General features: G+C 47.3%; 1 protein-coding gene and 2 long non-coding RNA genes across 4 annotated transcripts; 1 reads left to right on the plus strand and 2 right to left on the minus strand.

Annotated features, from left to right (window-relative positions):
* Positions 1-2,564: 2,564 nt before the first annotated feature.
* LOC309359168 lies at positions 2,565-5,629 on the minus strand. The gene is made up of 2 exons (XR_014163757.1): positions 5,503-5,629; positions 2,565-2,824 (listed from the first exon to the last, which is right to left on the minus strand). It is a non-coding gene; the product is annotated as an uncharacterized lncRNA (long non-coding RNA).
* A 16,052-nt stretch (positions 5,630-21,681) lies between these two features.
* On the plus strand, positions 21,682-41,796 carry LHX5 (LIM homeobox 5). Of its 2 annotated transcripts, none has more exons than XM_081892471.1 (5): positions 21,682-22,220; positions 25,230-25,453; positions 28,617-28,861; positions 33,377-33,542; positions 40,521-41,796. In XM_081892471.1, exons 1-5 carry the CDS (start codon positions 22,048-22,050, stop codon positions 40,877-40,879), a joined length of 1,167 nt encoding a protein of 388 aa, XP_081748597.1. In that variant the 5' UTR covers positions 21,682-22,047; the 3' UTR covers positions 40,880-41,796. The 2 variants fall into 2 exon arrangements, with proteins under 2 accessions (XP_081748597.1, XP_081748596.1); XM_081892470.1 differs by having other exon boundaries at positions 21,686-22,220; positions 28,584-28,861; positions 40,521-41,794.
* Positions 27,906-29,022, minus strand: LOC309359170. Its single transcript, XR_014163759.1, has 2 exons — positions 28,919-29,022; positions 27,906-28,356 (listed from the first exon to the last, which is right to left on the minus strand). It is a non-coding gene; the product is annotated as an uncharacterized lncRNA (long non-coding RNA).
* Positions 41,797-60,948: the final 19,152 nt, after the last annotated feature.

The following is a 60,948-nucleotide window of genomic DNA, read 5'->3' on the forward strand; positions in this document are numbered from 1 at the left end:
CCAAAGGTTGGAAGTTTGTATGTGAATAGATGCTAGGAGAGAATACATTTATTAGATATTACCCTTCCCAGTGCCGGATTTACGTATAAGCTAAACAAGCTAGAGTTTAGGGCCCCATTTTCTTGGGGGCCCCCAAAAAAATTAAAGGAAAAAAGCCTGGATGTACATTTCCAGAATATAAGATAAAAAACCAATAAAATAAAACCTACATACTGTTGGTTTGCATTGCCCCCTCCACAGAGGCTGGCCCCTCTCACTGTCCTCGGAGCTTGCATACCGGTAACCTCCTCTGGCTGATATCCAGACAGACCAGGGAGATTTTGATAGGCGACATTTTCCCAAGCGTGGGTAAAATGCACAACCCCTCCCTCCTGCTTCCGCAGGGGAAAGAAAAATAGTCAGAAATCTATTTACATGATGTTTATTTCTGACATTACAGCACTTGAGAAAAACACATCCTTTCAGTTCAGTTCTTCCAGCAGGTCTGACAAACTTCCTGAGCATGAGCAGTCGGAAGGTTTCAAGTTACACTCTTCACAAAGACTTATCCAGCCCGTGAACGTCCTAGGAAATTCTTCTTTCCCACAGATAGGTGCATCATGTGATGTCAACAATCTGGCTGTCTGCAGCGGTGATGTTTCCATATACTGACACATACAGCAACAGTGTTTTGTGTTGTGTAGGCTCCTATGATGTAAGTAATGGGCCCTGCCTGCTAGCCTGCTCCCTAAAATATCACTGGTTTGCTCATTTCTATATATAGGGTGCCTACATTCTGCATGGACTGGTTGCATGGCAACATGTAAAACATTACCTTCAGTAGCTTAAGGGACCCCTGACCATTAGGTCCAATCGTGGCCGACTCTGGGGTTGCGGCGCTCATCTCACTTTATTGGCCGAGGGAGCCGGCATACAGCTTCCGAGTCATGTGGCCAGCATGACTAAGCCGCTTCTGGCGAACCAGAGCAGCGCACGGAAACGCTGTTTACCTTCCCACCAGAGTGGTACCTATTTATCTACTTGCATGTTGGCGTGCTTTCGAACTGCTAGATTAGCAGGAGCAGGGTCCAAGCAATAGGGGCTCACCCCATAGCGGGGATTTGAACCGCCAACCTTCCGATCAGCAAGTCCTAGGCTCTGTGGTTTAACCCACAGTGCAACCCGCATCCCTTCAGTAGCTTAGGGCCTCATAAAACCTAAATCCAGCCCTGACTCTTCCTCACATTTGTGAGCTTAAAAGAGAAGCTTAGATAGGCTAGTTCTAGCCTTTTCGTTTAAGTAATCCAGGATGCTTTAAGGCAGACCAGATTCTCCTGGTATTTCCCCCTTTCCCCCCCTTAATAATCACACAAACAATCTTGTAAAAGGTAAAAATAACATTTACTCACTCGGAATACTTGAAGAGTAACAGATACAGCAGCTTTGTTCAGTCAGGCTTAAGAAGGTAATTCAGTTACAAAGACATGCTTAAGTCTAGCTTAAGATGGGGTCTGACCATTGGAGCTCAGACATAGCAGATTCTTCTTCACGTTTCCGGCTTGGTGATGAGATGAAGAGTAAGAGTGTAGAGAGGCAAAGGAGCGAAGAGCGAAGAGGAAGTGCCCAGCTAAGTGAGGAGATTCCATTTTCTCCAACTTATCCTCCAAAAAACCCCTATCTCTGACATAGAATGCCTCATCATCTAAAAACAAATTGTTGTTGTTGTTGTTGTTATCATTTATTAAATTTGTATACCACCCTTCATCCAAAGATCACAGGGTGGTTCACAATGAAAAAATGCAAACTGAGAACACAAAATATAATGGAGGGGTGTGCTTCAGAAGTATTGTTTTTACTCAGATCCAAAGAAATACACATTTACCAGCTGATTAACAGCTCGAGCCTGTACGGTTTTTTTTTTCCAGAAGTCAACCCTACTGGATTCAATAAGACAATCTCAGGAAGCTGTACACAGGATTATAGCTTAAGTAATAAATGAATTCGAACCACGATGTAGTAGGAAACGCATGTTCCTGCTCCTTTCATTTCAATGGGGTTTGTATGGCAGAACTTAGCCATGGATTGCCCATGTCCTTTATGAATGATCAGAAGTTATTATACCTGCAGACCAATCTTTTCTGCATGTTTTTTGTGAAGTACGTCCTACTGTGCTCAGGGGTCTTACTCTCAGATAAGCGTGCACAGGATCACAGCCAGCAGCAATGCTCCCGAACTTAACTGAGGTTTCACCAACACCGCTTACTGTTTGCTCAGATGGGAATGGGCAGGGCAACTCAGTCTAGCCTTTCTTGCCAGGAACGTGAAGCGGGGTGGGTCACGCTGCAATAAATCTGGAGAAAGTAGAGAGCGTTATTGGTGGTCGGTCCCTCTTTCGCGGACGTTATAGTTAAGGAACCTAGAAAACCAGGAGCTGCCTTATACTGAGTCGTAGTATTGGTCCATGTAGCTCAATATTGTCTACACTGACTAGCAGCGTTGCAGGCAAGAGTCTCTCCCAGCCCACCTGGAGACACCAGGGATTGAACCTAGAACTTTCTGCATTATATACACACGTATCTCACAAATTCCTGCAAAAGAAAGAAGTATTTATTTCCTCCTTGCCCTAAACTCCGTCTCTTCTAGGGCTTAGCATCTTGGATGCTCTTCGTGTCACTTGTGAAGGACCAGATGAAAAGCTACAAGCAGACGCGTGTTAAGGTCTCCTGACATTTCCTTCTTCCCTTCCTTCCAAGGAAGTATGGCATCGGGGAACACTTAGCTCTTTCCCCTCCGGTCGTTTTCTGCTCCAGGCGCACGACCCCTCCTCCGCCAGCACTTGTTTCACCTGCGGGTGCCAACGCAGAGTGGGAGGGAAGGAATGACCAGGAGGAAAGGGTCACGTAGCCTTTCCCCTCCATGGAGTTGCTCCTTAGCTAAAACTCCATCCTTCAACAATCGCCTTCCCTCTTCGGGGGGAAAAAAGTCCTGGCGTCTGGAGTGTAACGTCTAACTGGGCCCTGGAAATTCCAGAACCTTAATTTTCCAGCCCTCTGAAAACTCCCTCTAGGACAAGCGATCCGTTATGTTTCCGGGTTGCGTTTGTTTTTGATTACCTCCCCTTTTCCGTTAAGGGTATTAGCGTGGTTCAGCTAATGAACGACACGCTGCCTACCATAAACATTATGCAGGGGGTGGGGGAATGAGCTAAGCCATGAGGCAATAAAAGTTAGGGACGTCACGGAGCACTCTGTGGCTTCATTGTCGCCTAACTGAAATAATGAGGCTAAAATAGAGATTAAACACACGCACGCACAGACCCCCAAAAGGGAAGAAAGGGATGAGCTTATGGAATCCTCATTACGGTCAATAGAACGACTTCAGCACCCTGGTCAGCTCCCGAGCGCTCTGCGTGAGCGCGCCGGCAATAAAGGCAAGGAAGTATGATGGATCTGTGTCCATTCCCGCCCCCACCCCTCCGCAAAAAGCTATCAGGAAGGGGTGGGATATGTCCCTCCCTCCCTCCTCTTTGGGGCAGTGAGAAAGCGGGCGGTATGTTATTTATTTCTTTTAAGGCGCAGGGTATTATTGTCAGCCAGGCGAGGAAACTCAGGTATTTATATACCAGCAGCGCTCCGGCAGTGTTCAGCTGTGATGGAAAGGAATAATAATTATTAGATCTATTTCAGATTAGGGCTTCACGACAAACAAAAGATTTAAATTACAGACCAATGGGGCGTGTGTGCGCGCGTTTCTTCATGAGTCTGCTTTGGTTAGGGGCTCATTCCCTGGCAAGCTTAAATATTAAATATTAAAGTAAATATTTTAAAGTAGGAAACCCATGTTTCTGAACACAATAATGAATATTAAAATATTGTTATTTTTACTAATAATGGCATGGTCCAAGGGAATACAAACTCTCTTTAAATGGATGGGATTTTCTGTACTTGAAATACTAATACTAAACACTTTTCTTCTGGGATACAGCAGATTTTTAAATCCCTAGGTATTCACCGCCTGGTTGTTCTGGGTTTTTTGTTTGTTTGGGGTTGTTGTTGGGTTTTGGTTTTTTTTAAAGGAGGGAATAAACTACAATATGAAGGTTTTCAAAAAGATTATTTTGGGGTCTCAGCAAAATTTGCCAGATTTCTACAGGTTCAAAATTCGTTGGAAGGATTTGGTTATTTCACTTTCCATGGTAGAATTCTTCCCCTTTTTTCAACAATGGGGAAAATGGAGGAAACGGGAGAATGAATCCCGAAGACAAATATGTGAGGATGTGACGTGAAGCGTCATTCGGATATTTAATGTGAAAATGCGAGGGGTTCAAACTAAACCGGGAGAAAGAGCGCGTTGCTCGGGCTGTGCGATTTAACAGCGGCTGGGGGAGAAGGGGAGACAGCTCCTTCGCCGGCTTCCCGGCAGAACTCTATGTCCAGAGCAATGAAAGGCTGCAATCCTTTGCCCGCTTACAAGAGAGTAAGCCCCATTGAACGCCATGGGATTTACTTATGTGCAAAGCCCGTACTCCGAGCGCAATCGGCCTCCCAGAGAACCGGCCTCATTGAATCTAACGCAAAAGATTGCTACCCATAATAACCCTTTCCTTCACCACCGTCACCACCACCCCACTCCTCCAAGCAGCTTCGTTCCAAGAGAGGCAAAAAAAGATCTGGTTTGGTTTCCCGCTTATAATAGGCAGAAGGGAGGAGGGAGAGAAACTCGTCTCACTACTGGTCCACCGATGTCTGCTATTGTCTACTCTGACTGGCAGCCCTTGAACCCAGGATCTCTTCCTGAATGGAGATGGCAGGAATAGAAGAATTGGCAAGGCAAGTGCTCTGTCACTTTGGAGAAAGAAAGAAGTTTACATTGAAACCCAACAATACGCCCGGAGCTTCTCCTGCGCAAACCCACCCACCCAGAGCCGTTTCCTTTTATTTCGATGGGACTCTTCTGCGCGAGAACTTCCACCTCGCCCAGCATCCTGCCCGCGCCACAAGCCCTCCAAATCCCTCGGGTGCTTTTTAGGAGACCCGTGACACACACACACCAAAATTCCCCAGCGTTATGCTTCAGTCCTGATTTCGTTTCTTCCCCGCTGGGCTCTCTCGCGAGCGGGGTGGTATTGTGGGGAGGGGGAGTACTGTGGGAGTGGGCATCGCCTCGTCCACGTGAACAGCTCGACAACCCGCACCCCCACTCATGCAACAATCCCCGCAAGCCACACGAAACAGGAACATAGGACGTCCCCCCCCCCCCCGCCGCCTCCTGCCACCTCCCAGTCACCCACTCTCAGCCTGTTAACATTGAGACGGCCCTTTGGGGTGCAGTTCCAGCTCCGGGGGAGAAGGGAGAGGACTCCAGAAGGCCCCTCCTCCGCCTCCCCACCTCTGCCACCCTTGTTGCGGATTCCCCCTGGAGGGGCAACTGCTTAGCTCGGCCAACCCTCTCCGCCTTTCCCTCCCCCTCCCCTACTGCAGGAGAGCCGGTGAGTCGTCGATCACGGATTTCCCTTTTTCTCACCTTCTAAACAAAGGCAAACGAGGGCACCGCCGCGCAGGAGCAACACGCAGTCATTAGCGGGAGCCTGGCAGGGAGAACGAGAAGGAGATTTCTCTTTTCCTCCACCGCTCCCAGCTCCGGTTTTCTCCACTCACACCCAGCTCAGGCAACTCAGAATGTTTCATGGGCCATTCGCCTAGCTCGCCTGAATCAGCTCGTGTGTGTGTGTGTATGAGCGAGTTTGTGTGTTATAGATAGATGGACAGATAGATTTGTTCTTGTCCACGGCCCATCGAAACGAATGGGGAAAAACTGCTCACCTTCCTTCTTTCCAGTGACAGCTTGCCTGGGTTGGCGTGCCCGCAGCAGAGCCTTTTCTGTGGTGGCCACAGGTTCCAATCTGAACAAAATATTGTGGGGGCCCAGGTAAGCCCAACCCTGCACAATCGATCACATAACGCAATGCGCACACACCATTTGAATGGGAATGCCCATCAACTTGGGGAGGGCAGCCCCCTCTTATATTTTATATTGACTCGTAGAGGTTGGCTCCGGTGCTGGTGGCCCCACAGGTCTATGACACCCTTGGCCCAATGACGTACGATTGGCCCCCTTCCGTTCAGGATTTTTGGAGGGGGTGGTGCTTGTTTAAATCTACTCCATCCATAGAAGCCAACTCCTAGGGACCCGAGGTCCTTCGGCCCCGCCCCATAAAATATTGGAGCGCTCTGTCTGCCGCGCTCCCCCCCCCCCCAGTCTATGGGCATTGTTATTCAAATAGTGTGCGTGTGCCACATCATATGATTGATTATGTGGGGCGGGGCTTACCCCCCCAAAAAAAATTATTTTATTCAACTTGGTACCCCTGACTCCATCTTGCTTTTCGTGATGGTCGTAGGATGATGCTGCTGAATTTGTTTTTGTTTTGTTTTCAGCTGGGGAAGCGGAAGGCCTTAAAGCTCAGTGGTTTGAGCACGCCCAGGTTCAATCCCCAGCGTCTCCAGGGTGGTTTTGAAAAAGGCCTGAAACCCCGGCGAGCCGCTGCCAGTCAGTGTAGGCGATGCTGAGCTGACTCGAGATAAGGCCGCCTCCCGTGTTCCTGTAACTCTATATGGGGTTATCTGATGCCGGTTTGCTGGGAGTTAAAATAGCTGTTTGGGTTCAATGATCTGTGTGTGATGGTTGAATGAGCCTCAACAATAGTGTAGGAATGAAACATTAAAAATAAAAAGAGCCATGCTGGCTGACGTCCTGGCGCCATCTGGTCCACCCTCCTTTCCTGTTTCCGGAAGTGGCCGAAGCTCCAGAAGCAGGACTTAAGGGATACGTCTCCTCTTTGCTCTCCCCACGCCACCGCAACTGTTTGTTGCAGGTACACTATTCCTAAACATGGAGGATCAGCTGGCACAGCTAACGTAAGAAGATATTTGACTAAGGGTATCTCTTGGTGCTGGAATTAGAGGGGGCCTGGATAGGTATTAGCAGTGCTTTTGAAGAAAAATGTTTAGGGGTACTCTCATTTTCCTACTCATATTGAAATACTGCCCCTCAATGAGGCCAAACTTAGATTCACAAAATGTTTAGGGGGGTTGCGTACCCCTGCGTACCCCCAAAAAAGCACTGGTTATTTGGGAGGGGGCTTTAATGAAATCAGCAAGTCCAGACTTCTCACCAATCTCTGCCAATGTATGTCCCTTCCTGTAGCCTTATTATTTAAAATAAAACGTGGTTAAAATATTCCTGACGAGAAGCTGTTAGGGTTTGGGTGGCGAGATCCTTGTTTTAGGAGCAGTAGTGTAGCCGTCATATTCCAAGCCTGCTCAGGCAGAGAGAGCGTGAAAGGTGAAATCGTAGCCCTACCAGGCTAGAACTTCATCTTCATAGCTGGGTTTAAGGCATCTCTAGGTCTCCTCAATGATTTTCACTCGTGGTCAAGAATTAGAGGCTCCCTGTCATGGAAGACTTCCAGGTAGCCGACAGCCTGGACACTTCTGCATAACAATTGAGAATGACCCTTCCTCTCTCGGGAAAACTAAAGCAAAGCAAAAACAAAAAACGGGGGTCTTTTGGAGAGAGACGCCACTTCAGATTTGGGGACTTCGTTTTCAGCAGAGTTTTAAAAGCCCCTTTAAATTCAACCTAAAGTTGAAAAGGAAAATGAGTCTTAATGAGTATTTGTTGTCGTTGTTTTTAATGATGGTTTAAACTAATAAGTGATTTCTTTGTTGAAGGCCGGAGTTCAGCAGAGTTATAACAACAAATTAATAGTCACCTTTTGTGTATGCGCCAAGGCTGGTTACACTGACCCATTCAGTTTTTTGTAACCACCGTCACCCAGAGTCTAGTTCTGCAGTGGTCCTATCTATAAAATATGAGGTGTAGAGGGTGCGGGGCGGGGATCACATTGGTCTGAAACACAGAGGAAGGGGAAGAGAATGTTGACGTTGTGTTTAAAATTACATAAAAGGCAGCGAATTCTAATTAAATTGTGTCCAACACTGTAAAGAATGCTTAAGCGCATGTCAATATTTTCCCATGAGGCTTGTGTAGAAGGCGGTGTGAATTAGACCTTAGGACCAAACCACAAGGTTTGGATAGAGTTACATACTGTTTGCATATGTTAATAAAGTTGCCTCCCCCCCCCCCCCCGGATCACAGAGTTTTTAGCAGTGCTTAGCTGGGTGTGGTTCAGCATGTATGTAGCTTGAAGCAGGAGAGGGAGCGAGAGAGACAGAGTATTGTGGATTTCTAGCTGGAAAAGCTACATTTTAGTAAAATATACTGTTAAGCGGACACTGTTCTAAGACTAAAACAAAATGTAACAGAATTATTCTTTTCGGAACGTTTAAACTAAGTTCTGCAAGTAAAGTTTGTGATTTCGTCTGTTTGTGTGTGTTGCAGAAGATTTATTCCTACACAAATGATCTGATCAGAGAGACATCTTGCAACTTATATTTTTATCTGAAAAGCTCTTCCTACATCGTGGTAAAATATATATATACACAGTACAGCGCTCCCGCATTATTCAGGGGACTCCTTCAGCGCTTCCTTTGTCCGGGTTATTTTGCTGCGCTGGAATTCGCCTACAGACTTTCGTCGGAAGAAGGAACCGGAAGTTTGGGAAATAATCCGAGCAAAGATAAAGAAAAGTCCTGTGGCTATTTACTTTTTCTCCCCGCCCCCTACACACACAAAAAGCCAACTACCGCGAGACCTGAGACTTCTGGTCCAAACCAAATGATTAGCTTTAAAGAAGGAAGGTGGATGTTAGCAGCACGTTCAACTGTGAACGAGATGATCAAAGTGCTGGGGCCAGATGAACAAAACTCTGTTTAACTGGGGGACGGGTGCTGGAAAGACTCAAGTGAGATTAATAGAAAGGTTTCTTGACTTTACACAGGAAAATGAATGGGTGGGTGGTCTGGTCCTCTGATGGGTTCACAGGTATACACTATGCAGATGCACACAACTTAATCAGGTGTGATGAAAACCATGTTTCCCAGGTTCCAGTCCCGCCTGCATTATTTTCAAATGTTGCTGGTCAGGGGTTGCCTAAAGCAAAGAGAGCTTGGCCTCTGAGAGGAGGAAGGAAAGCTCTGCTGGATGAGGTTAGTGGCCCATCTCGTCCAGCATCCTGTTCTCGCAGAGCTCAGCCAGATGCATTATGGGAAACTCACAAGCAGGACCTCTCTTCACTTGTAATTCCCAGCAGGCCACCACAGCAGAGCCGTCATAACAAGCCGTCATAACAAGCAGCCAATGTTAACCAAGTCCTTCATGAATTTGTTGAGTGCAGGGTTTCCCAAACTTGGGTCTCAAACTGTTGTTGGACTACAATCTCCATCATCCCTGACCTTTGGTCCTGCTAGCTAGGGATGATGGGAGTTGTAGTCCAACAACAGTTTGAGACCCAAGTTAAGAACATAAGAAGAGCCTTGCTGCTGGAACAGGCCAATGGCCCGTCTCGTCCAGCATCCTGTTCTCACAACGGCCACCCAGATGCCTGCGGGAAACCAGAACCGGAGTGCCAGAGAGCTCTCTTGGGGAATGGGGAGGGGGAGAAAGCACTTGAGCCCTCCCCACTCCCTCTCGGAAGCTCTATGCCAGAATTATCCAATAAAAACCAGTGTCTTCCCTCCAGGGTTTTGGGGTCAGGGCTTGCTTCTCCAATCTGAGTTGCATACTCCAGTTCGGATAATGGGACTCAGTTATGATCCCTTAACACAAGCTTCCTCAACCTCGGCCCTCCAGATGTTTTTTTTGGCCTACAACTCCCATGATCCCTAGCTAGAAGGACCAGTGGTCAGGGATGATGGGAATTGTAGTCTCAAAACACCTGGAGGCTGAGATTGAGGAAGCCTGCCTTAACACTACCCACCTGGTACTACTGAACACTGGCTTTTCAGTACTGTTTGTGAACTTTCTAAGGCGCTCCAGTGATGGTGAGTTGGGAACCTGGCCATGGTAGTTCTTGTGGGTTGATTATCATGGAGCAGAAGAGTGGGCCTCTGCTTGTACTACTTCCAGTTGCCTTCAACCCAAAGAGAAATGCAGGGGGCGGGGTGTCCTCTAAACCTCTGTATAACATTAACGCCACTAATTTCAGACTGTTCCATTAACATAGCCGTGACTCAATAGAAACGAGCGAAATACAGATTTAAAGCAGAACGTGTTTGTAACGTCAAGGTTTAATTGTGGGATATGAGGAGGTGGTTGAGAGTGTCTCTAAGCATGTGCAGAAGCATAACCATATTTTCACCACCTCCATCACTAAAAAGAAACCCAACATGCTTGACATTCAGTTTTCACCTAGGATGTGTATGTGCTGTATTCCAGGTCGAAGGGGTTGGTTTCCAGAGTTTCAAGCGTCAGGCGTGTTTATTTAGATTGTAAAAAAACCAACTTGTTTATTTCAATGGAAAATACTCCCAGGTAGGAGTATCTCTGTCAAGGGATGGACAGGGGGAGACACACTTCAGTGATGGAGGGGTAGCATAACATATGGTTTAGTAGTATACATGAGCCATTTCATGTGCACACTGACCTCATTCAGTCTTTCATACAAGGGGCTAGTTCTCATTGAGGTTCCCAGATTGTAACACTTCAGAATGGGGTAGCTAACCGGCACTGCTGGTTACTAGCATAACAAAATGCTCCTCCCCATTGGAGTAACACTTGTAGTTTAATGTTGAATTTTGGATATAATGGAGATGTCAAAGATTTGGATGCAGGAGGAAATGGTTAACAAAAGGACCCACAAAGGGGAGGGAGGAAGTCCAGGAGACTCTTTGGAATCTTGTTTTTATGGTGATTGTTGGATAATCAATTGTAAAACCATAAACTGAAAAATTATTATTATTATTGATGCTGCTCCCAACCACCACCACCACACTTTCAGTAAAGAAAATGGATAGATCAAGCAGAAGGCTAGGTCTGAATCTTTATCCTAGAGCCCAGTTTTCTACCTACATGGATGTTATCCTCGTTTGCTCCCCTGTGGAGCAGCATTCCATCATACAAGTTCCCACTAGTAGTGCATTGCAGAGGTTCACCCCTGACACAGCTGCTTCTGTGCAAATGAGGCCTGGCTCACAACCTTGTACCAATGAATGTGCAAAGCTTATCATGAACCCTGGTATGACATCCACAGGCTCTTCACCTCATCCAGAAGGAGGTAGGGGCAAAGTGTGGGAATCAAGCCCATCCTCTTACCAAAGTCAGCCAGAGAAGTTAAACATTGGCATTTTACATTCTTTAGGTTGCACCTGGACCATACATTTAAAGCACTAGGATTCCATTTTAGGAGTCATGGATTCCTCCAAAGAACCTTGGAGGTTGTGGCCTTGCAAGGGTGCTGAAAGTAGTTAGGAGACCTTCTCAATTCCCAGAGTTCACTGGAAAGAGGTTTTTAAAAAAAGGTAAAGGACTTACTCTGGGAACTATAACTGTGAGCGGAATTCAGGGGTCTCTTAACAACTCTCAGCACCTTTACTGAACTACAATTCCCAGGATTCTTTGGGTGAAGCTGTTTAAAGAGTAATCATAGTGCCTTAAATGTATGGTGTGGAGTAGAGACCAACATTCATAGTAGAGACCAATATCCAAAGCAGAACCCGATTTACCCTGTATCCCACCCAACCCAGAATGCTTGTCCGTCAGGCTGGCTCACACGTTTCTGTACATCGCTTGATTGCTGGCAGATAAGGTATGAACCGATTCCATGGGAAATCATTGTGTCTGGAGACACGTGGGCATTCCAGCTGAAAAACCGATCTGTGTTTGAAGTTGAAAGCGATAAACTTCTGATGATAGATCGCTGGACTGAGCCGCTTCAAAAAGTGTGGTATGAAGGCGCACAAGTTTTTAAAACTATCTGCGTGTAATAAACATATCTGAGAATAGGATTTAGCACAGCCTGATAACGATAATTTATTTCACGCAAAACGTTTTTTTTAAAAAAAAAATCTTTCTTAACTTGCACAAAGATAACACAAATCACTCCTGCTCTCTACACTCTCTCTCTCTCTCTCTCTCTCTCTCTCTCTCTCTCTCTCTCTCTCTCTCTCACACACACACACACACACACACACACATTCTGAAATGGCAGGGTCCAGATGTCTACTCTCTCATTCTGCCTCACGTGCAGAAACCTCTCCCCCATCTTTGATACGGAGCAGCACATTCACACGTGCACGTTCACTACTTCGTTCACTACCGCGCAGTCGCTTCTAGCCAGAGAGCAGATTCTTTTCAGAGACGGATCTGGAAAAGTTCGCCTCTAATTTTAGTAGCCAGTAGCGGCTGCCGCACAGAGACAAGCTCAGCACACGCGGGCACAGTTTCCCCCCGCGTGTTGCACACGACCAGTTCCTTTTCCCCGTTCCCTCGGCTGACGAACGGAACAACAATCCGTCGATCACAGCAGTTTCGTCTGAGATCAGTCGTGATTCTATTGCTTCTTTCTTTTTCTTTTCTTTTTTAAAAAAGGAGGACCTCCCTCTTTTTCTTAGCTTTTTATAACCCCTCGAGGCGTGGGTGGGCGGGCAGACGCTATGGGTTCGAGGCTGCGCTTCTCCTCTTAAAAAAGCCAGAGAGACTGGGGGATTCTTTCTGCAGTTCTTTCTTGCCGTCCGACGGCACCCGGTGGGTCCTTTTTCCAGGTACGCAGTTTATCCGACTTCGAGTGTCCTTTCTGGTTCTTCACCCCTCTCTGCCTTTCCTTCCAAGCCAACTGCGGAGAGTCTGTGCAGCTCAGAGAGAAGAATTGAGGGCGGGGGGGGAGGGGGGTTTGGAGAAGGGGGGGTGGAAGCGGAGGAGGAACTCGAAATGAGCGCTCTCCTTCTTTAGCACCGCTTCCTCGTATACCAAGCAACCCGTTTTATTTTCCTTGGGTGGGTAGACGATGCTTCTTTAATGACACAATTCATTAGCAGGGTTCCATAAACTCGGCCCGCCTGCTCCTCGAAGCGCGCCTCTCTCTCTCTCTCTCTCTCTCTCTCTCTCTCTCTCTCTCTCTCACACACACACACACACACACACACACACACACACATTGATGGAATTAGAAGTTTGAGGGGAAATCTGGAAGGCACCGCCAGCTCACTGGATCCACGCATCCCAGCCCAATTCCCGGGCGTGGGGGATGTGGAAAAGTCACACGAACTCGCGAGGTAACCCCGCGCAAGCTGCACGTGTGCGGAACGCGTGGGAAGCGGGGCCAGGATGCATAAACGCGCCCCAACTTAACGCGCGTAATTGGAAATACCCTTCCAGTTTATCCTAAGATATACAGAGAAACGATTCCAGAGTTCAGAGGCGTGTACTGAAATACATTTAAGAATTCGATATCCAATGCCCAAAACAGCTGATATTATTATTATTATTACTATTATTATTATTATTACTATTATTATTATTATTATTTTATTATTACTGTTCTCTTTATTTATTCTATTGCGTTCTTCAGATTTCTACACCAACCTATTCCCAGCTCAACTCTGTAGCACTTTCCGGTGTTGATGAGCGGTTCGCAAGAGGGGGTACAGTCGCTCCATTTCTTTCCAAGCTCTGCTGACTAGAGATTCCTTTCGAAAAGCTGTGAAATAATTTCTAGGTGGCCGCTGGTTTGGTAAAAGTGTGGGCTGGTGAGCGGTGTGTAAAAATGGAACAGAAACAGTGGACGGGGTGGCTGGGGGACTTTGCGTGCACTTTGCTGTCATGGGCTGGGAAAAGAAAGTATGAGATTTGGAGGTCCTGGATTCGTGGAGGCTCATTCACACGCGCGAGTCATCACGATTTGTTGGTTCGTTGGTTGGTTGGTTGGTTGGTTGGTTGGTTGGTTGGTTTGGTTTGGCAGTCGCCATGTGATGAATATGCATGTCTGAACCAGCACCTACAAACCCCGGTGTGTATAGGCGGGGGTGGCATTATAAATGACACTATTGAACAGACGCCAAGATTCTTTGCGCACGCCGGTGGGCGTCCCTCAGTAAAAGCGAGTCCTGGTACTACGTCTGTGGCTGGGGTGGAGGGAGGGAAAAGGGGGGGCATTATTTATTTCGGAGGCGACAGACGCGAGGGTCGCCTCCTATCATTCGTTTCAGAGCCAGGAAGAGCCTGGAGTGAGGTCTCCGGAGCGCAAGCTGGTGGGAACGTCTCCTGCGCAACTGACCAGACCCCCTTTTGCGCAAAGCGCCCGTTCTTTCCCGAAGGGCCTCCCGGCAGGAGATTCAACCCCCAGCTTTGAGAGGGGATTTCCTTCTCCACCTCTTTGTTCGCGGAGGGAAGCTTGTGAAAGTGTGTGAATGAACCCCTTTCAGCTTTCTTTTACGTTTTATTTTATTTAAAAATTTCCTTTCTCTCTTTCTTTCTTTTTCTTTCCCCCCGCTCGCACTCTCCTTTTAAAAATAATTATAAAAATGGTGTCGTTTCCATCTGTCTGCTTTATTCCCCCACCCCTCTTTCCCGTTTAACCTTGGTATTAATTTCGGACGGATCTCCTTTAAATGCGCTCCGTAATGCATTCAGACGCCGCTGGACTTTTTGTACCGTAGGTTATATTTACACCCAAAACAAAATAATTACACTTTTGTGGGAGAGAGAGAAAGCTGGGTGATTAGGGCTGTTGCTCTTTGCGGCAAAACACTTTCGCAGTGGTACACCAGTAACAATTTTTCACGGCTGACTGAAATCAAAGGGAGGCAGTAATGAATCCGGCGAGCAATTTAAATTTACAATTTGTAACGCAGCCACTCAGAAAGAGCCCCACAGCCCACAAGCCCCGAGAACCTAGCTGGGTTTGGTGAGGTTGTTTAATGTTATATATCAAAAAAGAACCCTCCCCCCTCCAACATCTTTTCCTTCCCTGCCTATTCTTTTATTTTTCCAGAAGGAGATTTTAATGAGGAAAATCAGAAGTCATTCATACACACACCCCACCACTCCAACGCTCTCATTGTTGCCAAACCTATTCTTCGCTTGCCCTTTTCTCAAAACTCCTCGCCTCCTTTTGCAGAAACAAGCACATTCCATTCCGCACCTACAATGTGCGCGCTGTGTGTGTGCGTGTGTGTGTGCAGGAATCAAAGACACGATCCTGCCAAGGTTAATCATTTTTAAGGCTGTCTCCTCCTGGGAACGAATAAGCCCCGCTTGGACTCCCTGGGACTTGGTTCCAAGAAGTGTGGAAATACAATCTTTAAAAAAAAAATATTATTTTTTTATTTAGAGACTCTCCCTCCCGTCTTTGGAAGAGGGGAGGGGTTTAAAGCGCGCGCACATACACATGCACCCTAGCTAAAATAAATGGAAAGTGAAGGCTTTATTTTCCTGATCGAGGCTGCTTAGAGAGAAAAGCCGGTGGAACACAGCGGTGTACACTAACCCTGCCGGGGATTGCGGCCTTGCGCACGTTTGCTTGGGAGAAAGTCCCACTGAATGCTGTGAGATCCGTTAATTCAGTGCAGGGCGGGGGGCGTAGACAGGGGAGCGGGGAGAAAAATGTCAAAGACTAGGCCCCATTCGACAGATTTCTGAGTCATACTTCTCTCTCTCTCTCTCTCTCTCTATTGTAAGTTCCTTGGAGGCAGAGACCTGCTTTATTGCGCCCTGCAAAGCATCGTGCAAGCAAACAAATAAACAAACAAGCCTGCGTTGGTTTTTGGCCAAAAAAAAAAAGCGCCTTTCAGTCTAGCTTTAACTCCTACTCGGAGTAGACCCACTGAGATCAATGGGCCGAAGGCATTTTTGTCTATTAACTTCAGCGGGTCTACTCTGAGTAGGAGTTAAAGCTAGACACATTCCTTTGGGGGTTTTGCTGGAAACGCGCTGGTCCTCCTTTAAACTACGCAGCAGCACTAGGGAACCAGACCCCGCAGAAGTGTAACTCCCATCATCCCGGACCTATTGGCCCTGGTCCTGGCTGCTGCCGCTGGGGCTGCTGGGAATTAGAGTCCCAATACCTGGAAGGACACGCGTTCCCCATCCCTCATAATAGACAGCTTTGGAGCCCCCGAAGCCACTAACACGCGCGCCCACGTCTTTCCCCCTCCCTTCCTCCCCCATGTGTGTCTTTTAAACAACACTCCTGTAAGGTTGGCGGGGGCGATGGGGAGTGGGGAATAATTTGGAATATCAACAAAAGAAAAAACCCGTCGCAATGCCAAACAGATAGGTAATTAATTACAAAACTCAGGGGGGATATGCAGAGTGCAGCCTTACAAATTCTACAGAGCTTAACTGATTGGAAACAGATGATTATCTTGTTTGTCTTTTCGCTGTTTCCTTTATCCCTCCGCCGTCTGTTGCGCTGTAATGTTGATACACTTTACTCTCTTCAAAGGGGCGCTTTGCTGCTTTCTTTTCTTTTCCTTTCTGTTTTTTTTAATATAGTAAATTCCATCAACAGCGCGCGCCTCTTATTACTGTCACCGCCGCAGTTGCCAACGCGCAGTAGCTTTATGAACTAAGGAGAGAGAGAGAGAGAGAGAGAGAGAGAGAGAGAGAGAGAGAGAGAGAGAGAGAGAGAGAGAGAGAGAGAGAGAGAGAGAGAGAGAGAGAGAGAGAGAGACTGTAGGGTTTGATTCTCTCTAACCATCTGTTCCAGCGCGCTCGGGACCCCGGAATAGGCCTAGCGGGGGAGGGAGCAATGGAGGAAGAGCTAGAGATTTCGGGGGGGGTTATGGGGGAGCTCTGATGTAGTACAATTTGGGGAACGGGAGCAAAAAGATTCCACACACACACACACAAACACACACACACACACACACACAGAGAGAGAGAGACCCCTTCTTTTCAATGGAAGAAGCTGAAGATTTGTGTGGAGGGAATTGGGGAGAGGGGAGGTTCTAATCTAATGTATTACAGTTTGGGGAATGGAGGTATATATAATATACATAAACATACACACGCGCCTCTTTCTTCCAAGTGCAAGAGGAGTGAAAAAGAGCTGAAGATTTGTGCGAGTGGAATGGGGGGGGGTTCCAATGGAGTACAATTCGGGGAATGGAAGGAGAAAAGATCTCTCTCTCTCTCTCTCTCTCTCACACACACACACACACACACACACACACACACACACACACACCTTTCCTTCTCAGTGCATTAAAATGAGGAAGAGGGGTGAAAAGCCTGTTCCTCCTGGATGAGGGAGAACTGAAAGGGTGAGAGAAAGAGTTATCTCCTCTTCGCAGATGCTGATAGGGAGGGAAATTATCGATTTTGAGGACATTATCAGTTCTGATGTATAGATGCCCGGTGATGTGTACGGAACCGTAGCTGGGTGGGAGAGGGGCTTTCACCTCCCCCATGCAGAGTTTTGAGTAGCCGATAGTGATGAAGGCAGGAGGTCCAGTTCGGGGGTGGAGGATTTGTGCGTGTGCGCGTTTCTGAGAGAGAGAGGATTGGGTTTAATATGGCCAACCTTATTCGAGAGGGATGCTAGCGCCATAAAGGAAGAACCCCTCCGCTGCGCTGTGGCTGCGATCCCAGCCGCGCTGAAGGAAGGAGCGCAACCCCCTGAAGTCATCGGGACTTACTTTGAAGTAATTTCAATGCGATTAGGATTGCGGCAATAAATAAAAGAAATCAAGGTGGTGGTTGCTGCCGTTCCCCGCTCTTTTTCTCCTCCACCTCCTTCCCATAACACCGAAGAATAAATTGGAAGAAGCTGCTGCCAAGGTTGGGTGAAAACGATAAGAATCCCTACATATATCAAATATTTTATAGACGATAGAGGAGGAAGGAAGCACGTGGCCGGGAAATATTAACGACGAGGTTCAGGGTATTCTACGCATTCATAAACGCATGACCAAGTAACTGCGTATCTTTCCACAGATATCTCGGTATAAGGAAGGCTTTCTAGGTAGGACGTTCTTCATGCGGAATTGCACTGAAGTTGCACAAACTGGAATCCAGATTCAACCACCTTCGAGTACACTGCTCTAGTCTAACACTATAGAAACGAACCTTGAAGGCTTTTTTTTGGGGGGGTGCATTAATTTTCAGGCTTGCGGCCTTTTTGAGTCCAAAGCCCCTTCTATCTACACACCACCAGGGTTTGGATGTCTTGTTCTCTACTCGTTTTTCCTTCGTTCCATATAGATTTATGGCGAAGTCTGTGCGTGAACGTGCGCGCTACCTTGTCTCCGCGCTCAGCACACACCTCGTTTATTGGTACATAACAACCTAAACTTCTGCGGTGCGTGGTAAATATAAACGCAAGGTAATTCCTCGGGGTTTTATTCATAGGGAAACACTCGCCACAGGCAAAGCCACACTAAAAAAAACACAACCCACGAGTAACAATGCATGTTCTACTATATTGTATACGTATATGCGTATATATGCGGGACTCGATTTTCCCTACGCAGGTAAAAACATAGTTTTAAAACTGGAAAGAATTTTTTTAAATCGTTCCCAAAAAACAACCAACCTGCAGATAAATGCAAGTCCTATTGATATATTTTACCCAATAGAAAATATTCGCAAGAAAGGGCGCGCGGGGCGCCTTTGGAAATGTATGTGTACAGAAAGGTCTTTGTTTTGCCTTGTGTTTGGAAGGAAAGAAATATCTAGAGTGTTTATCCACGGATCTCCCCCCGCCCTCCAAATGTTTCTCGAGGCCATGGATTTCTGCGTGGGAGTCTTCAAGATTCAAAAAGATTTTGAGACCAGAAGGTAAAGGGAGATACGAACGCCAACATTAAATGCCACCAACATAGTCAGTAGGTAGGATACGGATTAACTTCACGTCTTACATGGCAGTTGTGTGAGCGGTATGTTAATAATAGGGAAGGAGATAAGTGCACGTGTGTGTGCGTGCGTGTGATATAGGTGTCTGGATGGTACATATAATTGAATTTCCGTTTAGATTGGGAAAGCTTTCGCTAGGAATAATACACCCACGTTTGACAAAGACCTTCGCACCGTGCTAAATATTGGGATGGGGGCTGTATCTCACACAGAGACCCAAAGAAAACAATCCAGAATCTTAAAACCGAAGTACTCTGCTTTAAGTCGAATTTACCTCCCCACCCACAAACCTCTACCATCCTTAGACCTTTGCTTGGACACAGAGAACCCCTTCAAACGGGTGGAAACCTGGAAAGATCTTGCCAAAGGGAATAAGCTTAAGGGTGAGAGTCTCAATTTACAATCATTCACACACAACCCTTTTCCTTTTTTAAAATCTCACTGCATATAGTCAAGACAGGAAACGATTTCTGTTTTAATAGTAAAAAAATAGGTTTGCCAGACTGAATAATATTCCATTTTTAGAACTCTCCACTCCGGTCAAAGTCCAGCGTCTCCCTTGTTCTATAGCTGGTCTCTCTCACTCACATTGGGAACAAAAGTCTTGGCTGCTGGACTCACAGGACAACACACCAGTCCTTTGTTTTGAAGAGATTTTACTCTGTTGGGTCCAGGAAGGGCCATTAATATTCCCTTCGCCACCGGCTTCACAAGCAAACACACACACACAAACACGACCCTCACACACCGAAGCTTTGCCATCCCGCCCACCCCCCATTCCCTCTTGCTCCGACGCGTATTTTAAAATAGGGGCCTTATCCAGCCCGGCACGCTTCCTCCTTCCCCCCTCCAAAATTAGAAATTGGCCAATAGGCAAATTAAGTGGCTTGGGTTTTTGTTTTTGTTTTTTTGTTACGAAAAATTAGATTCCGTTTGAAAGAGGAAGGGTAAGGATGTGGGAAGGATCCCGTTGAGGTCCCCGCCTGGCCTCCTAACGCACCGAGCTCACGTCGAGGAAATAGATTTTCTTTAGGAAGAACGAACGATTCCCATGTTCTCTCTTTTCAGATGGCATCTATTTCAGATGGCGAGCTCTGGGGAAAACGAAGGAAGGGGCATTTATTTGGGTTTCTGCCCTCCCCCCCCAGCTCTTCTTTGAAGCTCTGCTTCTCAGCTCCCCCACCCCCCACCCACCCACACTTCTAATGTTGTCGTACAAATGAGGGGGGAGAGAGTTCTCTCTTCATTATCAGACTTAATGAAATGACTAACTATGTATTTGGGCCTCGGACCATTCACGGCGGCTTTGTGAGAGGCTTGTCAAACCCTCCCATTTCTAGAGAGCAAGGAATGGTTTGGGGTGTGGGGGAGGAGAGAGAACCTTGTAAGTTAATCTCTCCTGTCCCCCCTATTGTCCGTGCACCTTGCATGACAAAAAGAAGGGGGGCGCCAAGCCCTCTCTCCAAATTCCTAGGCAACAGGCGCACGAGGCCAACGACCCCCTCCTCCTCCCCACTCCTGGATCATACACTTCCAAAGTGTTCCTATATTAGGAATTTTATTTTATTTTTTAAAGGAAGGGACCCTGCCTACACACTCCCAAACCTTCCTAACTGGGCCATGTGGCGTTTCAATGGACCTTACTCCCAAGTAAGCCTTCCCCTTCCCCACCCCACCCCACCGATAGGCCTTGAGAGAATCGGGGCTCGGAGAAATCCAATCCACACAGGAGAAGTTAATGGGGAACACGAAAGATATCGCGGTCGATTCACTCTCGATTTTTCGCACTCTCCCTGCCGCCGAGTAGCAACTTTAAGCATTCGAGTCTTGGTGAAAATTCTATTCGAACGCTCGTTTCGCGCGAAGATTATTTTATCCCTTTCATTTTCTGCCTCTGCCATTGCTTCCTTGGACAGTTTTCAAGACCCTGGAATTGGAGGGCGGCGGCGTGCGGGGGAAGGGCGGACTAATTGGCAAAGTTTTATTGCTATAATTATTCGCATTAGTATTATTCACTGGGAGGGGGAGATTCTAGGATTCCCAGGCCCTTTCCCGAGAAGATAATGAAGGAGGGGGTCCCAAAAGGTTTTATTTTCCCTATTTATTAATATTACTATTATTAATGAGGGGGAGGGAGAAAGCGAGAAAAAGAAAAATTCAGGGGTTGCATGCCAGTCCTCCTCAGAGTAGACCCACTCGGAAGAATGGGCACAACGAACGCAAGTCCATTCATTTCAACGGGTCTACTTTGAGCAGAACGTGGTAGAATGGGCATTCCGAGAATTACCGGTCCCTTTTCATTTTACTGCCGGGGTGGATTCGTCATCAGTAATATAGTAAATATAATAGTTTTACATACAGAGACCCGAATAAGTGGCTCGATTTCACACAAACTTTACAGCCCAGATCCTCGCGCGCAACTGTTTCAGACAGGTAACGCCGCCTGCCCCCTCGCAGCCCAAGCCCCCTCCCGAAAGGAAACCGCGAGGAAAACTATCCTTGCCCCCCACCTGACACCTTTTTAGAGATTTCTCGAGAGGGGGGCATAAAAGGGCGCCTTTTATTGCTAAAGCTGGCTTGTTTCTTTGGGGTGGGGGTCTCCCCAGGACCGATCTACCGATACACACACACACGCGCGTCCTCCAGCCCCCCGTGGGCCCCGATCCGCGAGCACCCCCTCCTCCCCAAGGCTCCTGAGGAGGCAAAATACTCACAGAGTACCCCGGCAAGCCAGGTGAAAATCTCGCCCCTCAACAATAGGGCTGCCTTCTTTTTCCCCCTCTGTGCCAAGCGCAAGGCTGGAGCCAATTTAGATATGCTATAAATTAAGAGGTTGCCATAGCCACCGGCTCGCCATTGGCCGCCGCCCACCCGACGTGGCGCCCGACGTCACCAAATCTGAATAAGGATGCGCGAATTACTAAAGCCGGGAGACAAAGCTGGGCGATGGGAACAGCATGAAAGTGGAGCAAAGTCCCGGGCAGCCACCCACACGCCGGCGGAGAGGACCGCGGAAGGGGAGGAAGCGCCGGGCCTGCTGGGCCTCGTCCCTCTCCGCCGCCGCCGCCACCACCACCACCGCTGCCGTCGAGGCTCCCTGCCGGGCCGAGGATGCGTCGCTGCTGACCTGCCCGGACGGCGCCCTGCAGGCGGACCGAGGCGGAGAGAGGAGCTAGCGCGCTGCCCCGACGGCAAGTAGAGAGAGCGAGAGCGCACCGAGAAGCGCGCCGGAGAGGGAGCGCGCGGAGAGGCGAGGTGGGCTGGCAGCGGGGCGCGGCGCGGCGAGATCCTCACCACCCCCATCCGGCCGCGGCTATGATGGTTCACTGTGCCGGCTGCGAGCGGCCGATTTTGGACAGGTTCTTGCTCAACGTCCTGGACCGGGCCTGGCACATCAAGTGCGTCCAGTGTTGCGATTGTAAATGCAACCTGACCGAGAAATGTTTCTCCCGGGAAGGCAAGCTCTACTGTAAGAACGACTTTTTCAGGTGAGGGGCGACGTCTCTCCATCTCCTTCCCCCACCCTTAAGCCTCCCCCCTCTCTTTTCTAACCCACCCCCCACCAACACCCCAATAGTCCCTCTTGGATGATGTGGGTTGTAGTCGTAACCCCACTTCCTTGGGGTCTGAGCCCCCCCCCTAAATGGAGTGCGATACCTCTGAGTTTAGAATTGCAGCCCCTGAAGTCATCCCCACCCCACCCCGGAAAATTGCACACCATAGTCCATCCCCTTCAGGACTGCGGTTCTACTCTTCTCTCGACTCTCCAAAAAGTGTTGCTAGTTCTGTGTAGCCAATGTGTAAATAGACGCTAAGGGCCCTGACTCTGAACAACGCCCCCCACTCACACCCCACACAAAGGCCTGATCCCTCTATGGCTGTTTCCTTGGGGTTAAGCCAGGCATCGCCAAGCGTGCTCCTTAGGCATGCGTCCTTTACCCAGGAGTAAGTTCCATCGAAATGGAGGCTTGCTGCTGAACAAAGGGGCATAGGATCGGGCCATCCTAAATTCGGTTCCTAGGGAAGATAGTCCCATGGGGGGGGGCAATGGGATTTACTACCGAGTAAGAGGAAGAGGCTTGCATCCTTTGATTTAGAAACTCAGACAGAAAGGAGGGGGGGGTCCTGCGATTTTTTATTTTGTTATTTTAAAGGTTTTTATATAGCTTGTTATTGGAAAATACTGGCAAATGGGGGGGGGGAGTAGCAAGGTCAAAACCTGCTCTCTCCACCAGCGATGGATTTATCCGAGAGAGCGCGAAATCGGGGTACCCGAATTACCCAGGAAAGACTGGGTAAAAGGAATACTCCATATCCATTCTGACACAGGCAAGGAGAGCCTCCTTCCTTTAGAGAAAGGGTCGAAAGAAGATTTAGCCTGCCATTATGTGCGCGCTTTCCGTGGGAAGAACACCCACCCATCGAATTCACTAGGGCTTCCTTCCGAGTAAACTCAGGTCTGATGTTCTGACGGCGAGGCTGCCCTCCAAGGTGGTCTTAGGCGCGCCAAAGCCCATGAATTTCCCGGCGGCACGGTACAAATATTTGTCAGCATGACAGAGGCCCTGAAGTTCTTGCGTATGGACGTCCAAACGCCCCCCTCCCCACCCCAACAATGCCAAATCGACGCAATCCCCTTCCCCTTGATTTTATATTTTCCTTGAAAATATAACCAGCAGGGCCCTCCCCCCACCTCCTGTTAATCTGGGCAACCGAGGTTTAAATATATGCAGTCCGACCCTACTCGGGAGTAAGTCCGATTGATTTCAACCGTCTCCTTCACAATTTACAGCTGTTTGCGCAGAAGTTAAAGTCCTATTGATTTCAACCGGGCTTACTCCCAGGTAAGTGCGGCTGCAATTATAGCCTATATAAGCAAAGGATGACAGTTTCGGGGGTATTTGGGGAGCGATGCCTGTTCACCACCCCCACCTCCTAATATATACACATTTAGACGAATCCATTTTTGTGACTATTCATAGAGGCACATTATTTTTTCGTCCAGGGGAAAGGGGTCCAGGTCCCTCCCCTCCAAGTATTATTATTATTTTTATTATTATTATTGAACAATAATATTTTTCGAAGCCCTCTAGATCTTAAAAGCCAGTTGTTTTCAGGTGTTGTCCCCCACCCCGCCAAAAACCTTCGGAGAAGGAGGTGGAAAACTTCGCCTCCTTTGACTGTGGCCCACCCGCATTTCCCACTCCCCCCACCTCCCTTCCTTATTGTCTTCGGGAAAATGAAAATCAACAAATAAACCCTCATTTTGCAAATGCAAATCCATTCCAGCCTTTTGTTTTCGGGCATTAATTGGAGGTAAAGCGCCTATCTGTTTAGAGATGGAAATGGCAGGCACGGGAAGGTGCGGTGCTGTAGGGCGAGAGAGGGGGAGCCGAAGTGACTTCAGCTCTGCGGGCATAGGGCCCCCCAAGGCAAACGCATATGAATGAATGGAGGCTAAGCTGCTTTTGCACATGTAAACGGGCCTGTAATGGCCATTCTGAATTCTTAGACTTTCCAGCCCCTTCCCTCCCCCACCCCCACTTTTTAAAAACTTTAAACCCCTTGAACGGTTTGGTTTAAAAAATAAAAAATTCTTAATAAGGTGCAGATGAGGCGACCGCCATACAAACTAACCGCACCAAAATGATTTATGGGTTGTAATGTTTTCACTAAATCAACGTCATCCCGGGGAGAAAATGGTGCCAAGAGAAGGAGGAGGTGATGACTTGGAGCCTTGTGAGCTCTATACCCCAAATTCGAGGTGTATGCAGACACACTGACACATCGATACAGTGACTTCGATTTTGTTTTTTTTTGGACCACATTTCAACAGGCGATTCTTACACGTTACACACACGCACGCCTAGCTACCCACACAACTCGCTGCAATAAGGAAAATTAAAAGCGTTTCCACAGCTCTCGTTTCCCCTAACGCAGCGCGCTTTGCTTTTTGCGACGGCGAAGGGGTGGTTCCTAATGCCTAGATCTAAAGAACCCCAGTTTGGGTCTTTCTACTGTGGCCCCGATTCAGTCCAACGCACCACACACGCCTGGGGGGAGGGACGCACCCCAGCTGCCAACAAACAATCAAAAAAGGACCTAGTGAGAGTGTTGCTACAGGCCTCAAGTAGATCAAGCACCCGGGACTGGATCCGACGGGGGTTCTCCTGCGCAAAGTCGGCCGCGATGGCCCAATTCCTCTGGACTGGAGGCGGGAAAGATTGCGTTGGTCGGATCCTGTTCCTTCCCCGTCACCAAAACTTCTCCAGGGCTAGGTAATAAAATGACCCTTCTGTTCTCCTCCCTCCGCTCCGTCCCAAAATTATTTGGCAGCGTCTACCGGGAAGGTCTAGAAGTTCCCAGCGCGCAAAAATACCATGGAGAGCGGCTCCCCGCTAAGACTCCTTTCCTTCCTTAGTGGGTCCTCATCCTCTCTTTCTCTGACCTCCCCCCTTTTCCTCACCCCACTCTTACGCTATCTCTTTTGTATCCAGGAGGTTTGGGACCAAGTGCGCCGGGTGCGCGCAAGGCATCTCCCCGTCGGACCTGGTGCGCAAAGCCCGGAGCAAAGTCTTTCACCTGAACTGTTTCACTTGCATGGTGTGTAACAAGCAGCTCTCGACGGGCGAGGAGCTTTACATCATCGACGAGAACAAATTCGTCTGCAAGGACGATTACTTGAGCTCGGCCAGCTTGAAAGAAGGCAGTCTCAACTCAGGTGAGCCGACGGAGCCGGCCCTACCCTAGGGCAGGGGGAAGGAGTCGCCTTTGGCAACCGATATGGAGTGTCAGGAAAGAACAGCCTTTTGTTAGCTATTTGATTCGCGATTTCTCTCTGTGTGTGTGAGCGCGGGCGCGCGCCAGGGAGGAAGAGAAGCGCCTTAGTTCAGTGGTAGAGGATCTGCTTTGTGTGCAGAAGTCCGCGGGATCAGTCCGCAGGATCAGTCCCCGGCATCTCCGTATAGGGCTGGGGGAGATGCCATGTCTTAAAGCCTGGAAAGCTGTGGGTCGGTGCAGAGGCAATACATGGACCAATTTGTGTCTGATTCAGTATCAGACAGCTTCATAGGTTCCTTTGCTTTTTGCCTCAGCTGCCAAAGTAACTCGAACGGCCTGCAGTTGGAAAGCGTGCATTTGCTGCTAGATTGTGGCGGTCTCCTATAACAACTGTACTGTTGCTCTTAGTGAGCGGTACTAGGGATTTTGCTGTTCCTGTTATTTATTTTTTGCTGATTGATTGCTGATGTGTGGACACCTAGCCACACTCCTTTGGGAAGTAGGACCCATTGAACTGGGTGGAACTGATTTCCCAGTAAAGGCGCAGAGGCTTACGCTGTAACGCAGGTCCCTGCCCCGAGTTGCTTGCAAACCTACGTTGGACGGAGAACGAGCAAAGGGAGCGGAGATGGATGGGTCAGAAGGGACACATGAGGAGGAGCGCAGCCCCCAGCCCAGACCTTCAGAGTGATTCTGAGGACCTTCGACGTTGCATTTCTATCGCGCCTTTCTTCCGCCAATTGGAAGGTCCTTTTCTATATCCCACCAGGCGCCGCGCAGAAGGATTTCTGCGCGAGGCGGGTCTCTGCCTGGAGGAGCTTACAGTTTAACTTTAGACAAAGGGAAGCGGGGAAAGGAGGGAGACAAAAGAGGGACGAGGAGAGTGAAGGAAGGATTTCGCATGGGGAGGGAACAGAAGAATGAGCCGCGGCGGTGAAGACCGTGGTTCCAGTTCTTTCTGTTTGGGGAATTAACCCGTCGGTGCCGAAATGGATTGCACAGCATTAGGGGGGTGGGGGTGCTAGCAACAAGGGAGAGTGAAGGAGAGAAGGAAGACCTTGTATTTGTCTACTCTTAAAGCTTTACCCAGAAAAATATTGCTTGGAGGATCTGTCGAATTTGTCCCTTTCCTTCTCCGTCTTTGTTTTGTTTTTGTAAAAGAGGGGATTTGGAAGTCACCCTGTTTAGGAGTGCCTTCCCGCTTCCATCTGTGGGGGTATATGACCCTGGTCCCCTGCAGCAGCCGTCGAGGGGGAGGCATCTGGCGGTTCAATCCCTCCCCCCCCCCCCCAGACACGTTGCATTCGTTTGAATACAATAACTGCTTTTGCTGGATAGGATAGGACCAAAGACCCTCCAATCTCGCGTGTTGTCTCCAGAGCGTCCAAGCAGGCGCCTCTAGGGAGACCTACAAACCAGTGGGGGTGTCTCCAACGCCTCCCAGAGACTTTTTGCTTCCTTCCAGCGGTATCAATAAGCGCAAAGCAAATTTCAGAACGGCTTCCCTCTCTTTAGACGGGGCGGGCGTCGATTAGTAGGGCCAGCAGCGGAAGTTACTGATGAGAGCGGGGCCTCCAAGAGGGGCCTTGCATAGCAAGCCAAACACCTTACAGGAACGTAGGAAGCAGCCTTATATTGTCTACCCTGACTGGCAGCGGCTTTCTAGGGATTCAGCTGTATTGGGGGGGGGGGGATTCAAGCAGCTAGCTCCCTTCTGCATGCAGAGCAAATGTTCTACCAGTGAGCAGGAATAAAATTAGAACTTTTTAGAGCGGGGAGACAAGAAAATTCCTATTGAAAGTAGGTTGAAAGCGAGTGTAGTGTAGCGGTTAAAGTGTTGGCCTGGGAGATCAGGGTTCAAATCTTCGCTCGGCCATGAAGCTCACTGACTGACCTTGCGTCGGTCTCTGCCTCTCAGAGTAACCTACCTCGCAGGGCTGTTGTGGAAAGGGAACCATGTGTGCCACCTCGAACTCTTTGCCGGAAAGGTGGGATATAAATGCAAATAGCAGCAGCAGCAAATTAGGAGGCAACGTACTGAAGAGGTTGCTGACGGTGTGACGTTTTTGAAAAACAAACCTCATTTTATTTCACAACTCCTGCAACTGGGACATGTTTCCCTTTGCTCGGAAGTCAACTCCCCTTACCTCCAACAGAGCCGCCTTCCCAGAAACGTGCGTCTACGATTAAGGTGTGTAGAGAGCACATAGTCTGGGATTCTTCCCCGCCCCAATGGTCCTGCAACACCCCTTCCAAAACCAGACCTGTCCATATTCCTCCCTCCTTCCATTTTTCTTCTTCTTCAGGATCGGGACCCGGGTGCTTTGGGTTGGGTTGGATCTAGGGGAGAAAGTGGGGGAAAGGGATCAAGAGGACTGGGGGTGGGGCGCCGCTGGCCTCTGCTTTTCAGACAGCTTTATTTGTTTGTTTGATTCATTAATGAATCAATTAATTGATTGCATTTCCCTCCGCCCTTGGGATCCTCGGTGCTCCTCAGAGCAGCCTGTGTCCTCTTCCTCCTGTCTTTTCTTTTCACCTTCCGCGTATTTCTTTCGAGGGAGCCCAACCAGAGATAGACAACTGCTTTTCTCTGAAAGCGGTACTTGGTGGCTCCCTCCTTAGTAAGATTGAATTGTTGGTGTCGTCCTCCTTTCCCAAAACGGCGCGCAAAGTTCTCCTCCCTGCTCTCACAACAGCCCTGCAAGGTAGGATAGGCCGAGAGGCAGTGGTCGCCCTGTGAGCTTCATGGTTTGAGTGGGGATTTGAACCCTGGTCTCCCAGGTCCATGTCTGACCACTACACCACACTTCCACCTTCCTTTCCAGGCCTTTCTTCTCTCCTACCCTAGGTCCAAACAGGGTGAAAGCTGATGTTGGTGTTTTTTAAAGTCCTTGCAGGAGGGGAGGGGTCTTTGCATACCTAAGCCTGGTGACTGATGAACGCTGTCCTGCCAAGTGATCACTTTGGGAAAGAGAAAGACTGATACCCCTTTCCTTCTGTAAATCTGACCCGTGCAGCTGTTAGCCCTCTCTTCCCAAAGAGTGACGCCCACTCTCCCCTTTCCTTGTCAGTGTCCTCTTGTACCGACCGAAGTCTGTCTCCAGACATCCAGGACCCGATGCAGGACGACACAAAGGAGACCGACAACTCCACCTCCTCCGACAAAGAGACCACCAACAACGAGAATGAGGAGCAGAACTCGGGGACCAAGCGGAGGGGACCCCGGACCACCATCAAGGCCAAGCAGCTGGAGACCCTCAAAGCAGCTTTTGCTGCCACCCCGAAGCCCACCAGGCATATCCGGGAGCAGCTGGCCCAAGAAACGGGACTCAACATGAGAGTCATCCAGGTAAGAGGACCCGCGCTCGGTTGTTGAGTCCGAGCTCCGATGGGACTATCACCTTACCTGTTCTGCACTAGACCATAGAGGGGTTTGCTCATCTCTGTGCATTTTGGTGGCCCTTAGGGGATGATAGAGCCACTGCTCTTTGGAATGCAGCGTTCTCTATATCCAGCCACGCACTCGTCTACCGAAAGGGGGTGATCTTCTACATGTTGCAGACTGCATCATAGCTTGTCACAACTGACATCGGCAAAGGGTCTTTTGTGATGTGATGTCATCTGAGCTCCAGATGATGTCACTCACTCACATCACCCAGCAACAACCAGGAAAGTTGGAAGGAGCTACAGAAATCTTCAAGCTTTTTGTCCTCTTTACCAGAAGGTGGCCATCATTTTACCTTCGTTCTTCATCCTGAAATGTTTTGGGAAACCTTAAGTGTGGAATATTAGTATACTTGTTTTTATGGATAGTGGAAATCCGGATGGGTAGTACTAAAGTATAGGTTTTTTGTTTTTGTTTGTTGCAGGCTATGTGACACTTCCCTCTCTCCTTTTGTAGAAAGGGAAAAACTTTCATGCTTCATCAAAAGGACATCGTACACCCCATTATTCCTATTGTCCCACCATGCTAGCTGCCTAGGAAAGCCCAACCTGAGGAACGCTTTATGAGGAAGTAAACCCTACCAAATTCATGAGATTTACTTCCCAGCAGACCTGGCTGAAAATCAGTTAAGGGAAAATGTATGGTCAAGTCCCTTTAAAATGAATGTGGATACCAGCCTATTCTGCTAACAAAGGTCCGTATAGTTAAAGCCATGGTTTTCCCAGTAGTGATGTATGGAAGTGAGAGCTGGACCATAAAGAAGGCTGATCGCCAAAGAATTGATGCATTTGAATTATGGTGCTGGAGGAGACTCTTGAGAGTCCCATGGACTGCAAGAAGATCAAACCTATCCATTCTGAAGGAAATCAGCCCTGAGTGCTCACTGGAAGGACAGATCCTGAAGCTGAGGCTCCAATACTTTGGCCACCTCATGAGAAGAGAAGACTCCCTGGAAAAGACCCTGATGTTGGGAAAGATGGCGGTCCAACCATCTTGTCCTCTGTCGTCCCCTTCTCCTTGTGCCCTCCATCTTTCCCAACATCAGGGTCTTTTCCAGAGAGTCTTCTCTTCTCATGAGGTGGCCAAAATATTGGAGCCTCAGCTCAGTTAAATCACTAGTCCCCTTGATTTCAACAGGAAAATGAATCCCTCAGTTTGGTGCTCTCCCATTGAAATCAACACATAGACAGGTGCTTTATATACCTAGTTGGGCCTTTGGTGCAACTAGCTCAGTATCCTCACTGACTGGGCAGCAGCTCTCCAGGGTTTCAGGAAGGAGACATTCCCAGCCCAGACCTACCAGGACCTTCTGCCTGAGAAGCAGATGCTCCACCATAGAGCTATGGCCCTTCCCCCAGCAATGTACACTGCCCCCATGAGGTTGGAGGTTAGACTGCAATCCTGGGCACAATAATTATGAAGTTACCAGTAAGTCTTGCTGAAATCAGCAGGACTTCCTCTTGAGTAAACATGCATGGTTTTGAGCTGGTGTTAAGACAGACATGATGTTGTTGTAAGTTTACTATTTATCTGTTCTGTCCAAGTAAGTCATACTCAGAGCAGACCCACTGAAACTATTGATTGATTGATTGGACTTGGATTAGTCATGCCCCTTTATTTCAATGGGTCTATGCTGAGTATGTCTCAGTTTAACACAGCCCTGTTCTGCTGGAAATATTTCCAGCATTGCAAGCAATCTAAGGGAGGATTTGATAAGCCATTTTAAACAACGGGAAACATTATATAAATGCAATATTGCAATAATATAGAGGCAAGTGAAAGGATAGCAAATTAATATTACATGTTTTTTTGTTTTGATTTGTATTGTGCACAGAATTTGAAAGAACTCAAAGTGGTACCTGGTAGCATTCCTATGCAGGGCATTTCAGCAATTTTTATCATACACCTGTATGATTGCCTTATGTTTTAAATTGGGATGGGGTGCAGGCCAAAAGAACAATGAGTAGCTCTGGTGAGATTCAGGGACTCCTGCTTGACTTATAAAGCAGCCTCTCTTACAATGACTTGTTTCGACCCCGAGTTGTAAATTAAACATTAATGGAGCCACAGGGTCGTCAGTTGTATCAAGAGTAGACCCACTGAAAATTAATGGACATGGCTAATTTAAGTCTATCATTTTCAATGGATCTAGTCTAACTTAGCTGGATACAGCCCTCAAATCCATCAACTTGGCTCCAGTTATCAATACATTATGATGGCAATATGGATTAATGTCATGAATTTTAGAATATCATCACATAAGTGGGTTAAAAAAATTACTGACTAAAAAAATAGTACAATATGATCTCTACCTACTAATAAGTAAATCCTATTGAGTTCAGTGGGGCTTACTCCCAGATAAGTGGACAGAGGACTGGGAAGAAGTCATAAAATCATATAGGCATTAATAAAAAATATAGTCATCAGAATTTAGCCATAGAAATGGAGAGAGAGAGACCTCCAAGGTGGAAAAGATGGGTTGTAACTGTTGATAGTCCTACTCAAAGTAGACCTATGGAAATGTATGTATTCTGTGTAAGGCTTGCACTGGATCCAATCCTTTGATGTTTACCTCAATTCAGAGGCCAAGGCTGAAAATGAATAATCTAAAGACAGCCCCCCCCCCCAGAGGGTTGTTCAAGGATTGTGGATTTGAAACATGGGATCAGTGTTCTTTTGCAACAATGCCATGTAGCACCCATCTGGGTGGTCCGGTAGCATCATGCCACATGGAGTCTACTGAAGCAAACCCTACTATTATTATTAGCATTAATTTTATATTTTATTTCTATGCTGCCCATCTGGCTGGGTTTCCCCAGCCACTCTGGGCAGCTTACAGATCAGATTCCTCTAGTTCCCCCTGCCTTTTCCTCCTGTCCATGATGAATGAAACAGCCTGTGTAGGACTGAGTACAGTGGTACCTCAGGTTACATACGCTTCAGGTTACATACGCTTCAGGTTACAGACTCCGCTAACCCAAAAATAGTGCTTCAGGTTAAGAACTTTGCTTCAGGATGAGAACAGAAATTGGGCTCCGGCGGCGCGGCAGCAGCAGGAGGCCCCATTAGTTAAAGTGGTGCTTCAGGTTAAGAACAGTTTCAGGTTAAGTACGGAGCTCCGGAACGAATTAAGTACTTAACCTGAGGTACCACTGTATCTTGCAAGTGTGTGTTCTCTCTCTGGAGCAGTTTAATAGAGAATGACAGTGGAGCTTCCAAGTTCAGAGGCACTATACCTCTTAAGTTCAGCTGCTGAGGCCAAGGAAAAGAGAGAAGGGTGTTGCCTTCATGTTCTGCTTATCTGATTCTCAAAAGCACCTGCAAGGTCTAAATGGATGCAGGTCTAGATCAAAGATGGGGAAATGGTGGCCTTTTAGGTGGGACTCCAACACCCATCAGCCTCAGCCAGTATGACAGATGACTAAGCATTATGGGAATTGCAGTCCAACCTGACCTGGCAGCCCACAGATTCCCCATCTCCAGTTCGAATGGACCTTTGATGCCATCTAACAGGAATAGTCTTATGGGTAAAATAGGACAGAAGGGAATCCCATTCTGGTACTTTAAAGCACCAGGTTTTTGGGGATTCCGGAGCAAAACCAATACAAGCACCACCAAGAAGTATTAAAAATGCAGTGGGAAATCTCTAGAATATTCTAGTACAGGTCAACATGCTTTTTTTAAGGCGGGGAAAGTGATGAAACAGGAGATATTTTGGATTGTTTCCCCACATTGCTAATTGTACCATTTAGTGCACACTACTTCTAGTAGTTGTTACTCCTAGTAGTTGTTACTCCTACTAGTTATTACTACAGACATTTCTATGTAGTAGTAGTAGACTGATGCTTAATTAGGGCACAAAACAGCAGCAGCAGTCATAGCAGCAGAGCCATCATGCAACCTTTCACCCCACAAATTAGTGGGCTTACCCACCCTACTACCAGTCCATGGCAATATAACATCATTTATTAGCACAGTAATACATAGGGACTTTTCAGTGTCCTAGAGTCATAGAACTGTAGAGTTACTTGGAAGTGACCCCAAGGGTCATCTAGACCAACCCCCTGCAATGCAGGAATCTCAACTATTTAGTCTTCATGGGCAGATCCTGAACGCCTCTCCTCCAAACCGGGTTTCCTCTTGATGGACCTACAAAGAAAACCCTTACGTTTTTCTGCAAGCAGGAGGAGGGGGTATCTTTTTGTCATTGAATGCCCTCCCCCACTTTCTCTTCCCCTCCCCGCTTCCCCATCTTCTCTTCCCTTTATGTATATTTTGAGTTTGATTGTGTGGTGTGCGTTTTTTTTAAATCCTAATTTCCTGCCTCTCCATCCGTCGGCCTTTCTTTTGGGTGTCTGTTCGGGTTCGGTCCGGCCGGAGGGCGTTACCGTGGCCTCTCTCCTTCTGTGCCCCCCGCAGGTTTGGTTCCAGAACCGACGGTCCAAGGAGCGACGGATGAAACAACTGAGCGCGCTGGGTGCCCGGAGACACGCTTTTTTCAGAAGTCCTCGACGCATGCGCCCTCTGGGAGGCCGCTTGGATGAATCCGAAATGCTAGGCTCCACCCCTTATACTTATTACGGAGGTAAGAAGGTCCCCCCCACCACCGATTGGGGGTGGGCGGAATCGTGCTGGGCGCTTTCCCTTCCTTTCATCCATTGACTTTTTTCTGAGTTTTGTCCCCAAAACATATTAGAATCCCAATCAAACAAGGATCACCATCCTAGAGGCATTTTACCTGGGCATCCTTACCTGATGCAGATCCACACTAGTTACATTTAAAGCACATGACTTTTCCCAAAGGACCCTGGGAACTTTTTTTCCCCTCGGGGTACCGGAGACGGTAGGTCTGTGAGTGAGGAACTACAATTCCCATGATTCCTTGAGTAGAAGTGCTGTGCTTTAAAAGGGGGTTGAATGTTGTGAGCGCAGCCAGATTTTACTTCGGAGTAAATGTGCATTTAGGGACTAACTTGAAGTCAATACTCTCGCTGCTGAAATTCCGCCCCTTTTGGACATCCCATCAGCTCCTGAAGACGCGCCTCTCTAGACAAGCTAGCCTTGATCTCCTGGCCACAACCTCCTTGTTTAACCGTATTAATTGTTTCTTCAACCATGCTGTTTTAATGAATTTGTCCTCTTGTATATTGCGCTTATGGAAGGTTTGATTAACTGGTTTCATTCATTGTGCGTTTTAACTGGGCGGATATAATTTATATCATTGGGTTTACATTTGTAAACCGCTTAGAAGCCATTTTCTGACAAGGAAGCTGTATATAAATACACATATAAATAATCACTAGAGCCCAATTTTCCCTTTCTGCGTATACTGTAATGTTTTATTGTTGCTATGGCCATTGGCTAATGCGAATAAAGTTTTATCTATCAGTCACTAGAGCAAATAACTTAGGGGCTACTTTGAGTAAAACCTGGAAGAATCTTGGCTTGGGAGCCAGCCTCTTTAGAATCTCCTGCTTCCTGAGGGAGAAAGAGTAAAATTTTCTTTCTTTCTTTCTTTCTTTCTTTCTCTTTCTTTCTTTCTTTCTTTCTTTCTTTCTTTCTTTCTTTCTTTCTTTCGTAGTTTTTCATCTGCTTCCTCTCCCTTCCACACAGATTCTTCCTCTTCCACCTCTCCCTGTCTTCCGCTTTTCTTCCCCTTTCCTCCCTTAATCCCGCTCTTTTCCTGCCTTCGCTAAAATCACTGAAAATCCGAGGGTGCTCGGAAACCAGGGCCGCCGGTTGCTTGAATTTGGCTGCCCCCTCCCCCCAAAAACACACCCTTTCCCCTGCTTTTTGCTGCTCCTCTCCTCTTCGTTCCTCTTCCGCCATAGTTGCCCCCCCCCTTGTTGGTGACTCCTCCAGTTGGTTCCTCTTCTTACCCTCCCCCTTGTTTCCCCTACCCCCGCCCCCCCCAGCTGGTTCCTCAGTCTAACCCTTTCCGAAGGCTTCCCCGACGTTTTTCAGGCCAGCCTCTCCCTCCGCCCCGTCGGTTTTCCTCGACGGGGAGGAGGCGTGGTCCCTGCCTGGATCTCCTCCTCCTTCCCGCCGCCCCGCCCGAGAAAGGGGGCTTTGTGCGGGAGGGTCCGGCTGTGCCCGACCCCTTTGACGCCCCGCGCTCCCTCGCCCTGCGCTGCGACGAACAAAGCTCCAGCTGCCTCGCCTTTGTACTCTTTTCAGACGGCATTTGTTCCAATTACGGCCGAACCCCAGGCGCGTATGGAAGGCGGCCGCCGCCTCTGGCCAAGAGCCCCGGACATTTGTCTTCCAGGCACCGCGTCTCCGTTTCCCCGCACCCCGTCACCTTCCAGCTCCCTGAAGGCGAACCCCGTTAAAAAACAATCCCCCCAAAAGGAACCAAAGGCCGGGAGGGAAAATATTTATTTACTTCTTTGAGCAAGGTTCGCTTGGAGGGAACATAGAAACCCCATTTCCCCGAGGATTCCGAGGTCTGTCTGGTTTCCTGCTCCTTATACCCAGTCTTTGGAGGTAGGGGGTGTTATTTGGCATTCTTCCTCCCCCTAGGGGACGAGATCCCTTGCCCCCCCCCCCATAAAATATTTGAGAGGGCTGGGCCCTCCAAAGTTGACAGGCATTGCCGTTCAGATGGTGTTCAGATGGTGTTTCGTGATCGATTAGGCAGGGCGGAGCTTGCCTGCCCCCCCCCCCCAATATTTTATTCAATTTGGTACCCGTGGAAGGGCTGTAGCTCCGTGGCAGAGCATTTTTCTGGCATGCAGAAGGCTCCAGGTTCAATCTCAAATGGTACCTCCAAATCCCTTGTCTAAAACCGTGGAGAGTCGCTGCCAGTCAGCGCAGGTAATGCTTGAGTTTAGCTGGTCGGACTCGGCATCAGGCCGTTTTTTATGGCTGTGTGCTCCTTCTCCCCTTAAATCGCCAGGGGTAGTTTTCGGGTAGTGACGGGAATGATGCTAGGCTGGTTTGGGAAGTAAAATTACTTGAACACAGCGGGACTTATTTTCCTATAAGCACTGCAGAGGATTTTCTCGTGTGTTTTACGCGTCTCCTTAACTCTGGTTGTTCCGTGCGCGCGGGCGCGGGCGTTGTTAGGAAGAGGTATACACGAGTGTTATTAAGCAATTAAGTAAATAATTAATTCAATGTACATTCTATGGAACTATCTTCTGGTGTCAGAAATTTTAAAAAGCATGCAAACTAATAAATAAAGCCACAATTTAAGCATCCGAGAGGAACGGGAACAGCCTGTACGTTGGATATTTAGCATGAGAAGTGAAGTCAAATAAGATATATTAAAATACACTGCTACAACGTGGTGCCCTGCGGGGGTTTCGGGCTGCCTGAAGAGAAACTCCTGTTCGCTGGCGAATTCTAGCTGTTCCCAGAAGTTTCTCCCTTTCTTTCTGAGAGTGTATGTGTCAAATTATGTGCAGAAAATGCCCTCTTCTCATGGAAAAAAAACGTGTCTGTGTGAGTGTGCGTAATATAAATGTATACTTCCGGGAAAAGGGCCTTTTTTTCTGTGGCAGCTCCTAAGCTGTGGAATGCCCTCCTCAGAGAGGTGCGTCTGGCACCTTCACTACGCAGCTTTTTGCGGGAATGCTGAAGACCGTGGCCTTTGACACTAGTATGTGCTTCCAGATCCCGCCCTCTTCTTGTGAATCAATGTTTTCAACTGTGTCTTTTACTCTGAATTTTAAATAGTTGCAACTGGCCCCGAGACCTGCTGGTGAAGGGCGAGTGATGAATTATTTTTAAAATCATTATTATGAAAAGCAATAACAATAATTAGAGCGGCAAGATAATGCAAGTAACCTCTTCCCCTCTAGAGGATAAGCGTGCGGACTTGGCTCCGGCTGAACACCTTTGTTCTAGGCTTGTGTGGGCCTTCTCCCCCCCCTTTTTTTTAAAGGAATGGGTGTATCTTTAATCGAATTAACATCCTATCCGCCACTGGCGGAGGATGATGGGCGGGGAGGGGGGTGAGGAAGGTGCAGGCCGGGAGAGAATTGATTAACTCCAGCCGGTTTAAAGCGACTGCTTCTGCCCTTGCTTCCTCCTAGTTTTCCGAAACTAAATTTGCAGCCCAATCCTAATCGCGTTTACTCTGCGTTGAAGTCCCACCGCATTTTAAGAAGTTTTTTTTTTTCCTCCTCCCACCCGGGTTCCTGCTAGTAAAGATTAACTCATTTGAATGTGAAGCCCCAATTTCTGGAGATTTAAGATTTTTGTATTTTTTATTTTAAAAAATGTTACAAGCCCATCTTTCCCTCCTGCTTTATTCAGGCTCGGAGCGTATGGAAGGGGCGTATAGAATCAGGCGCGCATCTGATAGCAGTCCATAAACAAACGAACGTTAAGGCGGCGCCGGGCTTTGATGTGTCTGCTACTTTCTCCACGAACGTTCTGTTTGGAACGCCGTGACGTATCGAATAGAATTCGATGCGGGGGGGGGGCGGATGTCCTTTAAGGATGCTTTGAGTGTGTCGTCAGGGGTGTTTGTTTCTGAACAAAAAAATCGGGAGAGGTTTGTGGGGCGTTTTAAACTGTTCCATGACAGTTTAGGCAGGCGGTAGTAGATAGTTGGAGGGTGGAAGCGCCTGTCTGATGCGTCAGGCCAAAAGAATTCCAGTTTTTGGCTTCCCACATCCGCGGAACACGCCAGCAAAGCGCTTAGGCAAGAAAAGCATAACAAAAGGAGCTGGCTTTTCTTTCTGCCGTATTTATTTCGCGATATACTGCCTCTGGGGGTGGAGGTTTTGTTTTTGAGCTCCGGCAGCTCATAGTCGTGGCATCCGCCATTAAATTGTCCCAATGATTAAGACAAAACTCACCAAAATTATTGCTTAATTTATTATTGAATGCATTTACTTATTTCTTGTTTTTAAACCCCACACTTTATAAAGAATAATCGCCGTAGATTCACACTGTGTTGTTTTCGGTGACCCCAAACCGTCCACCCCCCGCCTCCGTGCGCGCGCACACCGATCCCACCCCACAGTAGCTGATCACAGACCCTCATCCTCATGCGGGAAATGGCACAACCGTCTTGCGCGCCATGGCTGCGATCCTACACCCACTCACTGGGGGGAGGGGCGCTATTGAATTGAGTGGAACTTTTGAGTTTACCTGCACAGCATCGAGCTATAAGTGGGTTTCTGGCCTAAAGGCCGTGTCCATGCCTAGGTTTCTGTGGTAGAAGTTTATCCTTTGTATAAATGTCTCTGTGTATGTTTCTTTCTCTCTCTCTCTCTCTCTCTCTCTCTCTCTCTCTCTCTCTCTCTCTCTCTCTCTCTCTCTGTGTGTGTGTGTGTGTGTGTGCTCACTGATTTATAATTTGTGCTGTGAGCTGTTTTGGGGGCAGATCAATGTGAAAATGCAGCACCCGAGCAATAAATTTAGTAGCAGTATATTATTACTGTTGTTGTTGTAGTAGTAGTAGTAGTACGTTGTTGTTATTACCATGTTATACTAATAATAAAATTATTAGTAGTATACCATTATTATTATTATTATTATTATTATTATTATTATTATTATTATTATTATTACAGCATGCTGTTGTTCTTGCTGTTGTTGATAATGCATGCAAATAAAATATCAGCTGTTATTGTACTACTACTACTACTAATAATAATATATTTCTATGCCACATTTCTACTATTTGCAATAATCGTGGTTGTTAATAATCTTTGCACTTCTCCTGGGGTTATGTCCTGGCCTGTTTCATCTGGCCCACTGTGGATAATTTCAAGTTTGAATCCTGCCTGGCGTTTGACCATAGCTGTCAACCTTTCCCTTTTCTTGCGAGAAATCCTATTCGGAATGAGGGAATTTCCCTTTTTTTTAAAAAAAGGGAAAAGTTGACAGCTATGCGTTTGACCCTTCTCGGGCCTTCCTGAGTGTCCTTCATTCTTTTACGACTGTCCTGGCTTCTGCAGACGTCTTTGTGAGCCTCCTTCTGTTTATTTGGGGGAGGTCAAGGGGTGTGGAGCAGAGAGGGTTTGCTTCTGAGCAAAACAGCCGCCCAACAATGCGCAGGCCTGCAGCTTTACCTCTCCGAGGTGTTTCTCCGGAAAGGAGTCCAGCTGGATTCAGTGGCGGAGCTGATGCTTGAACTCGGTTGCGCGTAAAGCAAGACTAACATAAACGGCTCTTCCTTCCTTCCGGGAGGTGTCAATGGCCAACTATGCTTGCGGAAGGGCTTTTGTCCCAGGTCCCATCCCCGATGACCTCTCCGGGTTAGTGATGGGAAATATTCCCTGCCTGGAACCCCGGAGAGGAGCCTCTGCCAGCCATTGCGGGCAGCACCGAGCTGCATGACGCGCAATGGTCTCAACTCCCCAAACTGGCAAGGCAAGGCAGTTCTGTGGGCGCGGCTGCCCACCTGCCTTGGTCGTCCAGGAGAGAAATGGCAGGAAGCCAGCGGTGTCTTCTTCTGTTTCCTAGCCCAGGGCTGGCAAATCCCGTTGGCATCGATATGTTGATGTATTGCTTTTTTGTTTGCTTGCTTATCCCTTCCTCCACGGAGATTGCTCTGTCTCCCCACCCCTCAAGTTTATCCTCACAACAACCCTGTGAGGTAGGGTAGGTTGAGAAATAGTGATTTGCCACAGGTCGCTCACTTGGGGATTCATGGCCGAGCGGGGAATTGAACCCGGACCTCCCCAACCTCGGTCCAGAGCTCTAACCATTGCACCACACCACCTCTCCATCCATGGGATTTTTTAATGGTTAACTGAGGGGAGGAAAGCTCATACTAATAACAAACTTTTGTTGTTGTTTAGTCGTTTAGTCGTGTCCCATTCTTCGTGATCCCATGGACCAGAGCACACCAGGCACTCCTGTCTTCCACTGCCTCCCGCAGTCTGGTCAAACTCATGCTGGTAGCTTCGAGAACACTGTCCAGCCATCTCGTCCTCTGTCGTCCCCTTCTCCTTGTGCCCTCCATCTTTCCCAGCATCAGGGTGTTTTCCAGGGAGTCCTTTCTTCTCATGAGGTGGCCAAAGTATTGGGGCCTCAGTTTCAGGATCTGTCCTTCCAGTGAGCACTCAGGGCTGATTTCCTTCAGAATGGATAGGTTTGATCTTCTTGCAGTCCAGGGGACTCTCAAGAGTCTCCTCCAGCACCATAACTCAAAAGCATCAATTCTTCGGCGATCAGCCTTCTTTATGGTCCAGCTCTCACTTCCATACATCACTACAGTGGTACCTCAGGTTAAGTATTTAATTCGTTCCTGAGGTCCGTACTTAACCTGAAACTGTTCTTAACTTGAAGCACCACTTTAGCTAATAGGGCCTCCTGCTGCCGCCGCGCCGCCATCGCGCAATTTCTGTTCTCATCCTGAAGCAAAGTTCTTAACCTGAAGCACTATTTCTGGGTTAGCGGAGTCTGTAACCTGAAGCGTATGTAACCTGAGGTACCACTGTAATAACAAACTTAGTTGGTCTCTAAGGTGCTACTGGGAGGAATTTTTTGGTTTTGAGGGAAGGAGGGTTTTTCTCCTTGTAGGATCTCGTCAACTCGGTTTTAGATCCCGTCTCACCTGCTCTCGCTCTCTCCTCTCTCCCCTCCCTCCCCCGCTCAGATTACCAAGGCGACTACTACGGCCCTGGGGGCAACTACGACTTCTTCCCGCACGGCCCCCCCTCGCAGGCGCAGTCCCCCGCCGATTCCAGCTACATCCCAACCTCGGGGGCCGGATCCACGCCGCTCGGACCCCTGGAACCCCCTCTTCCCGGGCACCACGCTTCCGAGAACCAAAGGTATACGGATATGATCTCTCACCCCGACACGCCCAGCCCGGAGCCCGGGCTGCCAGGCTCGTTGCACCCCATCCCGGGCGAGGTCTTCAGCGGGGGTCCCAGCCCCCCTTTCTCCATGTCCAGCTACAGCGGGCCCCTCTCGCACCCCAACCAGGAGCTGAACGAGACGGCCGTGTGGTAGAGCCACCCCCTGGCGGAGGGCGCGCGCCTGACCTCACCGGACCGAAAGAAGAGTAGCCCCCTTTTTTTGTCCAGCTCCGCCCGCTCCGTCGGGGCGAAAACTCCGTTTACCAAAAGCGCCACCACCGTGATGCCAAATCGCGCCTCGCCAGACCTCCTCTTCCCCCCACGCCCCTCGGGGGCCGCTCAAGGACCGCGCGCGGCCCGCTGTCTGGCCCCGGGTGGGCTCACAGTGGGGACGTTGGACATGGCTGGCGGGCCCCCCCAACCAACAAACCAACCCACCCACCCACCCCGGTTGCAGCGCCCAGAAGTGGTTCGCCGTCTTTGTTCGAGGAACCTCTGGAAGCGAATCTCTGGAACTCGCCCATTCGTTGGACCAAAGCTGGACTCGCCTGTTTCACAGACTGGAGGATGTGAGAAAGAGGTTGGGGAGCAAAACGACCATCACCTGTCCCCGCCCCGTCCAGGATTGCGTCTTGGGTTGTTGTTTTTTTTGGGTTGTTTTGGGTTTCTGTTTTTCCTAAATCCGAAAAAGAGAGAGAGAGAGAACCAGTTTATTTTAATTAAAAGGTTTATTTTGTGCGTGTTCGATGGTGGCAGGAGAAGGGACTTTGGGAAAAGATCTCCGGAAAGGAGGAATGTTTCATTGGTGGCACGTCGCCCCCTCGTGGTAAGTGCTGGAACGACTTGCAGGACTTATTTAAATATGTTGAGAGGGATTTGGGGAGGGTGTTCTTTTTTTGTTTTCTTAATTATTATTATTATTATTAATATTATTATATTATAATTATAATTATTTTGGCGGAAATATAACCACAACTACCAATAAAAGTTTTTTAAAAACCCAATTTTGGAATGCCACTAGCAAACGCCAATCCAGTCTAAACCTTTCTCGGAGGCAACACACCTGTTTAAGAATGTATTATAGTTTTTTGCTCCTAGTTTCTTTATTTTGTATAAAGAAGAAACAAATAAAGTATGTTTTTGTGTTTATTGGTTATTTATTGTACCTTAGTCATCTGAAGTGTCAATTTGCAAATGAGGTAACAGCATAAGTAGGAGTACTGGAAAGATTCTCATTCTACTGCTGATTATTTTATCATTTAATGCGGTTAAGAACAACAATAATAATTACAATTATTATTAATTGGAATAATTCTCATTATTATTATTCAGTGCAAAAATGATTACTGTTAATTGCAATTAATTGGTGCTTCATTTCTCAGAGTAATCATGATCTGCCTCAAAGAGTGGGAGAGAAATGCCTCTGTTTTTAACACATACACAGCAACTTGGGAGTATACCCCAGAGATCTAAAACTTAAAGGGACTTACTTCTGAAGAAATGTTCAGATTACAAAGTACCGTATTTTTCTGCCTGTAAGATGCCCTCATGTTTAAGATGCCTCCTGTTTTTGGGGACTCAAATTTAAGAAAATGGGGGGAGAGATGTATCTGTGTATAAAATGCCCACTAATTTTTGACATTATTTTTAAAGGGGGGAAACTAATCTTATTCACGGAAAAATATGCTTGCTCTATCTAAAACACTTTTTTTTTGTTTCTTTGAGCCAATTTAGCACATGGCGGCAGCTTTCAAATATTTTACAAACATCCCAGACAACATAGGCCAAAGGTGTATCTCATTCAGGAATGGAGAATCTCCGACTGGACTCCAACTCCCATCAGGCCCAGTCAGTGTAGGTTATGCTTGGGGGTGATGGGAGCTGTAGCTCAGCTACATTTGGAGGACCATGGCTTCCTCATCTCTTCTAGAAGAAATCCCAGAAGGTGTAGATTTTCTCTTTCCTGAATGACAAGATGACCTTGCCGAGATTTCTTCCTCAATCTCTCTTGCATCCAGTCATCCTAGATTTTAAAAAAGCAAAACAAAACAGGAACAGGGGCATAGATCGCTGGTCCAAAAATTAGAAGTGGCCTCATTGCACAGGTTGTAGCTAAAAGCGGGCCTTGCGTCTGCAAAGGTTGGTGGTGGCTGCCTGACATGTGGGAGCTACAATAAAATATTGCAGCATGGAATACTCCTGTCTAAGGTCCCAGTTAAGTCGGCCATGACTTCCTGCAGGATAATCCATTATCTTCCTCCCTGGTTTTCTGCCCCCCCAAAAAAACAACAACACACACACACCATTATTCCCTAAGTAGCAAGCATGTTCTGCTCCTATTAAGCTGATTTGAGAATTTATTTTCCCCAGTTGTGGGGGGAGAGGAGAGAAAGAGATTTCTGCAAAATTTGAAATCCCATACCCTCTTGATAACCTTCAACCTGTGTGTGGGTTTTAGCTCCACAATGTGCATTTACATACCGTCCAACATTTCTCCCATGAAAACAAGGACGTCTGTTTTAGCTACACAAGCAGTGGTGCTCACAGCGCTGAAGAACAGTGATGAAAGGAGTCGTGATAGATAAGATGCCAGGAAATGTGTTGCGCTGTCTTGAAGATCCTGGTCCGATTTACTGTGGCAGATGCTTTCATGGACCAGAGTCCATCTCGTCAGATCCTTGGCGTGTCCTCAGTCGGCTCAGATACACACACACTGCCCCCTTTCGTGTGTGTGTGTGTGTGTGTGTGTGTGTAAATTGGCAGGCCATTAAGGCCTCAGACCCAAGAGGTATACAGTCTGCAATGTTTCTATGCAAAAACACACAGGTATCCCAGATAAGTGCAATGAAAATAAATAACCTTCCTACTTTGGGTGTGTTAATTTAACCTTTGGAGTGTGTGAGCGAAAGCCCTGCTCCAGAATGAGCTTCAACCTTGCCAACAAAATCTGTTTCGGTCGTTTCACGCCGGAGTCCCCCTTAACAGACAAGCCCCACATTTGTGAGACTTTTGCTGTAGCAAGAGGGTAACAGCTGATGTGGCTACTGGCCATCATGGCTATGTTTCTGAATACCAGTTGCCAGAAACTGCAGGAGCAGAGGGGGTTCCTTTCTGCTTGGGTCCTGCTTGCTGGTTTCCCATGGGCATCTAGCAGGCTCTTCTGATATTCTTATGATAGTCCCACTTTCTAGGAATTGCCTCAATCTTAGGCATGTACTCAAATGTAAGTCCCAACAGCTCATCCACATTTGAGGGTTAGGTAAAGGTAAAGGGACCCCTGACCATTAGGTCCATTCATGGCCGACTCTGGGGTTGCGGCGCTCATCTTGCTTTATAGGCCGAGGGAGCCAACGTTTGTCCGCAGACAGTTTTTCCAGGTCATGTGGCTGGACTAAGCCGCTTCTGGCAAAACCGAAGCAGCACATGGAAACGCCGTTTACCTTCCTGCCGGAGTGGTACCTATTTATTTACTTGCACTTTGATGTGCTTTTGAACTGCTAGGTTGGCAGGAGCTGGGACCGAGCAACGGGAGCTCACCCTGTCGCAGGAATTCAAACTTCCAGCCTGATTGGCAAGCCCTAGGCCTTGTGGTTTTGACCACAGCACCACCCATGTCCCTACAGCGCCACCCGGGTTATTTAGCTGTTAATCCACCCCCCCTTCAAATTAGGCCAGAGTCACCCACACTCATCCACATTTGATTTTGTATCTGAGAGCAACTTTGGTCCAATAGGCATTACCCTATTGTTGTTTGTACCATATTTGTTGGGTCTGTTATGTCCATTAAGTACCGTCAGGGCATGTATGCATGTATGCAAATAATTACATGGTTAAAAATGAAACACTCCCCATCCCATCACAAAGTGTGCAAAAGCACAAGTTGGGCAATTGTTAATTTGATTGTGCAGTCTTCTGACTTTTCCACAAATCCACAGGATCAGTGGTGTAGCGTGGGTTGTCAGCACCCGGGGCAAGGCAAGTAATTTGCACCCCCTAACCCATGGATTTGTGCCCCCTAACCCTAACCCCCAGATGTTGCGCCCGGTGCGGCCGGCCCCCCCCCCTGCACCCCCACGCTATGCCACTGGGCAGGATCAAAAGTATCTTCTGTTTTTATACTGTGGTTTTATGGTGTGGAGCACCCTGAGAGCACCCTGTATACAAATTAAATAAATTATAATAGTTGGTGCTTTTTTCTGGGTACACAGTATTGGCATCTGCCCACCCCTAAATATTCAGAGTGTGGCACTTACTGCAACAACTTCATGGTTGCAGTAACTTCATGGCATCTTTTTCTTCCTAAAAAAAGCACTAATAATAATAATAATAATTTATTAAATTTGTATACTGCCCTATACCTGTAGATCTCAGCGCAGCTTGAAGGGTTCACCACCCAGCGCAACTCATTACTTTCCCCCTCAAATACCAGCAAAAAAAATTTTTTTAATGGGCCAAATGAGAAACATCCTGTACATTTTCTCTGTTTGTGTCGTTTACACATCTTGAAGAATTCAGTTTTTCTTGGAGCGGAATTTGAACTTCCAGGATGCAGAATGTTAAGAGGCTTTTAAAAAGGCACCATGTATACTTAATAAAAAAAATAACATCATGATTATTATTATTTAAGAAGGCACTATGCATATACACCACGGTGCTTATACCGCGAGCCTTTACTGTGTCTTACAGCAGTGAGTTGCAAAGATGTGTGCGCTGGGGTGCAACTATGTGTCCTCTTTGTTCGTTTCAGATGCCGTGTATTCTGTTCTTTGGCCAACCTTCGGTTTCTAATCTTACCCAGCCATCAGCAAGTTACCAGCTCAGTGGTGATAATAGATGTTGTGACTGTCACCTCTCTTCCCCAGAAAGAGGATGGAGGAAAAGGAGGGCGGGCGAAAGAGAGGCCAGCAATGGCAAAACCTAGGAGGACAAGTCGAGACTTGTATAACAGCTTGGGGGGAAAATGAAAGAGAAATGCAAGATGCTTGTTTTTAATTATGCTTTCCAAGGCTGACACAGGGACTTTGAAACAAGATGCCTGGTAAGTGTGGAGTCCGGTCCACTGAAGCAAATATCTCCAGTTTTGCTCCCATCCTGTTTCCTGATGAGTTCTCCTTCTTGGCAACACTGAGGCTAAGAAGGAGGAAACTGGGGCACAATGCCAATCCACTAGGGTGAAAGTACATAGGAAGGCAGGCAGGTGGGACTTGGCAGAGGCCAGAACATAGCTAATTCCACATCCTCTTCTCAGAGAGGCCAACCAGATATCTCTGGGAAACCCGCAAGCAGGACTTTACAGTAGAAACATAGAATTCTAGGGACCCCAAGAGTCATCTAGTCCAGCCCCTGAAACACAGGAATTATACCCTTTCCGGTTTGTGATCCCTAGCAATTCAGAGACAAGCTTTAATTTTATTTATTTCATTAAAAATTATATAATGTTCTACTGTTAAAAAAAAAAGGAGGAAAAAACACCTCAAGACTAAAACAATGAAATTACAATTTTTAATGAAAACAAAACCCCAGGTAAAAACAGCTATTTAAAACATTCAAAAGTAATTAAAATCAACAATAAGCTTAAACCCAGATAAAAGCACATGCCAGCGTGTGACTGGATAGCTTCCCTAAACAAATGTTTTTGGCAAGTACTTGCATGGCGTCACTAGGCAGGGAGTTCCAAAGGGTCAGTGCTGCCACATGGCGTGGGGGGGGGGAGAGATCAATTTCTTACAAACCTGAAAGGGGGTATTACATGGCACCTGCAGCCGTGCCTGTTCTGCAGATCGAAGCAACTGAGAAGACATATACGGGGTTAGGTGATCTTGCAGGTAAACTGGTCCCGAGCTGTTAGGAGCTTTGTACAGTCATAGTAGCAAACTGGCCGCCTCTGTTGCCTCTGGTCCTTCCTGGAGTTACCATATTTTTTGCTCTATAAGACTCACTTAAAAGTAAGGGGAAATGTGTGTGCGTCTTATGGAGCGAATGCAGGCTGCGCAGCTATCCCAGAAGCTAGAACAGCAAGAGGGATCGCTGCTTTCACTGCACAGCGATCCCTCTTGCTGTTCTGGCTTCTGGGATTCAGATTATTTTTTTTCTTGTTTTCCTGCTCCAAAAACTAGGTGCGTCTGGTGATCTGGTGTGTCTTATAGAGCGAAAAATATGGTAATATAGAGCTGTCATGACTAGCAGCAACCAGTAGCCTTATCTTCCATGACTTTGCCTCATCCCCATAAGAAGACCAAAGGCACCTAGTCAAGCATCCTGTTTTCACAGCGGCCAAGCAGACGCCTCTTCTAGGAAACCCACAAGCATCACCTGCGTGTAACAACTCTCACCACTTATGATTCCCTCAGACAGGTAAGATAAGCTGGTGTCCATCACCAGGTCGTCTTGCAGCACTGCATCTGTAGTTAAACTATGTGCCTTCCTGTCAACACCCGGTTGGCCGCTGTGAGAGCAGGGTGCTGGGTGAGATGCTTGGTTCTCATCTAGGATGAGTTGAAGGTCCATAGCTCAGTGGCAGAACATCTGCTCTGAATGCAGAAGGTCCCAATGGAAAGGGCTCGTGGGGAGGTTGGAAGCATACAACAAAGGCACACATTTTGGAAACCTCTGTCTTAGGTCTGAGCAGGGGTTGTGGCCCCACTAGGGTTGAGCCAATGCGTTTTTCTGGCTGAGGTGGAGCTCGCAGTTGGCTTGCAGAAAATGGCTTTAAAGGAACATTGTTATTTCAGATCAGTAGTTAAAGGAAACAGAACTCATATCATTGTGCTGCCTGACTTCTGTTTGCACAAGGCCAGAGATATGACCTCTGCAAAATAACAACAACAATCCTGAAGTGGAGCCTGAGATGAATATTTGCTGTAAGGTACAGTACATATCTAGGGATGCGGGTGGCGCTGTGAGTTAAACCACAGAGCCTAGGGCTTGCCGATCAGAAGGTCGGCGGTTCGAATCCCCGTGGCAGGGCGAGCTCCCGTTGCTCGGTCCCTGCTCCTGCCAGCCTAGCAGTTCAAAAGCACATCAAAGTGCAAGTAGATAAATACCGTATTTTTTTGCAACACTCACTTTTTTCCTTCTAAAAAGTAAGGGGAAATGTCTGTGCGTGTTATGGAGGGAATGCCTACGGGTGGCATGCCTACAGATTTTCCTCCTCTAAAAACTACGTCCGTGTTATGGACGAGTGCGTGTTATAGAGCGAAAAATACGGTAGGTACCGCTCTGGCAGGAAGGTAAACGGCATTTCCGTGCGCTGCTCTGGTTCGCCAGAAGTGGCTTAGTCATGCTGGCCACATGACCCCGAAGCTGTACGCCAGCTCCCTCGGCCAATAAAGCAAGATGAGCACCGCAAACCCAGAGTCGGCCATGACTGGACCTAATGGTCAGGGGTCCCTTTACCTTTACAGTACATATCTATTATGGAAATGGGGGATCTCAGCCCCAGGAGCTGGATTGGGCCCTTGAAACTCTCACCTGGCCACACCTTCTCTCGCCAGGCCATGCCCCCTCACCAGTCCTGCTTCACAACGTCATTGAGTGTTATTTTTTGCCTGACTTGCCCAAGCCTACAGCCAGTAAGCTTCATGGCTGAGTGGCTGAGTGGAGGGATGTGAACTCTGGTCTCTCCCAGGCCTTCATTCAGTGCTCTAACCACTACACCACACAGCCTCTCCTGTTTTTAAATGTTAGAAGCTGCCTTGAATCCCAGCTTGGGAGAAAGGCAGTATTTTAAATATATATATATATATATATATATATATATATATATATATATATATATATATATATGCTTTCGTAGATTTTCACGGGTACAGGAATGCAGGTTTTGGTGTCCTCGGGTGTCTTCCCGTGTAAAAGTTGGGGTGTCTAGGCGACGTTTCGACGAGGTCTCACTCGTCATCTTCAGGCTGGTGCTTTCGGCTTCTTGTTACTGGAACAGAGCAGGATCTCAGTGTTTGAGTTCCTATAAATACTGTTGAGGGGGTGTGGTGTATAGCCTCCAATGTTCTGGGCAGAGAGGAAGTTCCCAGGCTAGTGTGCCTTTTCTTCTTTTGTTCCTTAATTACTTGAGGGATATCTTGAGTGATTTCTTGAGTGATATCCTGGGTACCACTTAGGTGGGTCATTAGGTGTGGATTAGTTGCTAAAGTCTTTGTGTCTTGACCTCTTGAACTTTGTGAAGAGTTTTTCTGAGAAGATGGCTGTACTGCACTTAGTTGTGCTCTGGCTTGGCTTCGTGTATAGGGGCGAGCTGTGGTTTTGTGGCCTGTGTCAGCCAGATCTGTGTAGGGATTGCAGGGGGGTGCAGCATCCGGAGGTGCCACCATGGTTTGGCTACTGGATGGTGTCTGTAATTTATCTGTGGAGAGGGTCTGGGTTTGGGTCTGGTGTGGTTGATTGGTGATGGCGTTCTGTGTGCCTCTGGATCTGGTGTCAGTTTTTGTGGGGAGGGCTAATTTCCAGATGTCTGGCAAGCGGGATGTGTCGTCACGCTTGTTCATGTTGTGAGGGTGTTTCTCTATCTCGATGGCTTCCATGATTATTCTCTTGTGGTGATGTTCCATGTTAAAGAGCAATTTGGAATCTGCAAAATTAATTTCGTGTCCTGTTTCTTTCATGTGTTGGAAAAGAGAGGAAGTTTTTTCTTCTTTTTTGACGGCATTCTTGTGTTCTGCGATACGTGCATTTATTCGTCTTGTGTTCTGCGATACGTGCATTTATAGAATGCCGTCAAAAAAGAAGAAAAAACTTCCTCTCTTTTCCAACACATGAAAGAAACAGGACACGAAATTAATTTTGCAGATTCCAAATTGCTCTTTAACATGGAACATCACCACAAGAGAATAATCATGGAAGCCATCGAGATAGAGAAACACCCTCACAACATGAACAAGCGTGACGACACATCCCGCTTGCCAGACATCTGGAAATTAGCCCTCCCCACAAAAACTGACACCAGATCCAGAGGCACACAGAACGCCATCACCAATCAACCACACCAGACCCAAACCCAGACCCTCTCCACAGATAAATTACAGACACCATCCAGTAGCCAAACCATGGTGGCACCTCCGGATGCTGCACCCCCCTGCAATCCCTACACAGATCTGGCTGACACAGGCCACAAAACCACAGCTCGCCCCTATACACGAAGCCAAGCCAGAGCACAACTAAGTGCAGTACAGCCATCTTCTCAGAAAAACTCTTCACAAAGTTCAAGAGGTCAAGACACAAAGACTTTAGCAACTAATCCACACCTAATGACCCACCTAAGTGGTACCCAGGATATCACTCAAGAAATCACTCAAGATATCCCTCAAGTAATTAAGGAACAAAAGAAGAAAAGGCACACTAGCCTGGGAACTTCCTCTCTGCCCAGAACATTGGAGGCTATACACCACACCCCCTCAACAGTATTTATAGGAACTCAAACACTGAGATCCTGCTCTGTTCCAGTAACAAGAAGCCGAAAGCACCAGCCTGAAGATGACGAGTGAGACCTCGTCGAAACGTCGCCTAGACACCCCAACTTTTACACGGGAAGACACCCGAGGACACCAAAACCTGCATATATATATATATATATATATATATATATATATATATATATATATATAAAAATAAATGACTACCTAAATCCCCAGCTAGGTGTGGCAAGGAGAAATCCGGAATCAGAAACTGACGCAGGGGAGGAGAGAGGCCAAGAGGCAGAGTTAAGTCAGGCTGTTAAGAAGTCAGGGTGTCTCCCCCTCCTGTTGCAACAAGCTCCCCTCTCCCCGGATATCCTAGGACTAGGGGAGGTATGAAGTGAGAGGAGCAAAGACAGGCATGTCGGCATAGTCGTCTCAGATTGCTTGGGAAGGATCTGGGAGAGGAACAGATGTAGGCAGCTATGGGAAGGTAGGAACCTTCAGCCTCCGCAACTGCCTCAAGGGGCAAGACCTACCGAGAGAGTTGCTGGGCTCAATAGGCCTGGCACAACTGAGAGACCTTGTTTCTTCTAATAAAGAGTTAACTTCACTTCCTCTGTGTGATTTATTGCTGGCTTGCTCCTCACACTAGGGCTGAGAAAGATGATTTCCCTTAAATTCTGGACAGCTGCTGTCAGTCAGTGTAGGCAATACTGAGATATCAAGGATCTGGCACTGTGTAATGCAGTTTCCTTTATTCCTGTGGCAGGGAAGCTTCTTGGAATGATGCGCTGATGTTCCTCCTTTTTTCCCAGAGAGAAAAACGAGACCTAGGGTGGACAGCAGCCCCCAACTCATATTGAAAATGCAGGACCATTCCAGAGCGCTAACCCCCTCAGTTTCCTCTCTTGCAGTAAAAAGAAATAAACAGACCAAATTGCTTTTCCCTAAGTGGATTATCGGACAACCAGTCTCCTGACTGGATTGTTAACTTCCCAACCCACTCTGTGGCATTGTAAACCACTGGGTTTATGAAAACCTGGCTGCTGTTTTGAATATTAACTCTGTCCCTAAGAAAAACTGCTTTTTACTGGGCTTAAGCCATCAGTCTAGCTCAGTCAGCGCTGTCCAGTTTGAATGGAAGACAGCATGGTGTAGTGGCTAGAGCAGCCTTCTGCAACAGCTGTGATGGGCTGAATTGATTGTAGTCCAAAACATCTGGAGGACACTAGGCTATGAAAGGCTGGGTTCCAGCAGGGTTTGCCAACCTTGATTCTGCTACTCCACCCCAAGAAAGTGAGAACAGGCCAGCACACAAGCTTCACTTTTCTATGTGGTGCCTGTGTAAAAGTCAGATCCAGTAGAATTAATCAGGGTCTTGGAAAGCACATAGAGCTGAAAGAGGAAGTGGGAAAGAGCGGCACTCTTTCAACTTCCTTCTTCAGCTCAATGGACCTTTCAAGGGGAAATAGGTTAACTACCCTGACCACCTCGCCACCAAATGGGCAGTGAGGAGGGAGAAGGACTGAAGGCTTTGTGGGCCTCAAGTGCGCCTTGAGATTCACAAGTGCCGTGCTGGGAAACGCCCTGAGCTAGAATCATAGAATTATAAAGTTGGAAGGCTTCCTAAGGATCATTTAATACAACTCCTTGCAATGCAGGAATATGCAGCTGTCCAATACAAGGATCAAACATGTATGAAGGACAGAATACAAATTTCATTAAAAATAATAATGACAGTGCTGGCAAACCCTGGGTTGCAGTGTTGGTCGAAAACTGAGGAAACCAAGACTTGTTTATTGTGAAGCTACAGGTTCTGAAGACGTGTAGGCTAAACATATAGTTACCCTTGAGTAGTTCCATTTTAGGTTACAGGCAGAGGACTGAGAGTCTGCAGTCCCTTCTTCCCTATGCGATGGTGTCAGTGGGGGGTGTCAAATACCTGCTACCATTTCTGCAGCAGGGTCCTTTTCTCCAGCATGTTAGAGCCGCCCATTAAGCAAGGAAGTGGGGGGGGGGGTTAGCCACTGAGAAGAAATCTTCCCACCCTTTGTGCTGACTGGTGCAAATCAGGTTGAAAGGAGGTGAGTCAGCCATTGAGGATCGGCACTGGAAGAACACCAAGTCGTTCTGTATGCTCCAAAGCTAAGCATTTAGGAACACAGAAAAGCACAAGGCACTTTGGTTTCAAGAGAATGGTGTGCAAGTTCTGTTTCATAGAAGAAGAAGAAGAAGAAGAAGAAGAAGAAGAAGAAGAAGAAGAAGAAGAAGAAGAAGAAGAAGAAGAAGAAGAAGAAGAGGAGGAGTTTGGATTTGATATCCCGCCTTTCACTCCCCTTCAGGAGTCTCAAAGTGGCTAACAATCTCCTTTCCCTTCCTCCCCCACAACAAACACTCTGTGAGGTGAGTGGGGCTGAGAGACTTCAAAGAAGTGTGCCTGGCCCAAGGTCACTCAGCAGCTGCATGTGGAGGAGCGGAGACGCGAACCCGGTTCCCTAGATTACGAGACTACCGCTCTTAACCACTACACCACACTGGCTCTCGTACAATGGAACGTAATGGAAAACACAATTTAAGTCCCTCCAATATACGATATTGGAGCACTCTGAATCATTTGCCCATGTATGCCTTCTTAGTAGTGGTGCCTGCCCTGTGGAACGCTCTACCATCAGATGTCAAGGAAATAAACAACTATCTGACTTTTAGAAGACACCTGAAGGCAGCCCTGTGTAGGGAAGTCTTTAATGTTTAATCTTTTATCGCTATGATGATGATGATGATGTTGGGAGCTGCCCGGAGTGGCTGAGGAAACCCAGCCAATGGAAAGGGTATAAATAATAAATTATTATTATTATTATTACTACTACTACTACTACTACTACTACACACGTAGAAAATAGTAGATCTAGCTGAAATGCAACACCTCAATATCTGCACTGAACATTGCAATGCATCTATTATTATTTAATAATAATAATAATAATAATAATAATAATTGTATCATCTTAGAATATTGTAATATATTAGAAGCAGATGTTTGCTGTGTCTATCATGAAGGCTGCACTTCTGAAATTGCTGCTACACCACTACCCACACATCAAAAACTACCCTGCCGTTTGAAATTTAGCAATTCAGGGGTTAAAGTTCCTGTGCCTAGCTGTCCTCCTGACACCCTAGTTTTCCATATACAATGAGTTTTTGACCCAGGGGTGGAGGGAAGCATCAAACCTGGAATCTTGTCCCCATCCCCCTCTTGCATTCTGAAATGGTACAGTCCGAAAAGACTTTGTCACATGCTTTCACCCGATCACAAAGATCTGTGCGGCTCAGCCTGAGCTTTCCCCCCTTGGCAAGTCTTTCCCTTTTCTAAGTCTGGTGTTGCTTTATTCTTTCGAAGGTGAAGGGGTGGCAGAAGGCGGAAAGTAATCAGTTTTGAGACTTAAGATAAAAAATGGTCCAGACTATGTTCGGCTGACTGCCTTATAATTAATGGAGTTCGAGTAATAGGGTTCAGCAGCCCCCAACACTTCTTGGGAGTGCCTTTTTCTTTTTTTAGGAACTGGGGGTGGAATTGCCCAGAGTTTTGATTTATGAGATTCCATCTTCCTGAAAACATCTCCTGGGGTGGTTTGGCCACTGCAATTCATCAAGAACCAAAGAAAAAGCAAAACCCAAAGAGGCAGGAGGAAAATGTCCCTGGATGGGACTTTGCCGTTCTCCCAAGATCACCCATAGAAAGGCTATTGTCAGCACATGGAGTCTGCCACCTGTGCCTTTGGCTTTCTTGGGAGGGGATTGGCTGGCCCATTGATCCTTTTTTGGTTCACAATACAGGGTGGTAACTTCTTCCAAACTGGAGCAGGCCCGTAGCGTTTAAGGGTGCTCCTGGATCCTGGGTTGCTTCGAAAAACAATGCTAGCTCAGAGCAGCTTCTTCTCCTTTCAGTCTGAGGCTGAGGCAATGTCTCCTGCACATTCCTTGGGGCCACTTTCATCGTCTTGGATTGACCACTGCAATGCACTTCAAGCAGGGCTGCCCTTGGAGACTGCTTGGAAGCTGCCGCCAGCATGGAATGAAGGAAGAACATACAGGGCAAGCTTATATTTCACCACAAAAGCAGTGGCTGTGCTGGTTGGCAATTTGCTTCCAGACTCAATTCAAGGTGGTGGTTTTAGTCTTTAAAGTGGGGGGGGGTTCATTTGTGGGTAATTTGACAGGGGGCACTTATTGGTGGTTGGCCCAAAATGGGCAGAGAACCCTCTTTACCTCTCTCTGATACTCCTTCTCCCTCCTTGCCACTTGCATGACATTAAGACAAAGGCCTGCATGTGCCCATAGGCTGCCCACACCTGCTTTATAACCTCAGAGGCCACCTGTCCCTTTATTTAGCATCTTCCCTCTGGTCTGGCACAATTAGTGTTTATTATTGCCTTTATATCTCACCTCTCCTCCAAGGACACGGCCTTCACCTGCTAGCGTTGCCATATTTCAAAAAATGAACACCAGGACACAAAAGTTGTTGAGCATTCTTTTCTTTTTTTCTTTTTTGGGGGGCCAAAGTTGTTGAGGGACACGGGTGGCGCTGTGAGTTAAACCACAGAGCCTAGGACTTGCTGATCAGAGGGTCGGTGGTTCGAATCCCCACGACGGGGTGAGCTCCCGTTGCTCGGTCCCTGCTCCTGCCAACCTAGCAGTTCGAAAGCATGCCAAAGTCCACTCCGGCGGGAAGGTAAACGGCGTTTCCATGCGCTGCTCTGATTCGCCAGAAGCGGCTTAGTCATGCTGGCCACATGACCCGGAAGCTGTACGCCAGCTCCCTCGGCCAATAAAGCGAGATGAGCGCCACAACCCCAGAGTCGGTCACAACTGGACCTAATGGTCAGGGGTCCCTTTACCTTTTAAAGTTGTTGAGCTTTTTCTAGTTTTGCCCAAAGTTGTTGAGATTTCTTTGCAAGCCCCCCCTCCATTTTTTTGCCGTTTTTGATATATTTTAAGAATATTGGGGAAAAGCAACACGGCCAACATGGCTTGCCATACATCTGGATTTTCCAGAACATTTCCCCCCCATTTCTGACCAGACACTACTTCCAGGGTAGGTCAGGCTGTCAGGCCATGACACACAGTGAACTCCATGGCCAAGTGGTGATTTGAACCCTGGTCTCCCTGGTCCTAGATCAACATGGTAACCATAACAGCACCACTGATACTCACACTATCTGCAGGCCACACCTTTCCCCTAGCCACGCCCCCTCTCCCCAGGCCACTCCTTATCCAGCCAGTCCCTGACATCCAATGAACAAGACAAAAATACTGTGTAAAGGTAACATTTACATTTGTTGCTCCACCTACTTTTGTCTCTGGCCCCACCCACTGCTGGCATGTGGTCCATGGAAGGTTGTCCCAGAAGGAATTTGACTCTGGGGCTGAAGAAGGCTACTTACCACCAGAAGCATTTTTATTGGGCATTGTGGGGAGTGATATAAATAGAAAGGAATGTAAGCTTTTTTTATATGCAATAACAGCAGCAAGAATATTATTGGCCCAAAAATGGAAGCAAGAAGAGTTACCAACGATTGAAGAACGGAGGATGAAGTTAATGGACTATGCAGAACTAGATAAACTAACAGGAAGGATTCGAAACCGGCGGGACCAGAAATTCACAGAAGACTGGAGTAAATTTATGGACTATTTGAAAAGTATTTGTGAGGATCAGACAACGTTTGTAGGGTTGCAAGAAGTTTTGTGAGGAGTATTATTGGAAGTATTGCAAAAATGGACAAGGGGGAGGATGATTTGTTAAGAGATCTAAAGGCAATATAAAGTTAAGAAATGCATAAGAAGTGGTTAAAACGGTGGATCATCACAGGTGCTGATGGAAGTCCAAAAAGACTGTATAAGTGATAAGTTTTTGTGATACATTTTATAATTTATATGTTAAAACCAATAAAAATTATTCTTAAAAAAGAAGGTTCCTTACCTGTGGTTTGTTTGTTTTTTATTGCAAACATTCTTGAGCACTAGAAGAAAGGCGGACTACAATACTGTGTTTCAAACCCAGTGTTTACAATTAGCTGCCAGCCTGTCATTTCACAGCTCTAAACAGGGAGTATATGCCTGACAAAAGGAAGATTTCTTGCTTTCCATCGCTCTTCTAAGCAGGCGTGTGGGTTTGGAGTGCTTCCCTTACGACCCAGCACCGAACGCAACAGCCGGCAGCGGCGGAGGACGGGCCGTAATTAAAAGTAATTATGACAATAATGCATGAAGACAGTAGCAAAGAAACAAGCCCGAGAAGGCGCGCTTGCTAATTAAAGCGCAGAGTTGCAGTCAAAACAATCTGACTGTGGATAAATATTGATGGGGATAAACAATAATAATATTCGCACCAGTGCATGAGCCAGGGGGCTGGCAGAACCGCTGAGACAGCGCATCAATTTAAATAAATAGAAATAAATGTAAATAGAAATTTCGTTAAGTAAATAGGAAGGCGGGCTCATTTGGAAAGCACTGCATGGACCACCTCCGCTACTGTTGTCTCCTGAGTTTTCTTCAACTCAGGTCCCTCAAACTCACCCATCCAAATTCTCCCTGGCAGAGAATTTGGTCCTTTTGCCCCTTGATCTTTGACATCACCAAGAGCCACCCTTTTTATCCGCATCTGGTAGCAGATCCAGTGTCGCTGTTTACATAATATTCACCTAGGGCTGTGCACCGGCACTCTGGCTGAATCCCAGATCCTGAACTGAAATGGACCCATTTGGTTTGACTTGGAGCAGGCTGAAGCAGACCTGAATTGCCATGGGTTGGCTCGGAGCTACCTGGGGGCAATATGGGGCTGGCAAAACAGTGGGCAGAAGAGAGCAGGGGAGAAGGAGATGGAGGCAAGAAACCTGTGTGAGTCTCCTGTTTCTCTCCGCCTCCCACCCACAGGTTTTATTAGAATTTTAAACCTTAATTAAAGACTGTGCAAGGCTCCGGGTTCAGTTTGGGGCTCTGATTTAGGTCAGGGTTACCCTGGATCATCCTGGATCAGAGAGCGGGGGATCAGGGCTTGAACTGGATTGGGGGAGCAGTAGGCAAAACGAAACAACAAAATTCAAACTTTCCTGAATTTTGAAATCCAGTTCTCTAACAAAGTAATGTGTACAAAATTGCATACACTGTAACTAGGGCAATTGTTCTTTCTCTCTTTTTCCTATCTCTCTGGGTCACACTTTCAGAACAAAACTTTGCTTGTGCCACACCAATTTTTTTTATTGATAAGAAATACCATATTTTTCATTCTATAAGATGCACCAGACCACAAGACGCACCTAGTTTTTGGAGGAGGAAAACAAGAAAAAAAATATTCTGAATCTCAGAAGCCAGAACAGCAAGAGGGACCGCTGTGCAGTGAAAGCAGCAATCCCTCTTGCTGTTCCGGCTTCTGGGATAGCTGCGCAGCCTGCATTCGCTCCATAAGATGCACACACATTTCCCCTTACTTTTTAGGAGGGAAAAAGTGAGTCTTATAGAGCAAAAAATACGGTATATCGGAAAACCAAACGAAACAACAACTAGCAGTGCTTATAACACAGAACACAACTACTTTATAATATACTCATGGGACTTCCGGAAAGTATACAACAACGAAGAGCATGAATCGTTCCCAAAATGTAATTATAAGCGAGCCTCTTACACATGTACCTTAAATATCTATTAAAACTCAAAGGGAGGCGTGAATTTGCTTTTCCCAGTTAATCTTTTATATTAGGTCTAACTGGAGACAGACACACTCTCATCTCCTCATTAACACAAGAAGCCTTTCTCTTTTCTGCTCTTTCATATTTGTCAGAGCTTAAAATCCCTTTTGACAACAATATGTCATGGAAAACTGCAGGAGAAAAGCCAACGGTCTTGAAGAGAGGCGTGGATACTGTTTCTGGTTGTGTGTGTGTGTGTGTATACACATACACACACCATATTTTTTTCGTGTATAACACACCCCCGTGTATAAGATGCCTCCTATTTGGGGGGAGATTGCCCAGAGTTGTTGAACTTTTGGGGGGGTGCCGAAAAACGCTCACACGCATGACCAAAACCAGCCTGTCATCTGTCCCCTCGCCAGCAGAAGCCACCAATCACCCGGCCACCTGACGCAGCGACAGCCAATCAACACCAGCCCTTGCCACCGCAAACAATAACACGGCCAATAGCCACTGACAATCTCCGGCTTGCAGCAGCAACCAATCCCACGTCCTCCCTATGCCCTGTCCATGTATAAGACGATCCCCAATTTTTAAATTAATTTTTTAAAATAAAAAATCCTCATCTAATACATGGGAAAGTACGGTGTGGGGGGTGAGTGGGGGTATGGGTGTATTATACTACACTGAAATGTTTATATGTTCCTTTCACTGTCCTTGAATCTTCCAGCTACACTTGCTCTCCTCTCCTGCCACACCAGTGTAGCACATCACACCCTTCGAGAACAATGTCTGCATATGAACGTAAATATTAGGGAAACAGACTTTTTAGCTATTCCTGAAGACTCACCCCCTTGACACTTGAAATGTATGTTTTTGGTCCCATCTTATTTCTGTCATTGTAAGGTGCTTTAAACACATATAAACACACATTGCTCTTCACCCTAACAGGCCTTCCAAGTGTCCCTATTTTCCAGGGATGTCTCTGGTTTACAGAAGCCATCCCAATTTCTAATTTGATCCAGGAATGTCCCACTTTTCCTTAGGATGTCCCTATTTTCATTGGAGAAATGTTGGAGGGTATGGAGTTATCCAACCCCCAAGTCATCTGAAGGCAATCCTGTATAGGGACAGGTTTTTTTAATGTTTAATGTGTTCTTATGTTTTAATGTGCAGTGTACCTTGGGTTATGAACTTAATTCATCCTGGAGGTCTGTTCTTAACCTGAAATCATTCTTAACCTGAGGCACATTTTTGCTAATGGGACCTCTCGCTGCAGGCGCACAATTTCCATTCTCATCCTGGGGCAAAGTTTGCAACCCAGAGCAACTACTTCTGGGTTAGCGGAGTTTGTAACCCGAAGCGTTTGTAACCCGAGATACCACTGTATGCTGAAAGCTGCCCAGAGCGGCTGGGTCAACCCAGTCAGAGGGGTGGAGTATAAATAGTAAATTATCATTATAGAATGGGACGTCCCTAGTTTCATTAGAGAAATGCTGAACTCAGCACTTGAGAGGGTCTGTAAGGGAAGGAAGGGGTCTTTCAGATATTAGGGTCCTGAGTGGCTTGGGTCTTTAAACACTAACAATATGAGCACCTTGAACTAGGGCTGCATCTAGACACATCAAAGAAGCATGTTGCAAACTTTGTATGATAAATCAGGTTGGCAAAAATGGAACTCCACAGCGCCATCTGGTGTCACAGTGTTATAATGCATATACAATGCATATAAAGTGTTTTTTCTTTGCCAATGTAGCTGAGGCCTGGGGCTGGGAACAAACTGGCAGCTGTGTTTTAATCATTTTGTAATTATTGTTGTAATTACTGGGACCTTAGGGTGAAGGGTGAGTTGTTGCTGTTGCGGCTGTTATCCTCGTTGTCGTTATTTTAGGGGGCAATTGCCTTGCAAAAAAAATAAATGTGCATATTTGGCAACATTACACGTACAAATGCAACTATCAGGAGAAATTTGCACTAAACGCTTGATGTATTTCCACGAGGCCTTTTTTAAAAAAATAAAAATAAAAATAAATAAATTTGAAACCTAAGGTGCAAATGTGGAGAACTGAATTTAAGGCTGGGGAAATAAGAGGCGGAGAGAAATCGAAATGGACTGACTGACCCCTGGATGCGGCACGTTCTTTCTCCCTTGTTGCGCGCAAACACACACACACACACGCACTTTGTGTGCTTTTCCCTGCTAGCCTGTGTGAAAATGACATCTGCCTGGCCAAGCGTGGCGCAACGAGGAACAACACCCGCCCGCCACCCCACGAGCTCTGCACCGAATGCGACAGGACGCAGCTGCTGCGCGGAGATCAGTTTCACACCCCTACACAATGGAGGGCTTGCAAACAGGTGAGAGTGAGCAAGCTGTGATTCATCCAGGGGAGGCAAAGATCCGGAAGGCAAGAGGGGAGGGGGAAGAGGAGCCGACCGAGCTTTCCTTGGAACAATGGGGAGCCCTGATGCTTCAACCTGAGAGGCTCTTCAGGGGTTCCTAATAAGAGGCACCTTATAGCAAAATTGTGCAGGTGTAGGGGTGAATTCCCCCCATGAAAGACAGCGAAGGAAAGAATTAATCAACCCAGAAACAGGGAGATTTCTTTCCTGAGTTGGTCCATCTGGCTCAGTGCTGTCTACACTGACTGGCAGAGTCAGTTTCAGGCAGGGAGTCTCAGTTCTACCTGGCGATGCCTGGAATGGGAACTTCTGCATGCAAAACAGAGAAGCTCCGACACTAAGCTTCCTTTAAAGGTAAAGGTAAAGGGACCCCTGACCATTAGGTCCAGTCGTGACCGACTCTGGGGTTGCGGCGCTCATCTCGCTCTATGGGCTGAGGGAGCCAGCGTTTGTCCGCAGACAGCTTCCGGGTCACGTGGCCAGCATGACTAAGCCGCTTTTGGTGAACCAGAGCAGCGCACGGAAACGCTGTTTACCTTCCTGCCAGAGTGGTACCTATTTATTTACTTGCACTTTGGTGTGCTTTCAAACTGCTAGGTTGGCTGGAGCAGGGACTGAGCAACGGGAGCTCACCCCGTCACGGAGATTCAAACCACCGACTTTCTGATCGGCAAGTCCTAGGCTCTGTGGTTTAACCCACAGCACCACCCACGCCCCTAAGCTTCCTT

This window comes from Podarcis melisellensis (assembly GCF_964234715.1).
Source record: "Podarcis melisellensis genome assembly, chromosome: 16".
Lineage (NCBI taxonomy): Eukaryota > Metazoa > Chordata > Lepidosauria > Squamata > Lacertidae > Podarcis > Podarcis melisellensis.

Excerpts from the sequence above, each read along its gene's own strand:
- LHX5 (XM_081892470.1), top strand. The coding sequence starts at position 22,048 with ATGATGGTTCACTGTGCCGGCTGCGAGCGGCCGATTTTGGACAGGTTC. Across the intron at positions 22,221-25,229 it reads TGTAAGAACGACTTTTTCAG|GAGGTTTGGGACCAAGTGCG; the intron begins GTGAGGGGCGAC and ends TTTTGTATCCAG. Across the intron at positions 33,543-40,520 it reads CCCTTATACTTATTACGGAG|ATTACCAAGGCGACTACTAC; the intron begins GTAAGAAGGTCC and ends TCCCCCGCTCAG.